The sequence below is a fragment of the Sciurus vulgaris genome, assembly GCF_902686455.1.
Source record: "Sciurus vulgaris genome assembly, chromosome: 13".
Taxonomy (NCBI): Eukaryota; Metazoa; Chordata; class Mammalia; order Rodentia; family Sciuridae; genus Sciurus; species Sciurus vulgaris.
The window spans coordinates 86,765,875-86,837,963 of NC_136474.1; the positions used below are offsets into that span (position 1 = coordinate 86,765,875).

The 72,089-nt window shown below is 40.8% G+C and overlaps 1 protein-coding gene across 10 annotated transcripts; it reads left to right on the forward strand.

The window, feature by feature from the left end:
* Window positions 1-7,574: 7,574 nt before the first annotated feature.
* On the forward strand, window positions 7,575-24,179 carry SERPINB8 (serpin family B member 8). Of its 10 annotated transcripts, XM_079109379.1 has the most exons (9): window positions 7,629-7,708; window positions 11,522-11,592; window positions 13,314-13,452; window positions 13,595-13,771; window positions 15,061-15,198; window positions 17,140-17,257; window positions 18,800-18,942; window positions 20,010-20,162; window positions 21,651-24,179. In XM_079109379.1, exons 4-9 carry the CDS (start codon window positions 13,604-13,606, stop codon window positions 22,053-22,055), a joined length of 1,125 nt encoding a protein of 374 aa, XP_078965505.1. In that variant the 5' UTR covers window positions 7,629-7,708; window positions 11,522-11,592; window positions 13,314-13,452; window positions 13,595-13,603; the 3' UTR covers window positions 22,056-24,179. The 10 variants fall into 10 exon arrangements, with proteins under 10 accessions (XP_078965509.1, XP_078965504.1, XP_078965505.1 ...); XM_079109378.1 differs by lacking the exon at window positions 11,522-11,592 and having other exon boundaries at window positions 7,586-7,708; XM_079109384.1 differs by lacking the exon at window positions 13,314-13,452.
* The last annotated feature ends 47,910 nt before the right edge of the window (window positions 24,180-72,089 follow it).

Consider the following 72,089-nt stretch of genomic DNA (forward strand, 5'->3'; position numbering starts at 1 on the left):
AGTTCTTTTGGGTTCATTTAGGAGGCTCTGCTTTGGGGCAGATGGGAATTAAGGATCACAGGTGTCTTCTGCTCAAATGAATTCTGATGCCAAAGTGATGCATTGCGGGCTGCATATCCTGATCCCCATGATTATCACCAGGAGAAGTTTAGATGGAGGACTGAGCCTGCCTTGATTGCCCCAGGATTTTGAGACTAAGGTAATGAGATGAGCCAGTAAAAGAGAGTCAATGTAGTGCTGGACAGGTGGAGAGAAGAGTGTGATCCAAAGGCAGGAAATGGCCAACTCTGTTGAATGTGCCCAGAGTATCCAACAGGGTGTGTTTCAACTTAATGTTTACCAGCTTCCTTTATAGAATGAAGGAAAACCTGTGCAAATGATGTTTAAGAAATCTCTTTTTATGTGAAAGAAATATTCACTGAAATTCTAGTGCTTCCCTCTGTTGGACGAGAGCTGGATAAGATCACCAGCTTCCCGATAAAAATGCTGACTTGAAAATGGTAATGCCAGTTCAAAATGCACATCTGAAGAGTCAAATGTGCATGGTCAAATGTAATGTATATGTAATATGGATTAAAGGGTCTTACAAGCCCTGTAGGAAATAAACTTTAGAAATTTGCTTCCACCAAGGTTTTCCCATCATACTTATAGCAATAGTATGATGGTATTCTGAGTATTGAATGCACTTTAGAAAAAAAAAAAAATCTTGTCACAGGCTTAGATGGGGGCAAATCAGTCTCAATGTCCTGCTTTACAACTTAGTATTTTTTCTTCTTTCAGCCTATTTCTTCCTATAGACTATGATGACAGGACCTACTCATAAGAGCTGCTGTAGGATTAGAGGAGATGATGTGTATAACACATTGTTTCATTGACTTGTTTCAATTGACAAATGTGAGTTGTCTCCTCTTCAACTTTGTTTAATCATCATAATTTTGTCTTTCCAAAAGCAGTTGCATGGGGCAGCTTCATGGACTCTAGGAATCATCTGGGGATCTGGGGATCTTATTAAAATTAGGATCTGTTTCTGGAGATCTGGGGTGGGATTGGAGATTGCATTTCTAACAGGCTCCCAGCTGATGCTGAGGCTCCTGGTCCAGGGACCATTCTCAGAGTAGTGAGGTTGTGGAGAAATTGATGGAGACTTTTAAAAGGCTAGTAGTTAGCTTTTCAGAAGGCCAGTCGCTGTGGCTGCGATGGATGCACTGGAGATGGATCAGAATGGAGACAGCTGTGGCCTTTCAAGCAAAACATGGCAAGGCCTGTGAACAAAGGCTGTAGTGGACACAGAGGAAGAACCAGCAAAGTTTTGGAAATTAAATTTAAAAAAGAATGGTGGTGGATTCATTGGGAGGAAATACGAGTGAGAGAGAAACTGAGTCACAGTTGTCCTGCCTTAAAGTGCTTTCTGTAACATTAGGAGGACAACCATTCTCTCAAAAATACTGTCCGAGCTGTCTTTATTTAAAAGTCGGGGCCCTCAGACACAGGTTTTTACTAAGTTTCTGGAATTGAGGAATCAAGGTATTGAAACATAAAGCAATCTCCTGCTTGGATGGTGGAGCATGACTGTGTCCTCCTCCAGAGGTGTGCTGAGCAGTCTGGCAGCCACTGGCCACCTGTGGGTATAGATTTAAAGTAAAATCAAATAAAAACTTTAGGTCTCCCTTTACACCAACCACTATTCTCAGTGCTCAGTAGCCACATTGGATTCATGGCTACGCTGACACACAGCACAGGGTAGAAGCCCTTAAAGTCTCCAACTCTCTTTTTCTAGATGGAGAAAGAATTCTCTTATGAGAACCTCATGGAGTGGACAAGGGCTGGCAAGATACATCAAAGAGAAGTGCAGGTTTTCCTCTCTAGGTTCAGACTGGAGGAAGATTGTGACATGGACGATGTCCTTCGAGATTTAGGCTTGGCTGATGCCTTGGATGAGCTGCAGCAGATTTCTCTGGAATGTCATCTAAGAAAGAGCTGTATTTGTCCAACAAATACATCCAAGTCTTTCGTGAAGGTAACTGGGAAGACACAGAGGCTGCAGCACAGCAAAACCAATAGCATTTTCTTAGATTCCCCTCTCCCCAGGAAATGCTAATGCACCTTCGAAGCAGCCTTTCTCTTACTGATCTGCTTTTTCTCTAACACTTCACAATGTACCTGCAGCCCAATGTAATGTTATCAGTGCAGTGGTGATACATCATATAATAGAGGCCCAATTTTAAAATTCCACATTTAGAACCTTGACATGCACATGTGTGTATGTGTGCGCACATGTAAGTGTTTTCTAGGGTCTGACATTTTTATTTTGTTTTTGTGATCTGAGGATTGATCGCAGGGCCTCCTGTATGCTAGGTAAGTGCTCTACCATTGAGCTATAACTCCAGCCCCAGGGTCTGAAATTATCATTCTCTAAGAGTCTTGTGGTCATTTGGGCAGAGGAGGCACTGAACACTCAGCCCAACCTTTCTGCTTGGGTCTAGGTGTTATTCTAACTCTCTGATGCCCATGAACCTGCATTTCAACTGTCAAAGCACCAAGCTACTCATGTCTTCACTTTTTGTGGCGTTTCTATTCTCCCAGGCACAAGAAGATACATGTTCCTTTCTTCTCTTCTGTGCTCAGTTGCATGGACATCTTGACCTGTTTATAATGAGAAAAGAGAGTAAATGAAGAGCCAGGAGGAGATGTGGGGAGCAGAGGGCACTCCCATTCCCTAGCTTCATGCTAGTTCTTCAGAAGCCAGCAGAGAGGCTAAGAGAACAGGTAACCCGGACCAGTGAGAAATCCGTCCAACTTCTCTCATGCATTTCTGTTTTGCTCATAGTTTGTATTTGGAGGGACTAGTGGGTCTCATACCTACTCAAATGTATAAATATCTCTAAAAATATTTTCTAAATATTCTCTAAAAATTTAAAAACAGTTGTCAGGAGGCAAAAATGATTAGAACTATTTTGTTCACTGAAATGTAGTTTTAGGCAGCTTCGTGGGTAACCATTAAACTTTCTGTGGCCATTTGTGCTACTTGCTTGAAATGTGATTTGTGTGTTCAGCAACAAGGGGGATCTCTGGGCTGGTTGGGTGCTGTTCTAGGAGAAGCACTAGCCTCTTGCAGTCTGTAGGGTCCTGGGCCATCAAGCTTCATTGACCCAATTCCTATTTTCATTCTGTAGCTGATTCACTTTTCCCTTTGTATGCCAGCCAGCAACCTGCCTGCAGGAGATCATGGGGCTGAGGCCTGTAAGGACATGCTGACTTCACAATGTGGGCCGGGAGAGGGAGGGAGTATTAGAGATTGCTGGGTTTGGCACATCCCTTGTTCCCCCTCCTCCTCCCAGCACTTGGACTTAGAGGGAGGACTCAGGGTGGCAAATAATCAGCTTAAGTGCTTCTTCCACTGCAGAGAGAGCTTCTGAGTACAGCAGCCAGTGGCGGTGGGCTGAAACCAGGCTCCTTGGGAAAGGAGTATCCTCTGCACAGCCTTGCTGATAGCTCAGTTATGTGCAGGGTAGGTGTAAATGGGAGAGCTCTACCCATTCAGGCATAAAGGCAGCTTTCTTCCTCTTCCCTGGGGACCTTTAGAGCACATCCATAGTGAACTATGAAAATGAACGGTAGTGTTCACATGTATTACAGACCTATGATACAGTAAGAACTTAGCTAGGAAAATCATACCACACAGACAATATGCATAGTGCTCTAAGAACTTGTTTTCAAATCAGCTATTTGTTAAGTTGTTTTTGAAGACTTATTTATCACTGCATGTTTTATTACTGCATTGTAAGGCCTGAAATCCCACATACTGCTTCAACATCTCTGAGCCCCTCAGAGCCCCGAAGACCTGGCCGTGCTGTCCCCTGCTCTCATCAGATGTGAGCACCCCTTCTGCCAAGCAGGAAAGGCTCCTTGCCCAGCTGCTCCCTGTACACCTGGTCTCCGGCCTGGCTCCCTTTGAAGCCTGCAACTTCATTTAAACAAGCCTACCCCATCCCCCCAGAGGAACTGGGGTTCATTCTCCCGCCTGCTCCTACAAAGCCTGCTTTCCTCAGCCTCCACTGGTTGATGATGTTCCCGTCACATTCTCAGGCCATGCTTTCTCCATGTGATGGCCATGTCTTTGGGTCAAGATGCCACCTCCCTTAACTTTATCCCTACCAGGCATTTTGTGTCTGCAGTCTAGTTCCACCTGGGCACACTCTCCTGCAACTTCTATAAACTAGCTTTGACTCCTGACAAGTTACTGCCACTAGTAGATTGTGTGTCCCTGTGACAACCAAACCTTTAAAGAGGTTTGAAGTCCAGTTGTGGGGCATTAAGTTGTTTCAGACTGCTGGGACTGCTGTAACAAAGTACTATGGATTTGGTGTTATTTAAATGTCTTAAATAATAATTGTTCATTTCTCAGTGTTGGAGACTGGCACGTTTAAGGTCAAGGTGCCAGCAGACTTGGTTTCTGGTGAGAGCCTGCTTACTGTCTTGCAGGTGGCCGCACTGCAAACACCTGGAGTGCTTTGGAAAACAGTGCAGTCTGCTTCCTTCTGGTGAGAGATTCTGATCTAAGGGGTCTTGGGGTGCACACTGGGCATAGGGATTTTATGGAGCAGAAACACCAAACCTGATTTAGAGGGGTCAGGAATCTCCCTGGAGAGACAGTATTTGAGCTGAATTTTGAAAGACTAGGAAGCAGGCCAGATCTTCCACACAGATACGCTGAGGATATGGAGAGTCTACAAATATTCCACCATGGCTCTAAAAAAGAGAGAAACAAAGACCCATAAAGTACCAGTGAGAAGAACCTCACGTGTGCAAAGGAGGTGGAATGAGAAAGCAGATGGGAGAAACATAGATGATGGAAATGGCAGGACTTTTGATCATGGCGTTTATGTGAAAGGCACTCGCTCTGGTTTCTGAGAGTGTCCAGTGGTTCATCAGAGTTTGAACTTGAGCTTATGGATATAGCTGAGATCATATAAGAGGAGCAGATTGTAGTACGGACAAAAGAGAGATTAGAACGAAAGAGGAGAAATCTGGAGACAAGCCAAGAAACCAGGCAAGAAGAGTGCTCTGCAGATCCTGGAGGCTGAAGGCAAGGCTGCCAATAAATAAAATGAAATAAGACCTGGGAGGTATCTTTTGTCCTTGTCAATTAGCGGGTGTTTAGAGACCTTATCAGGAGCACTTTCAGAGAAGGCCAGGTGGAAGCCAAGATGCAGTGAAGAGGGAATTGAAGGTGAGAAAAAGACAACAGTAAATGCATTTTTGTTTTGTTGTTGTTGTTTTGTTTTTTTTCCTGGAGAAACCTGACTACCTGCCAGCGAACAGACAACAGACGATGGAAGAAGTAGAGAAGCAGTCCAAGGTATCAAAAGCAAAGATAAAGGGGTGAGGGCAACTAAGGGAGCCACATCCTGCCGTGAAATGGAACAGAGGGGCGGAGATGTTGAAGGGACCTGCTGGCCACAACCCCACAGGAGGAGTAAAGAGGGTTAGAGCGCCATCTGTTTCAGGTTAAGGACTCCCTTCTGCCACCACCTGCTCTGTGACCAGAACTGATGCCTGTGTGCTCTGTATCCCACTCGTGTTCTGCCAAAGACATGTCAGAACTGAGCTTCTAAGGAACACCCCACTGAAAAGCAGGGGGTCATTTTATTTTATTTTATTGGTACTGGGGATTGAACCTAGGGGTGCTCAATCACTGAGCCACATCCCCATCCCTTTTTTAAATATTTTATTTAGATACAGGGTCTTGCTAAGTTGCTTTGGGCCTCACTAAATTGCTGAGACGGGCTTTGAACTTGCAATCCTCCTGCTTCAGCCCCCCAAGCTGCTGGGATTACAGGTGTGAGCCACCACATTGGCAGTGGTGGCGAGGATTGCTCTTCAAGATTGTTCTGTGTCATCCCAAACCTGAGTGTCTACCTCTGATTCCTAGTTAGGCTTCCCAGTTCCTCTGTGGAAGCAGAGTCACATAGACTTTGGAATCTGGGATACTTGGTTTGAACTGTAGGTTGGCTCTTTGAATCTCTATCCAGGCACAGAGAAGCATGCTTCATAATGAACAGTACCGTTTGTATTGCAAGGGATACATGCTGCTTTTAAAAACAACCTAGAACATTAAATAGCAGAACTTTTAGACCTTGTTATAAGTAGCCAACAGGTACTCATTTCACATACAATAATTTTTGAAAAACATGGAGGCATGCTTATTATCACATCTGAGAGTACTTTAAAAAGGGAATTAATTACACACATATATTTTTTCTCTCTTTAGAAAGGTTACTGTTTCCAACATGCTGAGCTTTTCTGTGATGGCAAATTCCTTTGAGAATATCTAGCAAATAGCTTTGAAAAACATAACTGATATGTGTTGCATATAACTTAGCCTTCCAGGTAAAGGTGCATTTTATCTCTGAATGAGAAATTTACTGCTTTTTAGAGAGTCTGCAGTGTCATTTTCAGGCTCTTCAGATATTTTTCATGATCACATCATTTTATTGCTAGAAAATGATGGATACTTAAAAATTTGAAAATACAAATTTCTAGACTTTCTAAGACTTTCCAAAAAGAAGAGAATTGATAGCTGAGTGCAGTAGTGCACACCTGTAATTCTAGCAGCTTAGGAGGCTGAGGCAGGAGGATCACAAGTTCAAAGCCAGATTCAGCAACTTAGTGAATCCCTAAACAACTCACCTAGACCCTGTTTCAAAATAAAATATAAAAAGGACTGGGGATGTGGCTCAGTGGTTGAGTGTCATTGGGTTAAATTCTCAGTACCAAAAAAGAATTGGTCGGCTTCAGACCTAAAAAGTACAACATTTAAAAATACTGGTTTGCAAGAACAACTTGCTTTCAAGAGGATAGATTTTACCTAGTCTTTAACAAAATTTCTTTGATTAGCTATTTCATAAGTTGAATATCAAGTGTCAAGATCTAGAAAAGACAACCAACTTTGCCTTTATTCCACTGAAATAAATTCATTTCCCAAAAAGTTTTTCCCAAGATGGCCACCATTCCAAATTTAGAAGTCAACTTAATATCAGGTCTGCAAATTACTGTATTTCAAAGCATTCAACTAGGATAACAATATGCACACATGTATTTAATCGCATTGCTCTCATTAAATTTGAAAATCATTTTTGTGGTACAAAAATGTAATAAAATATATATTTTTTCTTTCTCATTGCTTTAAATTTCTGTTTATGTGTCTTATAGCATTTATACTATTAATAGTAAGCACATTATCACTTTAAAATTCATGAACCATCAGGGATGTGTCAAACATTATGTTGATGTGTTTTGGGCCAGTTTGGGAATCCACTGACTAGCAAATTCAACTTCTGGTTTTGTTTTGGTTGACTTTCAAAGTCAAGTTCTAACTCTTGCATACACACACTAAACACTAATACTGCAGGTACTAACTCATGAAAACAAACCAATCCTCTGCTGGAAGAAGCCTTCCACCGCCACCCTCCCAGCACCAGGCTCCCCCACACCGCCCTAGCCATTTGCGAGGCCTGGAACCGGCGGGGCGGGCTCCTCCCCGGGTCCCGCACAGGGCCTTCGGAGGCAGATTGCACAGGCCTGAGCAACATGCAATCGGTTCTGAGTCATGGGCCGGAAGCCTTGCCCCTGATCCAGGCAGACGGGAAACATCCACAAAGCAGGCACAGTAGGAGCAGCAGCCGCAGCGGCAGCAGGAATCTCGAAGGTACCGGGCTGGGGAGGCGCTCCGATCCTCAGGTTTCCCTGGTCCTTACGCCCTGGAGTCCGGTGGACCGTGGGAGTTGGGTAGGGGAGGAAGGAAGAGCAGGGATGGGGAAAAGGACAGCTCCAGGAGATCGATGGCGGCAAGAAACCGGGAAGCGGGCTGCGGGGCAGCCGGGGTCCGCCTGGCACCAGCAGCGCCGGGGTCCGCAGACCCGCGTCAGCGCTGCCGGGCTCTAACCTGAGGCTGGGCGGAGGCCGAGAGCCTGGAACTCGGGCAAGGGGATCGCAGGGCGCAGACCCGCCCCAGGTCACCTGCTTGTTCTCGGAGTGTCGTGTCCCCACCCTCTCCTGCTGACGCCGTGGTCTGCGATTTGCCAGGGGCGGGGAGTGGCGGGGGACACAAGTGGTGGCGTTGGGCCCAGGCCGGGTGGGCGGGGACAGCAGGCGTGGGAGGAGCCGCGGGTGCAGACAGGACTACGCGCAGACTGGGAGCGTCCCTGCAATTTTTGTGGCGCCTTGGGCGAGCTCCGGGGAGGTGCTGGGTCCGTGCTATCTCCAGCACAAACGCCTGTCTCCTCCGCCCTACAACTTAAAGGTTGTACCATCTTTCCCTTCTTCCTTGCCTCCCACCCTTCCATCTTTCATCTTCTTTATTACTTTCCTTCTACTTGAAAAAAACTTATTAGGGATTGAACTCGTGCCTCGTGCATACTAACACACCAGGCAAGCGCTTTACCGCTGAGTTACATCCCCGGTACCCCAGGCCCCAATCCTTCTTCACCTGCCTCCCTCTAGGTAGTAGCCTCAGTAGTCCTTTAGTTACTTCAGTTAGTTCCTCACTTGCCGGACGCCGCTCTTCAGCCTTTAGCTCTGCCCCACTCCTGTGCTCAGAGACCAAAGGCTGCTTTTCCCCTCCTCTGCAGCTTCCCGGCTTCCCACTAGGAGTAGGCTGTGTGTAGTGATGCTGTCGGTTCTGGACCACCCACAGACACACCTCCCAGTTCTCCCGGTGCATTCCTGATTGCTGGGTCACAGTCTCTTTTTTCTACCTTTAAATATCGGACCCCCCTTCCATTAAACAATTAAGTGAATTTGTCCTCTCGTGTCTCCACTAACCAAGTTTGGAGTAATTTCATCCATTCACATAGACTCCTGGAATCAGGATGTTGGTGACTCCCAGCCTCTTGCACCAGAGCCTCCTCTCAGCGTGTCCTCCCTGTATGTCCAGACATCCCTGGCTGTCCTTGTTACAGGTCCAGTTGGTTTGGCAGGCTCCCCACCTCTGCAGTGGAATGTATTGCTGTCCCCATTCCAGGGTGTCTCCTCATGTAAGCTTCCTACGAATGCAACAGTGGGGAACCTCAGAATGCTCCTGGCCTCCTGCCCCGCCTCCCTTTGTGCGCACTCTGCTGGCACTTCCATCTCTCACATCTCCAGCATAGGTGTTTCCTCCTCACCAGGAGTCCCTGGTCGGTGGTAGTGATCTTCCAGGTTCCCCTGTGCTTTTCCACACTCAATATTGAGCCATGTCATTTTTATAAAACCCCATCCTACTCCTTAAGATATTCGTTTAAAAACCATGCATGGCTTTCTGGACCCCAGCTCCAGTTCAGACTCTGAACCCAGCCTGGAGGTCCACCTTGCCTCACCTCCCTTTATCACAGCAGATCCACTCCTTTGGGCCCCACACAACCCTGCTCTTCTTGCACATTCTTCACACCTGACAACCCATAGAGCCAACATCCCCCTTTCTACCACCTACAGACACCTGCCCAATTATCCAGAACAACTTCTCTGCAGAACTTCCTAGGCTTCCATGAAGAATTTGTTCCACTTTTTGGGACAAAAAGCACTTGGAAACTTTCCCAGTTAGAGAGCACAGGACAACTTAAAGTCCTGCATTTCTGTATGGGTGTCTCCTCTCAGGTGTGAGCTCCTGGTCAGGGATTATTGCCTTTATGTTTCTTTTCCTTCCCCTGAGGAATGCAAGGGTGGTTCTATGTAAGTGCTTTTTGAATTCAAGCACTGTGGGATGTGTGGATGGGGAGGGGTTTGTGAGAGCAGAGTTCCAGTGTTCGACGGTCCCAGGAGGACAACCATGCCACATTCTGAGAAGCAGAAGGCTTATTTCTGAGTCTACTGCCATTTTTCCTGTGTTTTCTGTTGATAGTACATAATTATCCTTGTCATTTGTTCAGCTATGAAAGGAAAACTAGCTTAATATCAATGTACTTTATTGACTGAGAATCAAAACTTTTCCTTGCTGTGTTTTTGTGACCGTTTAATTGTAGCACTTGCACTTAATACTATTATTTTGCATTATATTGAAATTAACTTCCTTTTAGATGTATTGGGAAAGGTCCATTTTTTTTTCCTTCAGTTTTCAACCCTTTTCAAAAGCTTTAGTATACAGATGAGATTGGAGCCCCAGAAAAAGAGGAGGAAAGTGAGTCTGTTACCTGGCCCCTGCACCTGCCTGCCTGTTGGCACGAGCAGGACCATGCACTTGTGTGTGGGTGAGCCAGTATGTCTGTGACTGCTATGGAGAGATGGATGGGAAATGCTATACTACTGACCAGCACCTGGATGTTAAGAAGGAATGGAGGTGAGGAATTGTGATGAAGAAAGAGGAAAGATGGAAGAAACCAGAAGTAGAAGTTTATCAGAGAAACAAGTTGTACCCCATTTGTTTACAATTAAAAAAAAAAAGAAAACTAAAATTATAAATAAAGAAAAATTTCTCTAGGTAAAACAGGGAAGAACGTTGGACTGTGAGTCTTGGTCTCTGCATCTATAAAACTTGGGGGAGCAATACATGTCCTATTTATGTCACATGGTTGTAGAATCAAATAAGATCAACTGAAACCGGCACCTATATGGAGGGCTATATATCATTGGCTATGAATCTATTCAAATGTAAGATGGTATAATTAATAAATACATAAGCTTGTTTTTAGTGAAGACTGAGACAAAGCTACTTCAGCAGCCAGATAATGAATCATGAGAAGGACAAAGCAAAAAAAAAAAAAAAAATTAGTAGGAGTTTATAATTAGGAGCAATTAGAATGTAAACTTGAGATTGTTGCAATAGTTTAATTCATTTCCTTTTCCTGTTCAACAAGATGATCACACACACATAGATACACGCATGCATACACACAGTCACCAACCTGAGATCTTAACTGCCTCACCTTGAGTCCAAAGCTCTCATGCTAAGGTAGGATGAATTTCAAATTTATTTCTGCCACATTCATTTTACCTAATTCTCTCCTCTTTCCATTTGTTGGATGCCAATGGCTGGTGGGCACAGTGTTATATGGTGAGAATACTGCTTCCCGCCTCCTCATTTCTGAAGCGTCATCAAGTGTAAGCGAAGCTGTGCGGGGCTGGAGGTGGCCCTGAGTGGCTGGACACTACTTTGCTGGGGGCTTGCCCACAGCAGCAGCACCACCTCCCCTACTCTGCAGCCCCCACCGTGAGTTTCCTCGCCGAGGAGTTTCATGATGGCAGAACAGTGAGGAACGGTGACCTTGTGTTCTCCAGTAAATGGCCTGCTGACTACAGAGCACCATTGTGCACAGGACACCACGTTGTCTGTTCTTGGTTGACATTTTCACCTGTTTATTTCAGACTTAAAGACTCAGTACTGGTTTGGGCTGTTGCTTAACATCAGAGTGTTACCTTATGCTTTCTAACTTACAACCACACTTTAAAAAAAAAACCGGAGACATCCCTCTTAAAAATTCTTTAGGAGAAGCTTAGAGATGCTTCAGTAGAGATGCTCTGTGGCCTGGTCTTCTTCTCCTTCCCCCAGAACCGCCCACCTAGATCCCCTTTTTCTGTGCCCCTGAGACCCAGAAGACCTGCAAGACCTGTCCCAATGGAGTAAGTTCAAAGCTACTACACAGGGCACCTCGTGGTCCAGTGATGACCCATCTGTTACAGACACGCACGTGCCTGTGATGATTTGGCTCTCCAGGTGCACCTTCCAGTATTTTTCATTTTGCTTATCTGCTAACCTTCCAAACTGGGACTTACTTTTCTTGTTTGATTTTAATTTTTTTTGAGTAAAAAACATACATGCATATGTAAAAAAGGATAGTATAACAGGAAAAGAAAGCTTGTAGAGTCCTGAGATCATGGGCCACGATTTGTTTTTTCCTTTTCCAAACTCTCCTTAGTTGTAAGAACAAAGAAGTTCAGGAGAAATGAAACAAGTGGATGAACTTGATATCTCATGGAATAGCCCAGATTTTGATAAAGTTCAATAGAAATTAACCATGCCGGACACAATAGTATTCTGAAATTGTAATAATTAATAATAACCAGTAGTAAGTTTTTGTCCTTTGGAGTAAGGTGCCTGACTTAGTTAGGTTCCTGTCTTTCACAGAATATGGTTCCTGCCTTTACTAATGGTTGCATTTCAAAGGGATGGATCCTGGTTCTTGTGAAGTCAGTCTTCCATATAACCAAGAAACTCTTAACAGGATGCACAATTACAGATTGTCTAAAGCAAATTCTTTAAGGAATGTTAGGGACCAGAGGCCGGAAGGGGCTTGGCTAGTGTGTTTATTTAATCAAGTTTAGCTTAATTACTGTTTAGTCAAGCTGAGGGGAACATTAAGGTCAGCTTGGCCAAGACAGATCCCAAATCAGTACATATAATGTACAGTTTGCCCAATGACTTGGAGATTTGGGCTTCATATTGTGTGTGTCTGTAAAAATCTCCTTATTATGTATAACATTTTATTATGATATCTTCATATTACATAATATTATATTTTATTTGAGTTCTTTCTGTTCTGTTCTTTCTCTACTGAGTTTTAAAAACTCATGTGGAAAATAGTAAATCTTTCTGAAATCTCCCAGATTCAAAGTAACTTTTTCATCTTCCCAGGAGTCCATTTTTATAAGTCCAGCTATTCCAAACGCACCCTCCAAATTTGGTGAAATTTACCTAGCCATTTCCACAAGACATGATGACAGAAATGCAGTTTTTATTCACGAGGAGTTATTTGATTCTTAGAAGATTCTGTGTATATTTCACTGGAGACCACAAAGAGAAGCGGCAGGCATATGGGGATTTGTGCACTGATGAAGGGTCAGGCTCTGGAGTCAGAGGGCAGGCGCAGCAAGATGACACACTGGACCACTGAGAGCAGCGCCCAGCAAGGACCCCTGCTGACCATTGTTGCATGGAGGGAGGGACCACGCAGGTCTTGGAGGGTGTCCCAGCCCTGGTTTTGAAGGATGGTACCAGTGAGAAAGGGCCACTCACTGTTGGCTATTTCATAGAAAACACGAACCCCCCCCCACACACACGCACCATAGTGTCTTAGTCTCCTATTGGCGCTCGAACACCTTCCTACAAAGTTAGTGGCCACAACAACATGAATTTATTATCTTATTGTTCTAAAGGTCATAAATCCAAAATGGTGCCGCAGAGCTGTTTCCTTCCTTCCCGACTTTCTTCTTCCCTTCCCTTCTCCCCTCCCTTCTCCTGGAGGCCCCAGGGATATCTGTTCCCTTCCTCTCCATCTTCTGGAGGCAGCTGCATTCCTTGCTCAGTGGACTTGCGTCACCCTGACTGCTGCTCCTGTCCTCAGGTCTCATCTCTGACGCTGATCCTCCTGACTCCTTCTTATAAAAACCCTACGATTCCTCTCAACTCACCTGTCTGAGCCAGGATAATCTCCACATCCAGAATCCTCAATTAAATCACATTTGCCAAGTCCCTACTGCCAGGTAAGAGGAGGTCGTCATGGGCTCAGGCGTCTTGGGGTGCAGTGACTCACCTAGCACACCTAGTGTCCACTGAGGGCGCATGGATAACGGTGTGACTTCAGGAGAGTTTGATTGACCTGCCTCTGTTCTGCATTTGGTTCAGACCTTCCTGATGGATGATATCAGTGACGCAAATGGCACTTTTGCCATCACCTTACTCAAAATGCTGGGTGAAGAGGACAACTCGCGGAATGTATTCTTCTCTCCGCTGAGCATCTCCTCTGCCCTGGCCATGGTCTTCCTGGGGGCAAAAGGAGACACCTCAGTCCAGATGTCCCAGGTATGCATGCCTGCTGGAAAAATACAAAATAACAAAATAGAGTTGTTTTTTTTTTTTCTTTTTTTTTCCCCTCACATACAACTGTTCTTTTTGACTCTCACTCCACCTTGTGGAAGCCAGGGTAGCTGGTAGGCAGGCAGAGGTCCCTGGGGTGATGCCTACTCAGGTCAGACACTGGAAAAAGCTGAATTGAGTAGGGTGGGTCATATCCTCTGATGTGCTTGGGAGAAATCAAGCCATACAGTTTATTTACTTTAGATAGAATGATCAAACATTCTAGTGAAATCACATCTTTTGATAAATAAGGTCAACTGTAATTGTGTCCTACAAAGGCAAATAATTTCAACCTTGTCATATTTTAAGCTTTTGATAATATTATGTTTTAAATAGTAGTATAGCTGTGTAAATGGACTTCTTGTTAAATGGGTTATTCTTAGTATATGCTTATGCATAGTAGAAGAGAAGTGTAACATAAATCTGGATTTAGATCTTCTGGGGTTATTTAGAGGGAATGTATAAGCTGATTGGTCCTGAATGGTTATGGACACCCTAATCTATGAACAAGGTGTTGGCTGATACTTCAGGGACATCTTCCCACCAAGTGGTGAAAACATCCCAGAAAATTCTCACATGGGTGTTCCTTTGCCACTCATATCAGGGGTGTATGCAGCTGAGACCCCAGTTGAGATCCAACATTGATTGTTTCAATTCTCTGTGGGAGGGAGACTTTGAACTGGGGTGATTGGGAGACTCAGGAAACCCTTGCATATCACTGTGACTTGACTTGTAAATCAGTCTGATCTGGAGAACTGCCATAAAATTGCAGAGGAAACATTTTTTTTCCCTACTCCTTTTTGCATTCCCTGAGTCATATTAAATTCACCCCAGTTACCTATTTTTTCTCTTATACTTCCTTCCTTGTTAATGCATGCTTCTTTCCTGGCATGGACAAATCTTCTACATCAGTGGCTCCCATCCAGGCAGGCAATTTGCCTCCCTAGGGACAATGGTGAGGGTCTGGAGAGTTTGTTTTTCTTAGTGTAGAGATGCTACTGTCCTCTAGTGGGCAGAGGCCAGAAAAGTTGCAAAAATATGCTAGGAAGCACAGAACAACCCTATAACAAAGTTCCCAGGCTCCACATGTCAATAGTGACAAGTTGAAGCCCCTGCGCAATTAGAGCAATTAAGAAAGAGACCTGTGTAATGCTCAGTCTGTAACTTTGTTTGGAAATAGCTCTTTGGGGCAGTATATTGCCATGTTAAATGTAGGTGTTCCTTTCTCCTCCCAGGCTCTCTATTTGAACAGAGATGGAGACATTCACCAAGGTTTCCAGTCACTTCTCACTGAAGTCAACAAACCTGGCACTCAGTACGTGCTTAGAACTGCCAGCCGACTCTTTGGAGAAAAAACGTGTGGTTTCCTTTCAGTAAGTAGTACTCACACATTGATGAAAGCAATTTGAAAATAAGAAACTACAGAAGAGCAGAGAATGAAGGACTCTATCTCCTTAAAAATGTGCTTAGAGCTGGGTGCGGTGGCACATGCCTGTAATCCCAGTGGCTCAAGAGGCTGAGGCAGGAGGATCAAGAGCTCAAAGCCAGGCTCAGCAATGGTGTGGCGCTAAGCAACTCAGTGTGACCCCGTCTCTAAATAAAATACAAAAACAGGGCTGGGGATGTGGCTCAGTGGTTGAGTGCCCCTGAATTCAATACCTAGCATAGACTTATATGTCTGCAGTTATAATTCTGAACTTTATTTTATGCCACCATGCCTCTGGATTATGTCCTTTTAAAATTGCTTCTGATACATCCCTCCCTGAAGCCAGAGTCAGTACTTCCTCCTGTACCCAGACTTCTTCTCCCTCTTGATTCCGTATCTCTGAGAGACGGTATCATCCTGTGTGCTGTACGAAGCTCCCCCACAGTCAGTTCCACCTCTCTTCATTGAGCTGATTTCTGCTGAGATGGCCTCTCAAGGTCTCTTAAATTTGCTCCCCTTCTCAGTCACCACTGGCGATGCTTAGGTTCGGATTTACTGTATCTTCCACGTTAAAATCCACTCCTCTTGACTGGCCTTCCAGTCTTGCCTGGCCCTTTTGTTTGTCTCATAAATCCACACCACTGACAGAATAGTCTTTTCTAAAGTGAAAATCTGTTCACACTCAGCATGTGATTTTCGAGTTCCCTAGTCTACTCAGAGTATGACATAACACAATAAGTGAGCTCCAAAGAATTATGCCACAGAATATGCAAATGAAGCTGCCTTGAGATTAATAAAACAATCAGGGCAAGCGTGGCCATCTGATTGACTGGGAGTTCCCAGGGTTTTTATCCAAGATTCAGATACATCTGGGTCCTGGCTGTGGTTTGGTAATGTCACCCAGAAATTGTCTTCTCTGGACTCACCTTTCACTGGAGGTGATTCTGGATCTCAGAAATCTTCTGGTGAATCAACGATCATTTATGAATATCAGTTTGATCTTTGAATATTGGGGACATAGGGAACCACCCTTCACCGTTTTCAATTGTTTGGCTACTAAAATATTTGGGATCAGAGAATGGGTAAAGGATGGGAGCTAGATGCTAGGCGTATTGTATCTAAAAACAGATATTTGTGGGGGGAGTGATTGGGGCATTAATGTACTGGGAATAAGCCATTCCTGATTTGACCCCAGCTTATATTTAAATTCCTTGAAATGCACAAACATACAGACACACTCACATGGACACACAAACATTTATATTTGTATACACATTTATGCACACACACATGCATGTACATGTTCACACTCATTTGCTCACGTGCACACACACTGTGATCTGAATCTAGCATACCCCTCTTCCAGAGGACTTTCCTTGCTCCATGTTCTCCCAATCAACCACAGTGTCCCAGATCTAAAATGCTGATTCATTATTGGCCCTTGTGTAGATCTGATTTCTTACAATCTCGTTCCTCTCAATCACTCAAACACTGTGGTTGTTACTGGCAATACAGAAATGCAGAGTTGGACTGCCTACTGGGGGAAACAGAAAATCCAAGTCGTGCATGGGTATTTGACAGGGATGTTCCCCGGCGGTTTCGTGCATGGGTGGTGGCAGTCTTCACATCTTGTAAATGTTTGTGTTTGGACTCTCTCTCATCAGGCTTGTGGGCCCCCTCATCAGATACCGAGTCTTCGCCCGGTGTCGAGCACCTAGCAGAGAGCCAGGCACAGAGTAGGGGTCCACACGTTTATGGTACCTGCATCTTAAAGTAGCGCATGCCCTCTGGAGGCACGTACAATATGAGCATGTTAAGAGGGAAAAATGCTTTTATAGTTGTGGGAACTTTTGTTGAATCGGGTCAAACTCCACATCGTGTGTCGTAGACGTTCAAGGAATCCTGTCAGAAGTTCTATCAGGCAGAGTTGGAGGAGCTCTCCTTTGCTCAAGATACTGAAGAGTGCAGGAAGCACATCAATGACTGGGTGTCAGAGAAGACTGAAGGTAGGAGGCTTTGATTTAGGTGGACCTGGAGTTACCATGGAAGGGGGCGGAGGTGGGCGGAACAGGACCTCCAGGGTGCTACCGCCATGACCCAGTTACTAGAGGCCTCTTTGTGTGTTTTCTGGGTTTTCAGGCCAGTGATGCGTCTCTGTCATTTCTCTTGGGCTTATCAGATCACAAAGTAGGGTTAAAAAAAATAAAATAAACTCAAAGTTGGGATTTCAGACTCCCTGCTCTGCACTGTGCTGATAAATCCCCAATCAATGCTTCCTTCGGGGGTCTGTTTATCTTCTCTCAGGGAGACCCTGGCCATGAGCTGAGGCAGAAGGACATTCAGTAAGGTTGCAGCCTAGAGGCGTCGGTCCCAGTGTGACAGGGTCTCCCTGGGATGACTGAACCAGTTTGACCTCAGCCCCCTCCCTCTGCGTACTTAACTGTAGCCGCGCTTGTTTTCTGAGCTTGACCTTTTCGAAATTTTCTTCAGGTTTGGAGGTGCCACTAAAGTGGAGCTGGCAGTGTCCCCTGTCCAGCTGTCATTCCAACTCACCAGAAATATTTCTGTCCGTCTGGACTTGGATAGAGAGAAAAAGAGGGCACACTTCTAACTGCCCTCCCCCACCTCCAGGCCTACCTAGCAAGAAATTTAGAACATTCTAAAAGGGGGAACGAAGTCACTTATTTCTTCGGGTGCCAGCACACCACAGCGGTACCCATGATTACGCTGAGAGCCAGTATCACAGTTAGTGTGGGAGACTTTTCCCCTCATCTGTCCAGCAGGCTCTTGCTCTCCAGTTGACCTAGCAGTACTCAGTCGCCCAAGAAGTTTCTCCACACCCACCCTCCTTGTGCCATCAGTCCCCTGAGGCTGACCACCTCCATGTTTGAGAGCTGGAGGGGCCCTGGGGATCCCCTCTCTCATCCCTGTCTTCTCTCCCCCAACGCCTCTGTCCTATTCACTCTTCTGAGGTGGCCCAACTTCTCCCACTCACAGGTGTGTATTTCCCGTCCTTTGGGAGATTTGAAGGTTGGCACAGAGCAGTGGTTGTCCACCAGGTTGGTTTTCCCTCCAGGAGACACTTGACCATGACTGAAGACATTTTCAGTTGTCACAATTGAAGAAAATACTGTTAAATAAACATCCCACGATGCACAGGGCAAAGACTTTTCCTGCCAAAGATGGCAATACTGATGCATTATCTCAATGATGATGTTGAGATCTTACAGGGCCAGTGTCCAGAGCCCCCAGTGAAAGTGGAAACTCTTGGGTTATCTTCTTAGCTCACCCACCTGCCACCTGTGTGAACTTGGTACAAAATACAGCAAATGCTCTGATCCTGAATTTCTGCACCTATAAACTGAGAGCAAAACCTAAGTTACCCTACAAACGTCAAGATTGTTGGTTATGGATAAACGCTACGCTGTGTGAGAAGGACAGACCCGGCCTGGCTCTCCACTGAGCCTGGGCCTCATATGTCAAGGGGGTTGAAGAAGAGTGCTTATGACCTCCCAGATCTGGATAAACTTCTCTCGTATTTTTCACAGGTAAGATTGCAGAGGTGCTGGGTCCTGGGACAGTTGGTTCACTGACTAAGTTGGTCCTGGTGAATGCCCTGTACTTCAAAGGAAAGTGGAACGAGCAATTCGACAGAAAGCACACAAGGGGAATGCTCTTTAAAACCAACCAGGTGGGAGATGTTTTCTGATGCACTGCTGCCTCCTTAAAGTAGATGACAAATGGAAACGTGAATCACTTATTTCATGCCATCTTGGTTCTTAATCCATTTCAGAACAAATTTAATTACCTTCTGTATATCTTTAATTGGAGTATGGAGAAAAGCCAAAATTAATTGTATTGATGGTTTTGTTTTTACATACTTAGTCATTTCCGATCAGATGATTTTTTTGGAGAAAAATTTCTTCTAAGCTGGGAATTGCACTGGGCTAATGCTGTCACTGCCTGTATTTACTTATGGTACCTTTTTGCAAAGTCAGTGACATATATTCATATTTATGGCCTTGGAATTCAAGACTGTACAGTTCCGAACAAAAGAAAAAAGTCTCAGCAGATATTAAAGCTAACTTTAAAAACAATTTTCTGCCTCCCCCTTTGAATGTTGTAATGGCTGGGGTCAATACTTATTAGCTTGGTATCTGACCTTCATTAAATTGACCTCCTGATAACAGCCTATTGCCCAAAGATTTGAAAGTAAGCATATATTTAAAGCAAGCTTTTAAAATGCCTGACCTTATACATCTTGTCAAGGTCCCCTCCCCAAGAAAACCAAAGTCATAAAGTGAATTATATAACTGGGCAACTTTTAGAGTAAAAATATAATTCCCTCTGGCCTATACATCTTTTCTAGCCAGATCCTTCGGCTCCATAGCTGAATATTAGTTCATGCTCCTCTTAACTTGGAGAAATAATTTTTAATTATAAGGTCCATGGGAGTGCTTCTCCATGGATCTTCTTAAAAGAGCAAACACAATTTCTTCCAAAAATAATGTACACTTTTATGTCCTTCTACATTCATCAAACTTCTCTCTCACCTGGTAATACTTGTTCTGGGGGAACAATAGCCTGTTCTGCTCAGTACTAAGATGTACTAATGGAATTTTGACTTCTAACAGCATAAATGCATGGAAATAATAATTATCTTACACGTCCCTAGGAGTTCTGTGAGTAAGATATATCTTATTTTGCTAAACTGTGCTTATTTTTAAGTATCTTATTTTAATTTCCTGTTTTTGTTAGGAGCAGAAAACAGTGCAGATGATGTTTAAGCAAGCCAGATTTAATCTGGGGTATGTGGAGGAGGTGCACACCCAGGTCCTGGAGCTGCCCTATGCAGAGGAGGAGCTGAGCATGATCATTCTGCTTCCCGATGACAGCACTGGCCTCGCCACGGTGAGCCCTGGGCAGCGAGTCTGTATCTGTGGGTTCCAGCTGAGCCCATTTCTTCAAGTCCATCTGCCAGGTGGCATTTGAGTTTCCAGCTATGGGTTACTACAGTGGTTCTGGGGGAACCCCCATGCTTGTCTTTGGGTGAATATGTGTGCTCATTTCTTTTGAGTATGTATCTGAGAGTGGACAAGTATCGATGAAGCTATGACAGCATTCTTCTTTAATCTAAAGGGCAGGGCTAGCTGAAAATCCAGTAACTCCTGGGAAAAAGTCCTGGAAGAAGGGTAGGGATCGAACTGAGCAGTGTTTCTCAAATATTAATGGGCATATTAACTCCCTGGGGAATCTCGTCAAAATGCAGATGTTGATCCAGTGGAGACTGCATGTCTAGCAAGGTTCCAGGTGGAGCAGATGCCACTGATCAATAGACCAAACGTCAAAGAGGAAGGGGCTAAAGCACAGGTGGGGATTTACCTTAGATAGGAGGAGAGAGGAATTTTTTCGTGATAGAAAAGAAACAGTCCAGGAAGAGAGAAGTGAATTTGAAAGGTGAGAAGCGCAGGATCTGTTGTGTGTTGGTAAAGCTTCCTGAGAGGTGGGAGTGACCCTCGTTTTCAAAGTTTGCTGAGTCGCAGGGGGTAAATATTTCCATCCTTGCTGATACGATCCAGATCAGCATACCAGTGAACAGGAGCTTGAGGGTGGGGCTACCAAACTTCCTCAGCTTCGCTCTGGAATCAGAAAGGTAGAGGCATAAATCAAGAATGGATCTGTCTGCCGGGCGTGGTGCTGCAAGCCTGTAATCCCAGAGGCTTGGGAGGCTGAGGTAGGAGGATCTCGAGTTCAAAGCCAGCCTCAGCAACATCAAGGTGCTAAGCAACTGTGGCTTTGTGGTCGAGTGCCCCTGAGTTCAATCCCCAGTACTTAAAAAAAAAAAAAAAAAAATGGATCTGTCATGGTCACCTCAAGAAGAAATTTAAGTGAGCTTAGGAATAGAGCCAGAGTCAAAATCACTGTCACTAGAAAGGAGCACTCAGCTGGCACCATTTGGCAAAAAGAGACAGGGTGATGCAAGTGGAACCCACTCTCCCTCCTTCCTTCCTTAGGGATCAGTAGAATCAGTGATGAGTCTTGGAGGATTTGAAGCTAACTTATTCTATTAATATGATATGAATATAATTAATTGGTTATGTTTTTCTAAAATGTCACATTTTTAATATTTGAAATGAATTTAGCAAAGATTGTTTCTATTAATACTTCCTGTTTCTCTAAGATGTGTTCTATCTCTTCAACTCTTGTATCCATAAGACAGGGAAAAGATGAGAATTTCAGGGAAATCTTAGTGTTTTCACAGCCAGAAAAACATGTGAAGATAATGTTGGACAAGAACTCGCCATTTAGTTCCATGCCATGGAGAGAGGGGTAACACGCGGGTGGTAGCCACAGCCTGTGTTCCTCTAGATTTTAAGACTTGACCCTTTGCTGTTCCAGGTGGAAGAAGCACTTACATATGAGAAGTTCAGAGCTTGGACAGATCCAGAAAACATGACCAAAAAGAAAGTCCAAGTTTTCCTTCCCAGGTTAAAGCTGGAGGAGAGCTATGACTTGGAGTCTTTCCTTCGCGCTTTGGGAATGACTGACGCTTTTGAGGAGACCAAGGCCGACTTCTCTGGAATGTCAACTAAGAAGAACGTGCCTGTGTCCAAGGTTGCCCATAAGTGCTTTGTGGAGGTCAACGAGGAGGGGACCGAGGCCGCTGCAGCCACCGCAGTGGTCAGAAACACCCGGAGCGCGAGAATAGAACCGAGATTTTGTGCAGACCACCCCTTCCTTTTCTTTATCAGGCACCACGAAACCAAGAGCATCTTGTTCTGTGGCAGGTTTTCTTCTCCATAAAAAGGCACAATTTCTGCGCCTGCCCCCCCCCCCCCCCATTTTCCCTCTGCCTGCCTTGCTTGAGTTAAAATTCCACATGGCCAGATCGGTGCAGTGGCTTGAATGCTGAAATAAAGTGTGTGCACCTGTTAGTTTGCAAATGTTTGTGCTGAAGTTTCCAGTGCTGTGCAGAAGGCAGGCAGTGGGTCCCGAGGCCCTGCTCAGTGTGTGGAGCTGGGCTGGGAACACTTGATTTGCCCGGTTGGGTCACTCTTGCCGTCTCTGCCCTCTCCTAAAGTTCTCGTGCATCGTTTGAGAGCATCTCAGGGACTCATGATCCAGCCTTTGGTGAGCTCTTCCATTGCCATGATGACCACACTCTGCCACCCCCGAGGCCAGGCTAACCAGGGGACAGGCCCACTGCACACAAAGCCAGGAGTGATGCTTACAGGGTCAACCCTGAAGCCCCCCAGGGTCTCCCTAAGAGCTGAGAGAGCATCTGTCCCCCAGCAGTCACACAGTGGCCCTGGTGTCCTGTGTCTCACAGGGACTCATGAAAACAGCTCTTTGGGCACTTGTTTGCACAAGCCTCAGGTACAAGTGCAGGGGTTTGGCAGTGAGTGTCAGGACGGGCTGGGGGGCACGTCTCCTGAACGTGCCCCGTGTGGTCTTCCTTCACTTCCCTCAGACTCACACCGAGTGCCAGAGGAACCTTCACACCGAGCAACTCTTAGAAGCCATCCTACCTTTGATGAATTGTGTGTGCTCAGCCGTGAACCACACCCCCTGCTCAAGAAAGAGCCTCTGACTAAAGAATTTGTATTGTGACAGCACTTTGGAAATTACAGGAAAGCATACAAAACATTTAAGCCATCTATAATCCTGTTCTCAGCAATCACTGTTGTTAGCGATACACATCGTTCCCTAGTCTACAAAGGCAAATACCTTTTTTTTTTTTTCTTCGTGGCACTAAAGATTGAACCCAGGGATGCTCTATCACAGAGCTACAGCCTCAGATCTTTTTGGTTTGAAACAGCTTCTCACTAAGTCTCCGAGGCTGTTCTACAACTTGAGATCTTCCTGTTTCAGTCTCCCAAATAGCTGGAATTATGGGTATACACTACTGTGCCTGGCATAAATATAACCTTATAATTTTTGCACAAGTTAATCATAATTTATGTAGCTTATTTCTACTTTTACTATGAGCCTTCCTCAAGATAAGAATCTATACAAGTTATCAATTTGATGTGCATAATATTCTACTGTATGGCTATATTTTTATAAGTGAATCTACTTAGACAATTTGGGTAGATTGACTTATTTATGTTATATATGCACCGTTGTGAATAACCTTCATAGTTGCTCACATCCTTAATTAATTTTTGAATAAACATTCCTATGAATGGTCCTGTCAAGATAAAAATTGGATACATTTCAAGACTTCCAAATTGATTTCCAAAAAGTTGTTCTGATTTATACCTCCTTATCACTTACACTAGCATTAACTGCTGCCTGCCTTCTTATTAATTTTTATGAGTGGGACTATAAACCGTGGTTACTCTTGGTTATCTTTGATTCAGTTATAGTTATATGAACCATTTATATTACAGATCTTACTTAGGACTCACCAAGATGGAATATATTCTCAAGTCACGTTCATTTCAGTAATCAAGTGAGTTTGGCCAAAAATTAATACACGGGACTGAAAAATGTGTGTCTGTGAGTTTGGATCTCACTTCAACATTCAATATAAAAATACGCCTTTTCTGAGGTATAACTGGCACAGAATAAGCTTTGCAAATTTAAAGTGTGCACTTTGGTATTCTGATGCACACACCTGTGATACCATCTCCCCAATCCAGACAGTGAACATATCTATCACACCCCCAAATTTCCTCTTGAGCCTTTGGAATCTCTCCCTCCTTCCCCTCCTGGACTCACCCAACCACTTACCCTCACTCCTCAGGCAACCACTGATATGCTGTCCACCACTGTAGACTAAGTTGCATTTTCCAGAATTTTATTTACAAGGAATCATACATTGCTTCCTTCTTTCTGTATGTCCCCTGTAGCTCAATACAACTAGTTTAAGATTCTTCCACATTGTATAAATAGTAGTTAGTTCCCTTTGTTGCTGAGTATCATGCCATTACCTTTTGATGGATATTTAGGTTTTTCCCAAAGTTGTGGCTGTTACAGGTAAGGTAGTTGTGAACACTCATGTTCATATCTTTGTGTGGCCCCATACTTTCCTTTCCTTAGCATAGAAAAACAGAATGGAAGGTTTGGGTCGTGTGGAAGGAGTGCTTAACATTTTAAGAAATTGCCAAGTCGTTTCCCAGAATGGTCGCATCATTTAACATGTTCAAAAAAGCATGTGGGCGTTTTGGTTGCCCTATATCTTGCAAATACTTGGTATGGTCAATGATGCTGATTTAGGGATGTAGTGGTCTATCACTGGGGGTTTAGTGTGCATTTTCCTAATGACTAATTAACTATGCTCAGTTAATGTGGTCATTTGCCATCCATGTATATTCTTTGGTAAAATATCTTTTTAAATGTATCGCCAACATTTTATAGCTTTTTTTTTGGTTGTTGTTGTTTTCTACTGTATTTTGAGATAGCTCCAGTTACTGATATCAAATTCTTTGCAGATGTGTGGTTTGTAAGTGTTTTGATCACAGGTTATGTCCTGAACTTACCTTTTGATAAACAGTGCCTTTAAAAAGGAGATGTTCTTAATTTTGACTAAGTGTAATTTACTGGTTTTTTAAATTTACACATAAAACACTTGTTATATCTAAGGACTCTCTTTGCCTAATGGAAGTTTATAAGAATTATCTGTTTCTTTTATAAGTATTTATAATATTCAATTTTTTATTTGGGCCTAGGATCCATTTTGAGTTTATGTTTTTAAATTAACTCAATATGTTGAAAAGACCATTCTTTTCCAACTGAATCACCTTTACATTATTTGTTGAAAATCATTTGATCATGTATGCAGTTCTAATTTTGTACTTTGTCAGATTCCATTGATCTACTTGTCAATCTTAATGCCAATATCACACTCTCTTGATTACTATAGCTTAATAATACATTTTGAAATCGAGTAAGTCTTCCAATGTGATTATTATATTTTAAAATTGTTTTGGCTATTTTAGCTTTTATTTCCCTATGAATTTGAGAACTAGTTTTTCCACTAGTACAAAAGTTTGCTGGAATTTTGATTGGGGCTATGTGGATACTAAATATTAATTTGGATTAACATTAACAAGATTGAATCTTTAAAGCCCTGAGCAAAATATATTCTCCATTTAAAATTCTTTAACAGCATCATTTTGTAGTTTTCAGTAAATAGTTCTACACTTTTTGTCAGATTTATTCCTAAATATATTAGACTTTTAAACTATCATAGTATTGCTTCTTGGTTCCTCATTATTTGTTGCTACTTTGTGGAAACACAATTGTTATTTTGTGTTTCAACCTCATTTCCTGCAAACTTGCTTAAATCAGTCAGTTCTGGAGGTTGTTTTGTTTTTTGTTTTTGTAGATCCTCTATCTGCTAAAAAAAGAAAAATTTTCTTCTCACCTTCCCATCTGAATACTTTTCATTTCTCTTTTTTGACTTTCTGGTTGTTGATTAGAAGCAGAAGGAGAAGACCACCTTGTCCTGCTCCTGACTTCAGGAAAGCGTGTGGTCTCCCCTCATCACGGGTGACGTGAGCGGTAGGTTTCTCATACTTGTTCTTTACTAGGTTGAAGAAAAGTCTCTCCATTTCTCCTTTGCTCAATGGGGTTTTTATGTGTTTGTTTTCTTAAAATAAGAGATAGATGTTGGATTTGTCGGATTGCCTTTCTGTGTCTTTGGAATGATCACATGGTTTTGTTTTCTTAGGTTGTTAATATTTGTCATTACATTCTGAATGTTAAAAGTGACCACTGGGATAAATCCCACTTCATCGTGGTGCTTCTCCCACTTTATACAATATAGGGTTAAGTTCATTAAACTGCTTTTAGAATTTTTCACCTGTGTTCATGGGGGACATTGGTCTGTGTGGTTCTTTTTCTTTTTCTTCCTCCCTTCCCCTCCCTCTGCTCCCCTTTTCTTTCTTTTCTTTCCCTCCCTCTCTCTCTTTTCCTTCCTTCCTTCTCTCCCTCCCTCCCTTCCTTTCATGTCTCTTCCTGGTTGTGGTTTCGGGGTAATTCTGGGCTCACAGAATGAGTTGAGAAGCATGTTCAACTTTTTAATTTTCTGGAACTGATTTTGTATGACTGGGATTTTTAATATTAAACTAATTGCATATCCAATTTAAAAAACTGACTTTTAGGACACATTTGTTGACAGTCTTTTAGAGAAGCAGATATTTCTGCTCCATTTTGCAGCTTCTCCCTGTTTCCATCTTGCTCCAACTCTCTCAAATTTCAGAATAAGATGAGTTCTATGACTGGTTCTAGCAGCCATATTAAAAGTTGCATTTTTTCTCAGACCATATTTTAAAAAGTTCTTTACAAAAGAGATCACAATTTTATTATTTTTGTCCCTTGGGAGCAGTTCTGACTGTCACCCTGCAACAGGAAGATGGGAGCCACGGAGCAGTGGAGCTACTGGAGTTCATCTCCTTTCTGCTTTCCCTTGGTCTGTATCTGCGAACTCTTGAGCCTGCTGGGCACCCTGGCTCCCACCAGTGTCTGGCCTTTCCTTTCTGTTTGCTGAGCACAAGTTCCTCACCCTTGATTTATCCATCAGTATTCTGCCATATGCATTATAAGTTCCAGAGTCAGCTCAAACCTGCTACCTATCGATGAACTCCCTCCCAGCCTTTTTATTTTTTCATTGATATTCTTCTGTGACCTAAAAAAGTGAAAAGAATGATTTTAGAGGATGAAAAGTTTATTTGGTGCTCATGGTTTCAGAGGTCTCAGTCCATAAGTGGCTGACTCCATTGCTTTGAGCCTGAGTTGAAGCAGAGCATCATAGTGGGAAGGTGTGGAGGAGGAAAGAGAGAGAGAGGTCTCTGAGAGAGAGGTCTCCACTCAATAAGAACAAAACTATAAGCCCCAAAGGCAATCTGCAATGATCCACCCCCTCTAGCCAAATGCAATCTGCCTTCAGTTACCACCCAGTTAATCCCTATTAGTGGATTAGTGCACTTATTAGACTAAGGCTCTCATAACCCAATCATTTCACCTTTAAACTTCCTTGCATTGTCTCAAACATGAGCTTTTGGGGACCTCTCATATCTAAACTATAACAATAAGGAAGAACATGTTCTTTCCCTACTATTGTTTGCCAGGAGATTGCTACTTATGGATTGTCTTCTTGTGTCATTCCGTATTGGAGAAGCAAAAGTTATATTATATTGAGCAAATGCAATGCATGATAATACAGTTATAAACTGTCCTATTGTATGGAGAGGAGGTAAAAAAATACTACCAGATGGCAACCAGGGAGATTGATTTGGGTTGGCAACAAGGGAAGACCTCTTTGAGGAGGTATCATTTATAGTATTCTAAGTTTTGAATAAGAGTATGTTAATAGAAAAGGGTGTTCCAGAAAGGAAGAAAACACATGTGCAGATCCTTGATAGTGAAAAATGGTTACTGAAGAAGAATGGGGAAGAGCGTCAGTGTGGGAGCAGAGTTGTGGAGTGGGAGGGAGGAGCTGAAGAGGCAGGTGGATTTGGATAATGAAGGGTGTGGTAAGCCAGGGCAGATATTTATATTTTATTATCAAAGCTACTGAGACCTTTTAAAGGGCTTTAAATTCAAGAGAGGAATATAATCTGGAGTGCTCTATGGTGAAGAAAATAAAAGTAAAAATAGAAAAAAGAAACCCAATGGGAAGGTAATTTGATCGTCATAGCAAGAGATAAAGACTGTAGATAGAAATGTAATGAAGGAGTATACACAGAAAAGGGAATACGTTTGAGACATATTTTAAGAGGAATAATAGGTTCTGGTGTTGGGCAGAATGTACAGGATAGAGGTCTAATAGAGAGGGAACATGGACTTATCAACCTAGAAATGGAAGGGATGCTTTCCTCCTGACAGTTATGCAGGGGGAGAAGGCTTTAGGTGGAATGGGGACCAAGGGTGCCATTTTGAACTTGATAAAACTGAGAGTTCTACAAGGTTTACAAGTTTAAATTTTGAGAAGGTAGCTTCATAGCTGGGTCTGGAGCTCAGGAGTGTTCTAGATGGATAAAAGGCATGGGAAAAGCTGGGAAAGCAGAGGACTTGGGACAAAGGGTGTGGGGTGAACATAAAATCTTGCCCTCCTTCCATTGGCAATCATCTCTGCCTTTTTATAACAGACTCTTTTCACCCTGGTGACCCCATTTCATAAATAATACATCTTGTTTTCTGTTGCTATGCCAGTTTCCGTGTATTATTTTTGAATTCTTCAGGCGATTATTCTCAGATTATCTTTGAGTATTTGATGCTGCACCTTTCTTTCCTTTTGATCCAAGACTGATTATCTCTAGAAGCTTCATGCTATTTTCCCCCAGTTTTTCCAGAACAATTTCCAGAACAATTTGAGGTTTGTATATCTGGAAGGCAGATGGAGCTTCAGAGTTCTAAATCCTTTTGGCACTTTCTAAAACATGGTCAGAATGTCTCACTGTGGACCCACCCTCAGGACATTTGGCACATATGAGTTGAAAAAGTGTCACATATTTTACCTTTTTGACTTTTCTGTTCTTCCTCCTATGTTTAATTCTGGGCATTTCAATTCTAGGATGCACCAGGCCTTGGCCAGCTCTCCATCCCTTTTGCCTATTCTTCTTCTGGAATTTAAGTATTTGTCCCTGTCCTGGTTGTCAGATGTGAGACAGACTGAACTGCAGAGGGCATGGGTCTGCACAGTCATGGAGGGTAATGAGGTGGATTCCAGAGAGTCCACGGCTCAACGAACACAGCATGGAATAGAACAAAGATAGAGAAATGCAAGGGCACAGCATCTGGTGAACTTGAACTTCAGCCCTAACCAGGGCTGCCTCAGTAACTGGGCGAGGAGAGATTGGCAGATAGAAGACTTCAGAGTCTGCTCCTTAGAGGTAGAGAAGACAGTTGCTAAGATTCCAAAGTCACTAACTAGTTCCATGACCTTGAGCAAGTTTTCATAGAGTCCTTTGCGTTCAGATTCCCCTCCTCTGAAACATGAAAGGGTTTGCCTGGATGATCCCTGAGTGGCTCCCAGCTCTGACGTTCTCTAACAAATGTGCAGCACAAGACTATTTTGGGCCATATGCTTTGCTTTCTGCATTGACATTTTTTTTCATTACTTTGTAAGCTTTTGTTATTTCAAAGATGACTTTTGTTGTTAGAAATCTAAGTTGGCTCCAGTGTGCTTGTTATATGGGTACCTTTTTCAATTCAGTTAAGGACTTTGATGATAGCTTCCAGTGAGAGCGTGGCAAAATAAAATCATGTTTTCTGTTCTAACATTTGTTTCATCTTCATCTTTTGTCAGTGGAAATATTGCTATTTGTCATTTCAACATTTTCCAGCGACACCTCTTTCCTCATTTGAAGCCTTTGAAGTTTCTCTCGTCAGAGTGGAGGGCTTTGCTGATAGTTCTCCAGGGCCGCTTCTTGTGTCAGAGAAAGGGGGTTAGGCGGGCCTGCTTCGGAGCTCAGCAAGGGCTCCAGACGACCTCTGCCTCTACCTGATTAGAAGACTGACATTCAAATAGAGGACCAGGACTTGGAGGAAAACCCTGCCTTGGGGCTCAGGGCCTCCTGTGCTCTGTGGTACTAATGGCAACAAGATTATTTCTAACAGACTCTGATTGCATCTTCCCCAGGATAGGATCAGTGGCTCAGACACGCCATCCCTGGGAGAGGGCCGGGAGTCTTGGGCCTAGGGTGGAGGGAGAGTGACCTGGCCCCCACTTGCTGAGACTGGAGCATGGCCCAAACATGCCACAGCTGGTGAGGGGAGGATGCCCCACGTCCTCCATCTGGGAGAGGCCTTGTGTATCCAGTGGTATCCAAAGCTTTTCAGAAGGTGCACAAAGAAAGCTTTCCAGCTGTCTCTCTTGAGATCAATGCAAGCATGGTTTTGGAGACAATACATTTGAAATCATGTTTGTTCTATAAAACTCAGGACCTCTGATGATTTTGTAGTCAAGGAAAGGTTGAAGTAAGGTTGATTTCTTCACTGTCAGGAAGATAACAGGGAGAAATATCAGTGGTGATGGGGGGGGAATAAATGATTTTTTCTTTTTTTTTTTACCGCTGAGAGTGACAAGTGGTCAAGAGGGAGTTTATAGGAAAAACACAGAGATCCCATAACTGAATAGGGAGCAATTTTAGTAATGATCAAATGCTACCCTTCTTTTATGGAACCTAAGACCCAGAGAGTTTGTATGGCTTCCTGGCACTCAGCACATGTCCTTAAATACCAGAGCATTTTACTTCATGCTTTTAGATGGTGTCCAGCAGAAACATTCCTGCTGGTGGGAATTCATCAGGGGTCCTGATGCAAAGTGGGGAAGAAGACTGAGGGGCTTAGGCCCATGCAGAGGAACTGCTGAAGTTTAAAATTCCCCCCTTTCTAGGGTCCATCTTGCACTGACTCTAAGCCCAAGATTTTCATTGTTAGAAGCAGCAAGAAAGAGATGTTTTGGCACTTCCTTCTATATTTTTTTGATCTTCATCTGCCAAAACAGAAAAAGAGAAATCTAAGCAGAATCCCTGCTTTTCCCATCTAGTGGCTCCAACACCGATCCATTAGAACAATGCCTGTCCACAACTCCATGCCTCTCCAGCTCCCGCCCCAACCAGTTCTACTTCTGTTTTAAGGCTGGACATTTCCTCCTGAAACTGTTCTTTAAGTGCTATTAGGGTTATGACTTTTTAAAAGTAAATAAAGTCATGCCACTCTCCAGTTTGTAATATCTTCATGATAAAATCCAGACTTGCTGGAGTGACATGGCCTTTTATGATCTGTCCCCTCACTCATTACTTTCATTCCTTCCCAGCCCTTCCCAGGGGCACATGATGTGCCAGTTGTAGTATACTTGGGAGTTTGATTGGCATTCCATGTTCCTTCGTATTCGTGTGACAAGGATGTTGGCAAGTAGTATGGGGTGCCCTCTCCACTTCCTGTCATCTCACCCCTGCCCACTGGAGCACGCTGCAACCAGAACATCTCAGGTGGGCCAGGTAAAGACAAGACAGGAGGAGCCTAGCTATCTAAATCACATCCACGCCTGGATCCTTCTCTGGCTACCTTGTCCTCATACCTGGGCGCTCTTCCTCCAGTCTGTGATATCTCCTGGCTCAATTCTATCCATAAGTAAAGAGAAAGTCTGTTCACAGATCAAGAGCTATATGAATTAGCTTTCCAACTGCATCTGCTAGTGTCGGAAGTATTACTCTGTGTGCTACTTGCTCATTAGTATCATCAGATCAAAGAAGCCTCTGATCTGATAATTGATATTGATCCTGATACTACATAACTTTTTACTTCAATTTAATATCTGTCCTTCCAATTTTTCTCACAAAAGCAAAAGCCGGGGCATTGCATTTCTGTTGAAGTATCAAAGGGATTCCTTGCACCATCCAGGTGGGTGTGCATAATGAGATGACATTCCCTCGCCCTGTCTGCTCTGTTTTACGGTGCCATGTCAATATCTTCATTAGATTGTCACCTGTGGGCTTGGGACTCCATCAGGCAGCCTCAGAGATCCTCATGGAAAGCAGAACATTGGCCTTTCAGCCTTCCTTGGATTTCTGTTGTCTCTACTCCCTCCCGATCCCAGGTTGAGGATCAGGGGTTGTCTACTTAAGTCCCTTCCTGCGGATCAGAACAGCACCATCAGTCTAATCTCAACTCTTCTGACTTCTTCCGAGGTCTTTCTTCAGACCTGGGGAGGTTTCCCTTCAGTCATCCATGTATTTCCCTTTCAATGACTTTGGTTCTTAGTAATTAAAACTCATCCTTGGGAATTCCAGGTAAGTCCTTATTTTTCTTTTGCTTTATTATTTTGTACTTTTGTTGGAAAGTGAGAATCACTGGGAACCGGAGAGCAAAACAACAGAATATCTGGTTTGAAATTCAAAGTCGGACAGGACTTTTGTGTGGGAAGTTACAAGTGTTCCCCCTCTGTCCCAGGGCAATGCACGCTGATGCCACCATGAGAGATTTATTGCAATGTCCCAAGGGCTACAGGAGGAAAAGCAAAAGCAAAACTTAATTGCTAAAAATGTTGATTAAAAATATTACCTCTGTACATGTGTCCTAGACATAACTCAATGACCACAGCAATGATTTAAACTTTCACCATGTTCACTCATCTGGGCCCCATGCCACTGTTTAAAGAGCGACAGCTGATTCAGGAGCCTTGTCTTTCCTTGAACAAATACATTGAACTTGTGTCCGTGGGCTTTCTCCCAAGCTGCACCATATCCTGTTCCTCAGAGAGAAGGGACTGCAGGGGCATTTACATATTTGCCTTGAACTGTTCAGTCTCGTGTCACAGACCTTGATACATAACTAAGCATCGAGAAGCCTGGAGGCCTGGCCCACACCTTTGTGCTCAGATACTCTGTTCATCCACTCAATGCTCTACTCCATCTTCCCATAAATAAACCCAACACTGAAACTCTACCAGCTCCATGTTCACCGAGGAGCCCCTCCAGCTTTGGGTGCATCTCTGTGCTCCCAGGTGCTTACCCACGGGTCCCTCTGATAACCCATACTCAGGTGACTTACTTTCTGTTGACTTTTGATCTACCTTCTGTTCGCTGAGAGATGCCATGTCATCACCTCTTACTAGCTGTGTAACTTTTGATGGCCCATGTTGAAGTCAATAACCTTTTCAAATAAATTTTAAATAAAAGAATTTTCTCATCCTACTCAAACAAATCCCTTTTAGTTCAAGTTCTTACCTTGGTGCGCTTCTAAAAGGTCTCTGGGAAGGCTTATATGGAACCTGAAGCCTCTAAGTTGTACCAAAAACTATATTTACATGCATAAGTACATTTTTCTGAGAAGATAAACAATGCATCTGAAAGGGAACCAGATATTTCCCACGTTCAAAACCACTGACCTATAGATTCCTACACTTAGAAGACACCAGAGTCTACATGTAATTGTTTCCCCTGAATTCTGGAAAGATAAGTCTGCTTCATAATATCAAATCTGAACTTTGAAGTTTTTTGGAGAGGTAGTCCTCAACCTACCTCCAGTATCTCATATCCTAAATTCACATTCATCCTTATCTTAAATATACAACTTCTCTGTTGTGCGGGACCACTTTACTGTCAAATCCCATTTAGTACATCTTAAGGCAGGGGAGAACCCTTGCTGGCCACCGAGTGGGGCAGAGAGAAGTCCCATAAGCCACACATGACACAGCGGAGACATCTGAGCTAAACCAAGCTCTCCTGAAGGCCACACTTTGTGCATCTTGGATACCTGCTTAAGACCTCAGCCTGGGTACTTTCAGGGGAGAGGAATTTGGGCAGAGGTTTCTGTTTCCCTGCTCTATTATGGAACTTAATTACCAGAAGTCCAGAAATCCTTCAACTAGAGTGAGGATTTGGTCAAGGACAATTTCTTTCTACATGAATTCTTGTGTAATTCGAAAAAAAAAAATTAAAAATACACAGGCACTTTTTTTTTTTTTTTTTTTTTTTTTTTTTAAGATGAAACTTGATTCTAAAACCACCTTTCCCTGGAAGGCAGGAATTAGGAATAATCGTTCTTACATTTTTCAGCCGGGTTCTTTCTCATTTTGTATTCTGATCCTTTTGTTGACTCATAATAATTGTACATTTTTGTGGTATATACTGTGTGATGTTTTGACACATGTATACAATGTGCAATGATCAAATCAGGGTACTACCCTATCTACTGCTTCAAACATTTTCGCGTCTTTATGTTGAAAACATTCAAAATCTCTCTCCTAGCTCTTTTGAAAAATACAATAAATTAAGGTTGACTATTGTCTCCCTAACTTGCTTTTATTCCGAAAATGAAGAGAGAAAGTCTACGTGTATAGATCCCCGGTCAATCGGGTCGACCAGCTGTCGGTGCGGTGAGGCGCAGGCTCGGTGTGTGATCACCCGCTGCCGCGCCAGGCTCCGCAAGGCCCTTTGCGCGCACGCGCAGGAGCCCTTGGCTCTTCACAAAACCCAGCGAGGGGAGGTTTTCTCACAGGTGGGAAAGAAAATGTATCATATAAACTTCTATAAATAATAGGCCCCAAATCATGCGCCCAATAAGGAGCAAAGTAGGATTAGGCAGCACTTGGGGAACTTTCCCTTGGGTGGCTGATCATCTCGGGCTGCAGAGGCTTCTGTGCCACGCTGAAGTCGCACCGCTTCCTGCCTTTTTTCCAAAATCAAGCAAAATGACTTGTGCTTGTATATATTGATCATGGTTGTCCTGTGGAATTTCTTATTGGACGGTTTTGGGTGGAGAGAAAATTTGATCGCAGAAGCAGCAGTTTACAATTACAATTTGGAAATTCCTCCTCATTTCCAGATTATAGACAGGCTGATCACTATCTCAGGTTGTCATTTTCAGACATTCAAAACCTGACTAAAACACTTACAGCACCGTACCACTTGGTGTCGCTATCAGTCCGCATGTAGCTAACTGACGATTTCCTTTTCCTATATTCCAGACAAGTGACAACTTTTTCATTTTAGAGAATTACTTTTGAGATAACCTGGAATGGATCTACCACAATTCATCTAACATGCTTGCCTTTTATTTTTTTTCAAAACTTAGCAATGATCAGCTTCGGGTTTATTTCAGAAGACAAATATTCTTAAATAAGTAAATCTTCTTTAGTTTAAAAGAAAAATCTCCAGTTACTGCATTCGAGTCTCCTGTCACATTGGATGGAAACAAAAGTACTAGAAGGAAACCTTAGAAATGTTGTCAAGGTCAAAGCAATTGCAATGATTAGAACTGATTTCATTATTATTACAGATTTAGTTTTATGCCACAGAAGATGTTGTAAACACTTAGATCAATTAAAGCAAGCAAGAAAAATACTTACTGAATATCTATAGTGTGAAGATGTGTTATTTACACATCAGATCATCTTATCGTTATGAACATTCTACTTCTTTTCTTCTGTTCAATGTTTTACAGATTATCTTACTGACTCCTACGAGGTAGAGAACAAATGTCAAAAAATACTCAGGGATGTCATTAGAAACAACGGAAAGATGGGAATTAGCAGTGAGTTACACTCCTTATTATCATGGTTTTATAAAAGTGTTTCAAAGTGTATTAACCACATCTTGATATTTAATTGCATATTTCCCTAGTACTTGCAAGGATCATAAGAACTGTTCATGGTTAAAAAAAAAAAAAGCTGTAGAGGTAAATGAAGTCAAAGAGAGAATGAATGACTGTCTGTACCTTTGGAGTTCTCGGATGATAAATTCCATGCAAGACCAAACGTCTGCTGGATGAAGCAGAATCAAGGTCAGCCAGGAAACGCGAGTACTGACTACATCACGACTCTGGAATCTTCATGTGCTTTTGCACTTGAGATTCAGACTTGTTTGGAAAACTGCCCCCTGGAAATTGTCTTCTGGATGTCTCCAGTCATTTTGGCTCAACACAGTTCAAAGTGAAGACATTTTCCATCCTGAATCTATTGCACTACATCCAGCCCCCTCCTGATTTGCCTCCTGTGATTCCAGTCTCATCACATGACACTTTCACCCGCCCGGTTCTCCATGCTGGAGAACTGACAGTCATCTCATCCTTCCCTTTTCTCTTGTTGCCTATACCCAGTCACTTCTGTACCCCTGGCTATACATCCTCTTTCACAATCTGACTTCATTTCCATGACCAATGGTCTAGTTCAAGCTCTCATCTTCTCTCTCTTGGAAAAGGGCTGCTACTTCCTAACTCTTGCTCCAACTTCTACTCTCCCATATCTAGATTGTTACCAGGACTAATCGTAAATCTAATTGAGCTGCCATCTTGCTCAGTATTTTCCAGCAGCTAACCATTAGTTACAGGATAAAACACTCTTTTATATTATGTAGGGAAAACCTTTTGTATGTGCCTTAAGTCTAACACTATACTATTTTGTGGTGCTACCAGATAAAGCACTCAATAAATTTGGTTTAAATTAATCAAAATAAGTGACAATGTGATGTAACAGCTAATGAACTCAGATGCCAACTTCAATGATTGTTTCTTCAACAATCAATTTTTCTTCTTTGAACCCTGAATGTTTTATTGAATTCATGATTCCCAAAAATATTAATTTAAAAAATGAAATGAGTAAATGTTTGAGAAGAACCTGGGAATAGCTTTACTAGTTCAAGCATACATTTTGAGTTAGCTGGCTATGGAGCTGCACTATGGAGAGACAGAATCTGTGTTTAGAATCCAGAGTGTATCCAGAGAATGCTGCCAGTACTCTTGACCATCTTTACAATGTGTCTTTGGGCCATTGCTGAAGACCTCTGCTGTGTAATTCTGATTGCTACAGACTGCTGGATAACCTTGGGTAAGTTATTCTAGTTTGGTTTCTCTAAGTGAAGTTAAAATAGCAACATTAACCGACCCCCCACAGACATGTTAATAAGTACATTTTCCCCCAAAGTGCAATGTACGAATTTTCATTAGTCATAGGGCTACAATAATAGTTAATTGTCCCTGGTTTTCCTTGTTATTTACTGCTCACTCAAGCAAAAGATGTTACTGAAGGGACTGAAGGGGTAAAGTTCCAAAATATGCTGATGCACCAAATAAGTTGCCAAGATACTAATAATAAAAAAGAGTAATCAGGATCGCAGAAGACCTTCTGATTTCCATCCCATCTAATCATTAGAGATTCTATTGCAAACTAATTTTCTTATCTCTTATCTCTAAGTCAGCTCCTCTGCCAAGGACTTAAGGACTCAATTCATCATCTCCCTTAACAGGTGCCCTGGCTGCCAGTGTGCCTTGGCTCTGGACCTACCCAACTGATTTAAAGCAAAATTGATCCTGACTCACAATATTTGTGCTCCGGGTTTTAAATGCAAATGCCTGAGTGCTGAAGTAATAGAGATGCAACACTTATACTACACTTAGGCAACTTTTACTCTCCTGGCCTTTTCTGCTGAATAATTAATGTTATCTTTAGACTCAGCCACAAAAGATTCTCTCATTCTCCTTCCTTTTCCAGGACACGAGAAAAAGAAGACAGGACAAAGAGAACTTTTAGAAGAAAGTATTTCTGGAACACTGAAAATTAAAGCAGTTGACCAAGACATATATATCAGTGCATTGCCTCAAATCATTGCAGTATACTTGGTGGTCAGTTGCTGCCACCATGACACTGATTCTACAAAGGAAAGAAAGAGAAGTCAATCAGTAGTTATATGGAGATTCTCAACAGAGACAGATCATCACAACATCAGAAGTGTTAGCGTAGAAAGTCACTAAAGAGGTTTCCACATTCTCATCTTAAAAATACAACTATCCAAACATAGTGTGTATTGAGTTCAGGTTTGAACAGGATTTGATAGGCACCTCCCAAGCATGGTGTAGGGCATTTTCCTTTTAAGCTCAGCATGGCTCCCTGACGGTATGGTTCTCTCTCTTAGACATTTTATTGCTTAGTTAGATTTACAGCATCTCACCATCTTTTTTCCTTTGTTGCAAATTGATTAACAGTCATACTGATCTAGAATCATTACTGTTTGAACTTGTAGATGTTAGAGATAATATAAGTAGTGGTTTTGTAAATGAAATAACTGGAACTTGAAAGGGTTTGTCCATGGCCTACTCACATTGCTTAGAGAGAGTGTGCAGACCCTGTTGTGTGTGCTGTGTGAGGCCACTCAAGCATTGGCTTCTACATACCTCTCCAGTCTCATCTGTCTCTACATACAGGATCACACGATTCATTCTATCTAAACTGAACTGTGCTCCATTCCAAAAACCTGCTTTGAATGTCTCCACCAGGATTTTGTGAATGTTTGTTCTGCCTGGGTTCTTGTCCCCATCAAAATACTCTCACTTTTCTAAAATTTGTACTTCCTTTTGTTTGTAGCTGAGATGTCACTTTCTCCAGAAAGCCTTCCTTGGCCTGAGTGGACTAAGTATATGCCCCAGTAACTGCCATTGATATGCCTTGTGTTCTGATGACCCTTTATTCTGTAGAACACAAATTCTGAGGGCAGAGTACATTTTTATTTATCACTGTATTTCTGAACCCACTAGAATGGCACAGTATTACGAAGAACAATGAATATTTCTCCAAAAGTCCATGTATATGTTAAGTCTGGGCGTCTGTATACAAAAATACGGGATGATGGCTAGTGAATTGCATATAATATATCAAGATTTATGAATCACTTCACCATGAGCTTGGGCAGGAAATTAAATTTTTACACTTATCTTGGTAAGTTGGTCTTTAAAAAAAATCAACACTTTTACAGCTAAAAAAAGAACATAGAAACTCAATGAAACTAAAATGTACAAGATTAGAGAATAAATTGGCATCAATAATTTTAGAGTTTTTTAAAAATTTTTTTATTATCATAAAGAAAGTGTCTTCCTTTAGTTGTTTGGAGGTAAGAAAGCTAGTATTAGTCTTGACGGGGCAATGACCTCAAGAGAATGGGATTTAATATTCCACAAGGTGGCGCTGTCTCCATCACTTCACGCCCTTAATTTTTCTGCCCAACACTGTGGACGTAGTTTACTGTCTGTTTTCAACAATTGAAGGTAGTCCTTCAGATCTGCCAGATTCTGATTCCCCCACCGCCGGCCTTGTGTGGTTCAGTTTGGCACCAGGGACTGCCAAGCAAGGACAGCACGGCTCCCACCAGGCCCCAGGCATCGTCCCTGTAAATAATTCATTAGGATTGCCACTGTCTTAGGAACATCCTTACACTGATTGCTTGCTTCTCTCCGCCCATTCATCTTCATTAAAGATTTGGTTTCCTTTCAGATATTTGTCTCCAATTTTCCTACTTAAAGCTATGTTTTCCCCTGGGTTTGAGGTTTTAGAGACACTCCTTTCTACCCACACTGAGCTAACCACAAAGTCCCAGTGCAAGAAAAGTTTATAGCCTAAAATTACCCTCACTACTGAGACATTACCAACTGTCACAGTGTTTGGTCTTGACATCAATAGGAGGGTATGTACTGATGGAAATCAGTCTTCTGGTCAACAATTGTAACCTTTCATAAGAGATTTATTTTATGTGAAGGTAATTACCAATCTTCCCCTGCCAAGCTCAAGTTTCAGTTTACATAGATAAATATTTATGTGTACATATCCACTTATCTGCATATAGATGGGTTATATATGTGTATATATATACTCCATAGCCAGTGTAATTTTTATTTTCCTTCCTTTCGATTGTATTTCAATGATGTTGAGGGGAGAAAGAGTGAATATTGCTTTGTTATGTGTGCTTTATGCTTTTTTTTTAAAAATCATGTTTGTGATTATTATGGTCCTGGGGATACTGTCAAGTGCTGAGTTTCTGACCTTATACTTTGAATAATGATTAACATGAGTAGTGGAAAAATTACCACCTGGTAATATCTGAGCTTATTCTTTCTAACCTCTTTCTGAAGATGGGTACCATTTTGCCAGTATCCAATCTACTTTAAGAGTTTTGAAAAATCATGGCAAGTTAATTAAGTTTCTTGAATAATTTCCTTAACAGCCTAGGGCATTTGTCACTCAGGCATATTGCTTAATGTATGTCTATGTTTCCCAAGCATTTTCTCACTTATTCTTTGTAAATCGCAGTTTTTACAAAGTCTTCATTAGTTCCTAATTGTTCAAATTTATCTTCTTCATTATACCTGGTAAAGACCAATTTTAAAAATGAGTTCATTTTCCCTGCTATTTTAGAGTTTTTATTATATCTTTTCTTCTTTGTTTATTACAGGGTTTAAATTATTCCAGTATATTTTGCCTTTGGTTTCGGGAGCAGCTAAAATATCCTTGGTGTGTGTTTAGCATAATCCATACTAACTAAAATTAGGCATTTCGAGAATGAAGGTTTTTCTTTTTTTTTTCCTTTTAAAAGTGTTATGCAGTAACATTCCATCTAAACTTGTTAAATAAGGAATGCATTAAAGAAGTTTGGCTGCCAAAGCTTGTAACTCAGCTTTTATTTTAAACAGATCTTACTACCAGTCAAGCCAACACAATCTATGTCATTTTCTACATCAGAAGTTTCTCTCATCACCTGGCTCAGAAAACCCAGGTCTTTGCTGTGACATTTTAATTCTTTAAAAGATACTTAGGTACTTTTTATCTTGACAGAAAGATTTTAGTCCTCTGAATTTTAGATATTTTCATCTGTAACTTTTGTCTTTGATCTTTTGTTAGTTGACATACAATTGTACATATTTTGGGAGTCCTACTTAGTGCTTCAATACTTGTATACATTGTATAATGTACAAATCTATCTCCTCATTTATCATTTCTTTTAAGAAGAAAGCATTCAAAAATCCTTTCTTGAACCTTTTACAGCGCAGTGCATTATCTGTCGTCACCCTACTGTGCAATACACACCAGAACTGATTTTTCTTCTTTGTCCTTATTTCTTAATTTTAACCTCAGCACCCACAGGAATTCGAATGTGAAAACAAATTACAAATAAAACGTTTTAGACTTAATAGGTGTCTGCAGAACTGTGTTTGGATCTTCCCTTCTGGTATGATCTGCAGGCAGGGCTGGAACATGAGGTCTGGATTTCCCGTCAGGAAGGAGTCCCAGTCTCCTCGGGGCCTGGGAAATCCAGGTGCCTCAGCAGGGAGCTGCAGGGACCACGGACACCAAACGTGCACAGACAGAACCCTGACACCCAGTTAACCAAGGATCCTTCTCTGGTGTTGGGCTTAACTCTCATGCCCTATGAATGCAGAGTTTAGGGCTGCCCTCTGTCCCTCTGTTGTGACTCCCAGTGCCTGCTGGCCACTCCGCGTGACTGGACAGGATGTCCTACCTCTTGGGCCCCAGGCTCGCCCCCTTTGGAAGGCCGCAGGTGTTGGCACAGAGCCCCTTGTCCTGCTGGCGGGGCAACATCCTTGGGCTGGCTCTGGTCCCTGGGAACCCAGCCAGCGCTGTCCGCCCACAGCCCCGGTGGCCGCGGCCACTGCTCTTCCATCTGGCAGAGCAGATTCCGCTCCCTCGCAGCTTCCCCCTGAATTGACAGTTTCCCTAAAAACAAACCCAGAGTTCCCACACTACAAACAAAACAAACAAACAAACAAATGAAGCAGTTAATGGTCCCTTTACAGACAACGCAGCCGTACCAGCAGGTCCAGAGCGTCCCCTGCTCCGGGAGGCTTGCTGGTAGACACTGGTGACCATGGTCCTCAGTCATGCCTGGAAGCCTTCTCCCTTCTCACTACTTCCTGGAAGCTGCTCAAGACCCGAGGTTTTGCTCGGAGTTAAAGTTGCTTCCTTCACCTGTCTACACCTGCCCTGGCCCACCTGGCAATCTGACTCTGTAGGGTGGGGCTGTTATGGGGCGCAACTTAAGAACAGACCGATCACCACTGAGAAGTCCAAATTTGAGAGTCTTTATTAAGCTGGCCAGCTGACTGTCTCACACAATGCCCCCAAAAAATGGCTATTGGGAGAACAGCCCTGACCACAGGGTTGTAGGGGTTCTTATACCAAAGATCACATCAATCATAAGTGTCTGTTGCTATGATTCAAAATTACAGACTAACATCATGAGATCATCGACAGAGGGGGAAGTGGGTCAAATTGACCCTTACCTAGGTACAAACTAAAGAATGGTTGCTAACATCCACACAATTACCATTTACATGGTACATTGGTTAAGAGCAATAGGAATCAAAAAAGAGCAATTCTTTACTACATAGGAATTGCCATTGTATATTATTAAACTTGTCATGCTAAGTAACTGATGATGGGCACAGAGGCGGGGTGTTCCCATGGGAGAAGCTTATTTCCTACATAACATGGAGTCTCAGAGCAAAATGGAATCTGTTTAGTCATTTCCCTTAGAGTCTGGCCTATAACATTCTCATGGAGCCAGATCTGTCAGTCCATCACAGGGCAGCCATGGCACCTGTCCTCACAGCCCCCTGACCCCAGAGCCTCTGGGCAGATTGTGTTTCTGCTCCTCCCCAGGTCACCTGTGCTCCCGCTTCCTTCTCTCCCTTCGGAGGAGCCGCTGGAGCCCTGGAGTGGGGGGCCATGGCCAGTTCCTTACTGAGTTCCTCCCGAAATGTTTTCCTTCCCTAATTTCTCGTCCTAGAGCCAAGTCCTAGAGCAAGCTTCTGCCTTCTCAGACGGTCTATGGAGGCCCGATTGCTACAGCAGGCCAGGGAGGCCTGGCTTTTATACCCACATTCTCAATTTGCTTCCAAAAGGTGAACCAGGAATTCTAGAAGCTACTTTATAATCCCTTATGTCACTACAGAGACTTTTAGCCTGAGAGCTTAGAAAAACCCTCCTGTGGAGAAGGTGACTCCGGGAGTCCTCCTTCTATGGCATGTAGCTTTCACTGCTGTCCTGAACTCCTCTGTGGGTGGGGCTCAGTGCTTCTCCTTCAGAATCCCAGCAATCCATGGTGGGCCCCATCCGTGCCGGACAGTGGGAAAGACTGCGTGGTCTATGCGATTTTGAATACCTCTTTGATGGTAATAGCAGGCCTGGAGTGGCAGACAGGGATAATCTTTTGAGTGCTATTAATATCTTACTGTGGCTGGCAGGTGTGTTATTTCCAGAGATAGCACAGGGCAGAAAGTGGGTTAAGTACTCCTTTGTGCACATACTAGATGTTAATGCCGTTCCCAAACAGGGAGGCACTATTGGTGTTGAAGAACATAGTTGTACAGATACAGAAGTTAATGCTGGGGGAACCAGAGCTAATGCAGTAGGAGGCAGATTCCTCAGAGAAATACATCCTGCTGTCAATGTTACAAATTTGAAATCATTCTAAAACATACTGCCTTGGAAAAACACATATGTCAGACTAGTATGAGGATGTATAGTGGTCTACTGGGGGCTTCTGAAAAGGGGGCTATTGTGATGTCCAGTCCCTCTGAGTCTCCTCTCACCTGGCACCATGTTGCTAGAGAACCCCAGGGTTGTCAGAGATCAGTGATAGTAAAGCCTCTCTTTCTCCATGGTCTTAGGGCAGGCTGAGCTGTGGACACATCCTGTGGCTCATGGTCAGATTCCTTCCAGTCCAGTCATCCTGGCACCTTGGATGTGCTGCAAGGAAGGACTGAGTGTTCTTAAGCCGAGGGGTTGAATATTCTAGAATATTTTGTCACTGCCAGCCTGGGCCTATGCAAAACATTTTGATAAACTACAGTATCACACCAACCATAACCAATCACATATTTAACCAACACAGCAGACATTTACAGAGCTATCTGTGAGAGGAGTACAATACCCTGTGCTGGATTTGGTGAGAAGGCTTGGGTTTGAGGTCTCCTACCCTGACTGGATGCCCCCAGACAGGCAGCACATGCTCTCTGGACCTCCATTCTACTGTGCGAAGGGGAGTCTCCACACCTGTCTCCCAGAGTCCTCTCGCGACACGGCCGATGCTGAGGAAGTTTCAGCAGGCATGGAAATGTCCCTTCTCTTCTTTCCTGTTCTTTCTTCATTTTCCTTCCCTTTTTAACATCTTGACTTTCCTTGATTTCACAAATCTGTCTAATTCTTACTTTCCCTTGTGATCAGAAAACTGCTGACTTGGGGTTGGCCAAAGCAGGGAGGGCTGTTATCCTGTGAGCAAAGTCTGTCTCCTTTCCCAGAGTGGCCACCGATGAGGGCAAGTGGTAGTCTCCCTCCTAGAACCCCACCCTTCAATCTGAGGCATTGCTGCATGGAGTACCCAAATAGTTAGTTAAAACTGAGTCAGCTGGGGACCACCACGGGGGGGGGGGGGGGGGGGAGGGCAAACACACTCCTGGGCCTTCCTTCCCAGCCTGACGGCAAGCTCTCCTGCTCCCTCACCTTAACTCAGTTTGTCGAACACCAGAGGCTTGACATGTGCCTATCTCATCTGCCCCAAACCACCTCAGCTGCCTCAGGAAACAGGTGCATCATTAGGGCCCGGACGCTGACCCAGCTCTCCAAGGACAAACAACGTAAAAGATAAAAACCACAGAGGAGCCAACAGAGTGGCAAATTCCCAGGGTCCTTAGCTGGTTGCCTGCCAGTGTTTGTATTCTCTTTCCTTTCCAAGCTGTGTGCCTTTTAACAGCTACTCAACTCATCCTTGTCACAAGACAGAGAAAACTGAGGCCTACCGAGGTGAAGGTCTTTGCTCCCGGGGTCACCTGTTAAGGTCAGAGGTCAGGATCCGATGGAGATGTCAGTGTTGATCTCCTGATGTCAGAAAGAGGGAAGAGCACCTCTGTGGGAAACTCTCCTCTCCCCATCTGTTCCCTTCTGGGTTTGAGTGCTAGTTATCCTAAGAAGGTTCACATTTGGCTTCCTTTCGGGTGGGGTTCCTTTCTGTGAGCTGGTCAGAGCAGGGGTTCTTCTTTCTTCTCTGCTGTTCCCTTCTTAGCTGTCTCTCTCACCCTCAGGCTCAAGCTAGCAGGTAATTTGAAATTTGAAGAGAAGGCTCACCTAAACTGGACCTTGCCATTCGAATCATGTTGTAAGAGAGATGCTAGACTTTCCTGAGGTGTGTGGAGAATCCTTCCATTTCCCTGAGCACACTGACATCTTTATTGATAATAAGTAGCTAATGAAACTACCCATCTGGTGCTCTTGTTGCAAGATTTGAGATGAGATAGATATGGAAGGACATTAAAAGTTAGAAAACAATTCAATAAAGTCAAATATGTATTGATGTGTGAACAGAAAGCTGATCGATCCTTTCCAGAACACTTGGGCGAACTCCACTCACTCCCTTTGAAATTTGTGAAAATCACCCTCTCGTGAATGACATTGCCTTTCCCACCTCTTCTAATTGGACTGCACGTCTGTGGGAAGGAAGAGAGGAGAAGAGAAAATTCTTTCCACCCATCCCTCTGCCCTTTTGACTGAGGAAATTGGACAGCCACATAATGCCAGGAGGGAACGCCGATGAAACAGAGCTCAGTGTTACTGGCCTTTGCTCCAATTTTATGCATTTTTCACCCAGTCCTGATTAGACAGGAACCTGGAAAGAGATGATTCCAGAAAAATAATTTTATAGATATATCATAGTGAAAAACAAAACAAAATGTACCCAAACCAAGTGCAGGAGGGAAGAGTAAGAGTGAATTTAAAAGCCAGTAGCTGTGGCTTTGACCCTGGAGGCTGGCAGCTGGCTTTGATGGTCCCAGCCCTGTTTGCTCTGCCCCGGGCTGAGAGTGGCAGGGCCTTTTAAAAACCTCTCTTCACACTGGGCACATCTGTCTGCCTGAGGGCCTGTCCTGGGGCAGCGGCTCTGCAGGATGCTCTTATCCCTCCTCATGGAGGAAAGGGATGAGCGCTGGCTCAGGAGGAGTCTTGTCGTGGAGCTCCTGCTCCTGGGAGGTAGCCTTCATGGGGACTCTGTCTTCATTTGAAATTGAGATGTGTTCATGAATAAGCATCTGTCATGTGCAGGTGAGTGGGGGGAGTAGGCGGGCCCCACAGAAATGAAGATTTGTTTTTCATGTACCCGTCCCTAGCAACGAGTGTGAAGGGAAGCCCAGAGGGAGAGCGTGCAGAGACGGGAGGCTGCTGTATTTCGCTCCTGCACCCTCACACAGGCTGGAGGACCAGCGGAGAGCAGGGGATGGCTTGGCTGCTCATTTCTGTCCTGACCTGTGTGAGGATATGCTAGACCTAGGGAACCGTCTGTGGACCTCCGGGTGGAGAGCAGACCCAGGGAGCAGGGGGCTTACTGCTCTCTTGCTCTATGACCTTGAATAAAACCTGTGTTCCCGCTGGATCTCAGGTCAGTGTTCCCACTGGATCTTGTGTCAGATTCCATGCAGGTAAATGAGGAGATTTGATTAGGTACTTGCTAAAGCCCCTTCAGAAATGGCATTTTTATGTCCTTTAGTTGGATCTCAGTTCTGTCTTCACCCTCATGACCATTGTCCTGTGCTGGGCATTGAATGCCCACGTTCATGTACGTGAGCTCATTTTAACCTCACTTCAACTTTACAAAGTCTATATCAATATCATCATTTCACAAACTACGGTAGTGGATCCCAGAGGAGTTACATGTCTTGCTCAATCACTTAGCCATGAAGAGACAGAGCCAGGAAATAGAGCCAAGATTCCTCTGAGTCTAAAATCCATGGTGCCTACCTAGGGGAAGGCAATTTCTCTGCTGCTGATAGAGTCATTTTTCAAATTTGCACATTAATTTATGCCAATTTTTCAGTTACATAAGTAAAAAAAGAAAAATCAAATGCAGTCCGTATTTTTTGAACCAGAAAGAGTTGACTTCCTTAATAATGTCTATTAGCTTATCTGTACAGGGGAGCCACCATGCACCCTTATTCCATGGTGTGATGAGATGAATTAAATTAGATGAAGTGAAGTGTGGGGACCAGATGGGACATTGTCAGTACTCAGCTATGTACATTCTTTCCTCTCTTCTCGACTGAACAAGGGTGACGTTCCAAGGAAGCCACCACTTCGATATTTCTGGGCTGAGCAATTTCCATCTAGTTTCCAATAATCTTTTATTAGGATTTGTGAATGGAAAGACATAAGTTCTGTCTGAAAACAAGTAAGGCCTAGACAAGACTCTCAAATCAATGACAGATAATCTGAGGAGTTGTATCCATTCACCGAAAGCTCCACGGAACAATTAGAATGTATGGGAGCAAGCCAGAGATGTCAGCTCAACAAAATAAATAACTTTCTCATTTAAGCTGTTCAAAGGTGAATAAATGCTCTCCAAAGATGGCCAACCCTCCATTATCCTGTGTTTTCAGAGGGTAAAGGGAAGAACAGTGTCCATTGTTGAATGGGGTTACTCCTGAAGGCCTTTAATAACCCTTCAGTGCTAAGATTTTATTTAGAAATTCTATGAATCTGCTGAGATTTAATGGATACTACGCAGGAGCCAGATACCTTAGCCTGTATTTTATCTACTCATTCACTTCATTTCACCGGTGAGTAATTCTGCTTTCTTGTATTCTTTCATCTTAATGAGTTAGGAGCGGGGCAGGGAAGGGCACAGAGAGAACGGCCAGTTCAATGAAGCATGGTTGCTGTCATGCTAGGCGATGGCATAAGGCTTCACGGAGTACGTCAAGTGGAGGGAGTCAGTGCTGCCTGTTTCCGGGTGAAGTCTTCATTCTTCATTTTTTTCTTTGCTGGTTTAGTCCAATTTTTGGATTTTGAAGCTTCTGACTCAGCATATTCTGAACCAACTCTGTAATACCCTTAACAATGGGCATTTTTGCAGAATGATTGATAATTCAAAGTTTGATTTCATTGATATCCATCCATGGGCTCCTCCTCATCACCCACAGTAGATATGGCAAATCCCATCACCCCCCTGCCACCCAGTGAGGCTGGAAATATCAGAAGTATCATGGGATGCTGCTTTTCTCTCTCCAGTGACCTAGACAGCCTTATAGTCACTTTATTGTATCTACATAACACAAAGCGATGTTACCACACTTGGGTATTCTAATCTTTTTCTTAATTAAATCTACAAACATGCCTTACTTTTGATCCATAGATCATGAATGTTTTATTATCTAGAAGAGTTCAGGTATGACACACGGGGGCTTTAATTTTACCCTGTGCACAGTCTATGATATTTTCAAGAGCTTTAACAACTGATCACAAGGTTTGAGTATATTAAACTGGCTTACTTTAAAAAGTCCACACTTTAATTCCTTATTGAAAGTTTAAATACAAAAAAATAGTAGAATTCAAACATAGACTCATCAGTTTATTACTGTATATAAAACTGTGACTGCCAGTTGTGCATAAATCTAATATATATGGGAAATAATTATTCTTTCTTTTTCCTAAGAAGTGAAAAATCACTGAGAAATGTAGTCAATAAACATTTAATGAACATCTACTTGGAAAATCATTTTAGAAGTTATAGGAAAAAACAACAATAACAGTCTTTGTCAAAAAGACAATCACTTAAAATAATCATATGTATACACAGCAATGATAAATTCTTCATTGATAAAACACTTTACTGAGTGCCAGAGGGGTAGCTGGCATTGAGAGGAACCCTGGGGAATCAACAATAGCAGTAGTAGTAACACTGGTAATGAGAGCAGCTGCTGTTTATCAGGAGCCTTTGAAGTGCCAGGCATGATATCAAGCATTCTCCACTTTGCTTGATCCACATTTTTAAGCTGAAGACCAGGGGTGAGAGAAAGTGAATTTCTAATACAAATGTTCACAGCTGTTTGGAGAGTGTGCAGCTAAAATCTGGCCCATTGGGCCCAGATGTTCCACTATGTCATCCTTCTCATACAAAGGAATAGACCACAAATATGCTTTCCTTCAAAGATCGTAGGTCATAAAGGGAATGAAGACTATAAATAAGCTTGAAACGCTATAATAATTGCAATGACCGAGAGATCTATGACATAATAGCAATCCATCAGGGGAAAGGAGCTTCGGATTGCCTCCGGTGGTCTGCTCTCAAAGGAAAAGATGGTGCCCGTTTCGACGTGGAGTACGCGTAGGAGTTTGCTACGGTCACAGTCAGGGAGCTAGGAAAGAGACCAGGAAGAGCACAGGGTGGCTGCCCATGGCTGAGGCAGCCTTCGTGTAGGATCGATTTGGAGGATGGATCGGGAACTCTGCTAGAACAGGCGGGCTGGGGGCGTGAGGAAGATTAGTTATGGCTTGTTAATAAGTCTACGCTTTATTTTACAAGCAATGAAGAGAAATTGAAGCTGAATATTGACCCAATTAAGTTTTCCTTGACAAATTATCACCTTAAAAGCCAATGTGGAGAATGGATGAGAACAAGCAAAGTAGCTGCAACATTATAAGCAGGAGAGAACGAGGGACTAGACTGAGTGGCATGCAGTGTACAGATGGGGACAGGCTGGAGGAACACCAGGTGGGTGGAATCAAAGGAGCCACATGATTTTGAGTCACTTTTGGGGAGAAGAATTCACAAGAGGACATGTGAAAATTTAGGCTCATATAGTTAAAGTTTTCTTGGAAAAAAAAAAAAAAAGAAAGAAATAAGGAACCAGTAAGAGCATGTCATGTCCCTGGGAGCATGTGTCCACGATCCTGTCCTGAGTCACTGAGTAGAAGGTCGTGCTTCTAAGTTTGGGAGGGAATTTCAGAGGTGGTAGGTATAATGAGTTCGGTTTTATATGCTGAATTTCAGGTGCTGAGGTACATCTAGTAATAATCAGCCATCGACAGATGTGGCATTATAAGCAATACAGGAAGTGAGTGAGCATCGCTTTGGAGTGAGTGGATACTAGGAGGAGCATAGTCAGGGTGGACTCCAAATGATAAAGGGAGGCGGATAGTAAGTGAAGGGAGCAAAATGAGGAGCCAACACAGGGTGGATGCTCAGGACAAAGGATTCAGCCTTCTTCCTGTACCTGCACTCTGCTGGGGGTGAGTTGTGGAGGTGAAGAGGACCTGGCTGCTGTCCTCCAGGAACCTGTCCATCTGTGGTCCCCTGGAGAGCAGGAAGGGCTGGTAGGAGCCCCACATAGTGGCACAGAAGGGTGAAGTGAGAATGGACTGAGGAGTCCATTCAGCTTGGCCATTAGCTTCGTCTGTCTGGGCTGCTGTAACGAAAAACCACAGAGCAGGTGGCTTGAAAAATAGGCATTTACTCCTCACAGTTGTGCAGGTTCAAGGCTGAGACCAGGATGAGAGCATTTCAGGTTCTGATGAGGGCTGCCTTCCAGGTACAGACCTCCAACTTCTCACCAAATGCTCACCCAGTGGAAAGAGCAATGGCCTCTTCTTAAAAGGGTACCAGCTCCTTTTATACTCGCTCCCATGATTGAATGCCCTCCTCCCACGGTCTCCGCATCTTCATACCATCGCCCTGGGACTAGGAGTTCAACATGTGGATTTTTCAGTGGGGGAGGCACATACATTTAGTCAATTAAAACTGCCAGAGAGAGCAGCTTGGTGTGATGGTGAGTGCAGGAGGCAGAGGTAGATGGAGGGATCCATTAGTCTATCTCACTTTATCAAGAACTTTAGCTACGAAAGACAGGCAAATGGTGGAGTGATAAGGAAAGAGTGTAGTAGATGCTATTGAGAATGATTATTTTTAAGATGGAACAACATTTAGCAAGCTTAGATTGAGGAAAATATAGAATAAAGAAGATGCAGAACCAAGATAGAGGAAAAAGGATGAGGCAGGTCTTGGAGAGGAATGAGATTAATGTGTTGACCTTTGAGTGGAGCAAGAGGCAGCTCTGCCCAAGACCTAGGACTTGAGTTTGGGTTGGATCTTTGGTTAATGTTCTTTCTCTACCAGGTTGAATGCAGGCTGAATTTCAGGAGGGTTTAAAGGCCTGTGGGAACTTTGAGGGTTTGAGAGAGTCTTTGTGGAAGGGGAAAGATCTGCCCAAGGACTGGAAACAGCTTACAGAGCAGTTTTGAGGATTCAGCTGCATTTGGGGATGACTAAATTGAAGTGACTTCAATCTGTTCTATTTCAAGATTTTTCTCCCAGCATCATTTAAGAAATCTATGGAAGGGTGAACACAAGAACTGTTAGATAACCAGTGTGAACTGTTGGTAAGATACATGGGACAGGAAAGGGTACAAACTGAAGATGCTGGCAAGGAAAGACACAGTCAAGGGCACAGGGCATTCATCCTGGGCTAACAACACTAAGTTAAACTTTGGAATCTTCTTCAGTTAAATAAAAACTAGGTGTCTGTGAAAGAATGTACAGAAAGTTTTGTGAAAGTTTTGGTTAAATTAGAAGTGCTTTTGAGACTCCTTCACTATTTAAGTTTCTGGAATCCTGAACCAGGACATTACAGGGATTTATTGTAAAGACCGATCTATAAGGCAGAGTGCAGCACCTGAGTTGGGCCTTATGTAGAAAAATAAACCCTGGGTAAAAACAGCTATTTAGGAGCTAAGACCTTTGTAGAGATAGAGACACAGTCAGGGGATACAAGTTTACAAAGAAGCTTTGAAGCCAAAGAACTTGAATGATTTAAAGCATTGCTTTAATAAGAGAAAAGGTTTTCTGAGTTATTTTTTTGATTTAGCATCAGCACCATAGAATTTTCCTTTCCTTTCTTTTCTCGTTCCTTTATTTATTTATTTAGCAAGACTACAGTTCTTTCTTTTAACTTTTGGTGTTTTGTCTACCTTTATCTAATCAGAGAAGTCGCCTAAGGTGCTTTAAGATTTTTCTCACCATTTTTATGAATATCAAATAAATATATTATGAATATTTTAATTTAACTAGGATCCACATTTTCCTGAAAGATTTTTTAAAAATATATTCTTTGGACCTATTACATTTACTGTAGCACAGTACTTTTCATCATTTTCTTCATCCGCTAACAATATCATTAGGAGAGAAAACCAAAAAAGCAAATGAAGATGTCCAGAGAGGCATACTGCCCTCGGATTTCAAACTCTGCCAAAATTACACAACAAGGTTACTCTCCCAATTAAATAACATCTTGGGAGATAACCAGTCACCTTCTAAATACAAGCACATTTAATGTTTATAAATGTTAGTTTTATAATACATGAAGCTTTTGCAATCTGGATGTGGAAAATAATATTCCATAGTCCAGGTCAAGAGACTTGTGCAAGTTAACTACAAATGCACACACATAAACACACACACACACACACAGTGAAAATTTGTGAAATGCTTTTTAAATATTTTTCTTTGATGATTTTGTTGAACCTGTGTTTGAATTTGTTTCTTCAATGTTTCTTCTCTGTTAGTTGTGGACTAGCGACACTTCATGAGTTGATATTTTTGAGGGGGTGGGATTTAGAGGGAGAATCTTATCAGTTTTTGAAATTCATTCTTAGGTTGGATGAGGAAGATTGATGTTTCAGGGACTGAAAATTTCTTTTTCTTTCTTTTGTTATTATTTTTAAATGATCAGGACTGGAAATTTCTAAACGTTCTAAGCTCTAATTTCTCCTGAAGATTGTCCATTTCTTTGGGCATTTAGTTAAACACACAGGGATTTTAAAAAATCCATCAACTAAGACCTAAATATAATAACAAACATATTTGAGTGTATGTATCTGTGCACATTTATTTTAAACACAAATTGTAAACAAGGATCTTAACTTTTCCAATCAAAAACTTTTCTCCAGCTGCATTTATAACTTTAATGAAGGTATTAAAATGCTTTATATATTTTCAAAACTACTTTTATTTTAATGTCATTTCTGGAAATATTTACATTTTTAGCAATATAAATCATAGTCTTCATTTAGCTTGACACCACTGGCTCAGGAATATGGAATACAGTATTAGTTTTTGTAAGAATGAATTGACTTCACTATGAACTAAGGCTTTTTCAGTATCAGCCCTGCAGAAATATATTGGTTACAGCTAAAATGTATGGTTATGCTTACGCTAAAACATACAGACATTATAAAACTGCATATTGGTTTCAGTAACAACATATTCTTTCCAAGGGATTCATGTGGCTTTCAGCAAGAATGTATTGATTTCATTAAAATGTGCTCCTTGAGATAAACAAAAATTCAGTTAAAATGCATTGGTTTCTGTTAAAGTTCATTGACTGAAGTGAAGAACATTACACTGTTATTGGGTAGCCTCAGGGTTTGGTAAGTATTGAACAGAGAAGTATACATAAGTAATAATAAGGGCTGGGGAAAACAAAGACATTATAAACCATATAAAGATGTAAATATTCAACAAGCATTATTAGATTGAATTTTCTCACAGGCGCTAAGAGTTGGCTCAGGGACTTTGCACAAAGTCACTTCAACTTTAGTGTATTCTGAATTCCCAGGAACCCAAGTTACTTCAGGTACAGAAACTCCAGTTTCTATTTCCCTGGGGGTGGATTGGGCCCAGGAGCTGTTCTTCAGATCACACGATGCCTGAAAAAGCTACTTAAGAAACAGAATGGTGCTTCAAAAAGTCAGTACACACACACACACACACACACACACACACACACACACACACACCCCGCAATATGTTTATTTTTCCACAAAGACCTAAAATATTTGTGGAGAGTAGACCACACTCCAGTAGAATCCAGTTTATTTTATTCGGTTCCACTATACATCTTCATCCTGGGTATAGAAGCAAGGAAGAGAAAGAAAGGAGAAGGATAACTACCGTTGCCCATATTTTCTCACTTCAGACAAAAATAGAAATTAAGATTCCTTTGGGTAAAATGATATTTAAACTCTGTTAATTACAAAATCATCTAGCTTTCATTCTAATAGAAAGTTGATGGGCATATTTCATTTGAGAAAATATTTTTCTCATTGTTGCTTTACATTATGTAAACAATACAAAATCTGAGTGGAAAACTTGAAAACATAGTCGACAATGAAAATTAATGTGAATTATCCCAATCCTATTTTTCATAAAAAAAAACCCGTAATATATCTCAGCCCCTGTTTTTAGTAGACATTTTAATGCTATCTAACTACCTACCTACTTACCCACCTATCAATATTTTTTAAGAGTTGAAAATTATATGGACTTGTTCTGAACTACTTTTACAATATATATACATATAGAAAAACAGTATAAGACATAAAAGCACAGCTGAACAAATTATTATAAAGTGAACACTTAGGTAGGCATGAAGTTTGACTTTGTGCCCTGATCCCCCTGTTCAATTTTCTTATCCAAGTCCCTCCCTTTTGTGTAACCTTAACAATTATCAGGCTAATATGGCCTTCCTTTTCTTTCTACCACTACAAATGACCCATTCCTAAGAACTGTTGAACTTTGACCAATAGCTTTGCAATGTATTTAAATGGAAATAAAAGCAAATATTATTTTGGTCTGGCTTCTTTCACCCACTGTCATGTTTGTGAACTCAATCTACATTGTTGCAAATAACTGTAATATGGTAGTTATTGTGAAGTATTCCATTGAATGAGTATGCCATTTGTTACTCATACTTCTGTTGAACATTTGGGCTGTTTCTGCTCTGGTCTATTACAAACAAGGACGCTCCAAATGCTTTTGTATGCACCACTACAGTGTGTGCACACATACCTTTGTTATGTAGATGTAGATGTGGAACTGGGGGTCACAGGTTTGTGTACCTTCCTCAATAAAGCCAAAGAGTTTTCCAGTTGATACTGCCAACATCAGGATATTACTCTCAGTTTTACTTACTCTAAATCCTCAGCAACACATTTACTCTTTTCCTTCTGAGTTGAATCATTGGGTAGGAGCGTGGTGGCATCTCACAGTGATTTCAGTTAGCATCTCTCTGACTATTAACACTCCTTAACAGCTTTTCATATCTATTTTTGGTTCTTTCAATATCCTTTTCATGAAAACTTACCCACTGCTCTTGCTTAGCTTTCCTTGGGGATGTCAGTCTTTTTATCTTATTGTAGAAACATTTTACATATACTGTGTACCAAGAAGGTGCAAACCACAGTCCATGGGCCAAATCTGACCTGCCCTCTGTTTTGGTAAATAAATATGTTGAAACAGAGTCACACTTAACCTTCCTGCTGCTCTCTTGCCACCATGGCAGAATTCTGCGATTCAGATGGGAATGCTGAGTCTTGCTACATTTAAGTTACCTACTATTGGCACTTTGCAGAAGAAGGTTGCAGATCCTGGCATACACTAAACATTCGCTGCTCATGTTTGGCAAATCTTTTACCTGTCTTGTGGCTTGCCTTTTCACTTTTTCAATGGTATTTTTTAATAAACAGGATTTAAAATTTTGAGTATGGTCGTTGTTATTGCTGTATTTTAACTGTAAATAAATCTTTATCCTAAATTCATGAGAACAATATCTTACATAATTAACTAAGAAAATATTTTTATTTGCTTTACATATATGGTTTTATAGTCTAATTGGAGTTAAGGTTGTTGTGAATGGTGTGAGAGAGGAGTTAGCTCCATTTTTTTTCCTGATGCACCAAATGTCCCAGCACCAGTATTAAAGACAACCATTTCCCCATGATTGCTGTTAACAGGCAAAATGTCCATGTGTACATGGCATATTTTTATATCAGTTCATCATCTTATGCTGTATTTGTCCATTCTTATACCAATATTGCAATATTTTAATTATAGCACTTTTATTATAAGAGGTGATCATCTAAGTGAAGTCCTACCATGTTGTTCTTTTTCAAGGGTGTCTGAATATTCTTGATTCTTCGACTATTTATATAAGTCATATGATTTACTTGTCACATTCAACTAAGTAGTTGGGATTGTGGTTAATATTCCTTGAACCTGTAGGTCGGTTTGTAGAGATACATACTGTGATACATGTTTGTGATACATATTGGATTGTTCATGCATGGGCTTGACATATATGTACACACATGTATATATATCTCCTTTTATTTAAGAATTCTTTCATTTCTCTCACTAATACTTTACTGGTTCCTATGTGAAGGGCTTATACATACTTTATCAGTCATATTCCTTGATATTTAGTAGTTTTGATGTTTTTTAAAATAGCACTTTTCTTTTGTTTCTTGCTAGTATATACACATGTAACCCCTTTCAATATTTTAAACTTTAATCAAGACATTTTGATAAATAATAAGACATTTAATAAACTAATTTGTTAATTCTAATAATTTTTCTGTAGATTATTTTGAAATTCTTATGCGACAATTATGTTATCTATTGTTAAGGTTTAGATATGAGGTATCCTCCCAAAACTCATGTGTGAAACAATGCAAGCATGTTCCTAGGTGAAATGATTAGAATATGAGAGCTTTAATCTAATCAGTGGTATTAATTCACTGATGTGGATTAACTGGGTGGTAACTGTAGGCAAGTAGAGTATGACTGGATGAAGTAGGGTCACTGGGGACGTGCATTGGGGTTCGTATTTGGATCCTGTTTAGCAGAGCTCTTTGCTTCTTGGTTACTATGTTCTGAGCTGCTTTCCTTCATCACAACCTTCTGCCATGATGTTCTTCCTCACCTCAGGTTCAGAGCTATGGAATCGGCTGTCTATGGACTGAACCTCAGAAATTGTCAGCCGAAAAAAACTTTTCCCCTTCTATGTTGTTCTTGTCAGGTCTTTTGGTCATGATAACAAGAACGCTGACTAAAACAGTCATAAATCACAGCAGTGTTATTTCTCTCTTCAAATCTTTATAACTTTTATTTTATATATAGATACTGATGCAAACCTAATTTTTTTGTTCGTTTTTGGACTTACTGCATTACTTGAACCTCTACTATATTATTGAGTCTAAGTGATAAGAGTGGACAGACTTTTCTTATTCCCAATAATAGAGAAAAAACTTTCAAAATTTTTATAGGAATTATTTATCAGAGTAAGGTATATCCCTTCTATTGTTAGTTTATGGGGAGATTATTTTTTACACTGATGAATGCTGGGTTGTATCAAATTATTTTTGTACATATTATAAGATTATATAATTTTTCTTATTTATTCAGTAAATGAAGTCAATTAAAATTTTTCATTTTGGGGGGCAGGGGTTGTGGCTCAGTGGTAGAGCACTTCCTTAGCATGTGTGTGAGACACTGCGTTCAATTCTCAGTACCACATGATAAATAAATAAAATAAATGTCCAGCCATAACTAAGAAAATAAAAATTCTTCATTTTCATAAACAAACACAAAACATCATATATTTACACAAGCACATTCACACGTACAGAGGATGAAATCAGTTCGTTAATATTTTCTTTAAGATTTTTGTATTTATATTCATGAATATGATTGACATATATATGTTTTATAATTAATTTGCTGGGTTTGTTCTTAGCATTATGCTAGCTTTCTAAAAGTCATTTGGGTTTGTTCTCTAATTTTCTGTTCTATGAAATAGTTTCTGTAATACAGTTATTATTGGTATCTTAAATATTTGTAAGAATTTATTACTTAAGTCTTGAAGTCTTTTAGGACTGGTAGTGTGTGTGTGTGTGTGTGTGTGTGTGTGTGTGTGTGTATAGTGTTTGCACATACACAAAGGCTTTTAATGAAAAATTTTGTTTCTTTATTAAACACAATTATTCATATTTATGATTCTATGTGGAGCACTTTGATGCTGTTTTTCAATGAATTTGTTAATTTAATTGAAATTTTCAAATTTATTGGCATAGAATATGCCGTAATAATACATGCCATAAATTAATAATATTGAATATTTTAAATATTTTCATTCTCTGTAGCAATAAGAAATACCAATATAACCAATGTTTGCCCATAAGAAGCAATTTTCTCTTGATCTGCACTCTGGAACAGAAATCTCTCTGTGACATTCTGACAGTATGTAGTAAGGGTTTCCACCCTGGCTCCACATTGGAATCACCAATTCCAAGCACTCATCTAAGACCAGTTTATTTAGAACTGCTATTGGTAAACCTCAGGTGCAGAAATAGTAAAAAGATTCTTCAAGTGATTTTAATATACCATCAAGGTTGAGAAGTATTGCACCAATTCTCTGAAATACTGAATTCAAATTCTACTTATTGGGACCAGCAGAAAATTACCTCTCTGAGCATATTATACCTTCATTTATTTATTTTATTCAGAGCTCATAACAGCTCATCATATAAGATTAGTTTCCAGACATGGGGCCTTGAGACTCTCTCTCTTGCTCTGCCCACTCTGCTCTACCTTATAGAGTGCTCCTTCCATCTTCTCTTTCAATAAATCTGTACTTGGCTTGTTACTTGTGTGTGTCTTACTCAAGTCTTTGTTTTGGACACCAAAGACCTGGACCCCAGCTGGATATCCTGATGATAACGAAAAAGGGTTCAGACGTTGCAACCCCAGGCTTTCAAAAACAAGGAAAGATGGTAAGTACATGCTCTAGGAAACAAACCAGAATGAGATATCAGACAGCTGTATTTTCTGGGATAAACTGAAGAGAGCTTATTCCACCAAGCAATTTAAGCCCTTCTTTTCTTTTTCTGTTGGTCTAACATTGTAACGAACAAATAAAACTTTTCTGAGATAAAATTATCTGTTAATACTTCTTAAATGACCATTCAGATTCCTTCTAACTCCAACATACTTTGTAAAATTAGACCCATCACTCTGGGGAAATAGTGTCTGATTATGTAATGATATACAATTCTTTTGCATTTACTTATAGATTTAGGTAGAATTTGCAAGATGAGCAGACTCTAGATAAAGCAATTAATACATTTTCCAAGAAACTTTATTTTCACTTTTTTTTTTTTTCATTTAATGTGGTTGTATCCTATGAAATAGAGGAGATACTATGGAGGCCAGCAGGTACTTGGGTTCACATCATTTTGTGTGTGTGTGTGTGTGTGTGTGTGTGTGTGTGTGTGTGTGTGTGTTAGTAGATAAGAACTTTATTGAAGAGCAATTACAATGTACACTTGTAACAAAATGGCAAGGAAGACCTTACTCAAGACTATTGTGACAGGAGAGAGGTGGAACTCACCTTCGTTGAAAAACGTAGTGAGTGTTTGTAAGCCCCAGTAAGCTAGTGGGAAAGTGCTGTAGGAGAACGGGATGAGGTTGGTGAACCTGATTAGGTATTCCTGTTTGCTAATGGCCACTTAAAGTAGTTCAGTTCAGATTAGTCCTCAGAGAGTGAGATGTGTGGGTGCCATCTTTCTTTATGATCACTTTTCAAGGGATAATTCCCAGATTGGAAGATCTATATCTTGAAGGGGCAGAGAAAGGACTTACAATGCAAGTTTTATGAAGTAAATAATCTAAAAAAAGTACCTGAGAGCAATCAGGGGTTCCTAATCAGGAGGAAGCCTACGTAAAGTTCATTCAAGCTCAGGTGGATGGTAAGGCCATCCAGGTCAGTTTTATAAAAACAAGAAATAAAGGAAATAGAAATCGATCTTTCTCCTCTGAGGCTCTGTAGTCAGCATCCATGAACACCGTCCTGCGTCTCTGCGTGTGTGCATGTGTACCTGTGCATTTGAGCCTGTGTGCACAGGACTGCACCTGACTGAGAGAACTGTGAGGCAGGATCTGCAGGTACTTTGGGAAGTCACACGCTCAAGAGACAGAGCTTGACTTGGGGACAGAGTATTGCATATCTGCTTCAGGCAGGTTTATCATGTTTCCTCTTTCACATTCAGAGTTTTTCTTCCAGTTTGAAAAGTTGTCCCTTTTTGCTTACACATTCTTTCACTCCAGAAAACTATTTCAAACAGTGTCTTTTTTTGTGTGTGTGTGACATAGTTAATGGAGTATGTGGGTCAAAAGCAGATTTATGTTAGCTCAATGGAGCCCTAAAAATGGATTTTTATAGAAAACTGTCACCAAGTCAGTGTCATTTAGTGTCTCCCAAAAAAGATTCTCCTTTAACATGAAGGTTCTAAATGAAAGATTTTGCTCCAGAATAAGCACTGCAGATTAAATTTGCCTACTCCGAGTTCAAATATTTTTCGCTTAGTGTTGGTGGTCTGGAATTTTCCTGTTGTGTTTAAGGTTTTTCAGACATACAAAAACTAAAAGCATTTATCACTAAAAGACCTACATTGTAAGGAATATGAAAGGGAAACCATCAGACAGAAGGGATTGGACTTACAAGGATGAAAAAACACACTGAAAATATAACCAGAGAGGAAACTCTATAAGGCAATTTTCTTCTTATTAAAATCTTCTTAAAATATAATTTATTCTTTAAAAATAGTAAAATGGTATGAAGTTTATGAATATATTAAACTATATAACAATAATAGCAAAAATATTGAGAAAGGAGAAATAGAAAAATACTATTGTAAGTTTTGTTTACTTGTATATAGCATGTGATATTTAAGCTGTATACTACAAACTCTAACCTCTAAAATTAAAAAAAATATATTATTATAGTGAATAAGATAACATTGGAGATAAAATTAATTCAAAAGAAGGAAATTGGGTGAAAGAACACAATGAGCAGATGTCTAATAAAAAATAGCATATTATAAATTTTATCTTGACTATAACCATAACAACATTGTGTATAAACACAATGGTATATTGGTCAATATATGCTAATTAATAAGCAGAGATTGTTAGAATGGATTTTTAAAAAATCCCACAACTATATGCTATCTACAGGTAATCTTTTTCAGATATGAAAACATAGATTGTTTAAAAGTAAACGAATGGGAAAATGCATGTAACTTGCTAACGCTATTGAAAAGAAAGTTAGATTGGCTATATTAAAATCCGACAAAGTAAATATAGGTGGAAAGATTATTATGAATGGTAGAGACGCTCATTTCATAATGAGTCAATTCATTAATCACATAGTAAGCTCAAAAATTTATGTATCTGATAACAGTATCAACATATATAAAACAAAAGTGCATAGAGTTCCAAATAGAAATAGAAAAATCTGAAATTATAATTGGAGATTTCAAATCCCTCAATAATTGATAGAACAATGGTAGAAAGAAAATTAACAAGGATAGGGAAAATCTGAACATTACTGTCAGTTAATACAATCTAATTGTTTTTCGGACTATCCCATTAATAGACACACATTCTTTCCAAATGTACATAAAACATTTAACCAGACAGACTATATTCTGGGTCATAAAAATATCTCAATAAAGTTAAAAGTTTTCAGACAACAAAATATGCTCTCTTGATCATGACAAAATGAAATAAAAAGTCAGTAACACAAATATTTCTGGAACGTCTCTAAACATTTGAAAATGAAATAACCCATGTGTCAATGAAGAATTTAAAAGGAAAATGTGAAAGTGTTTTGAATGAATGAAGATGCAAACAGTTTCCACACTTGTGAGATACCACAAAAGCAATATTTACAGGGAATTTTGGAGCATTAATATCTATATTGCAAAAGAATAAAGGTGTCATATCACCACAACTTATACACGAGACATTAGAAAAGAAGTGAGCTTTTAAGCCAAAATAGGTAGAGGAAAAGAAATAGAGTCAAAGCAGAAATCAATGAAAAAGAAAGCGGTAGTGCAATAAAGTCAAAGAAATCACTAACTCTGAGAAATGAATAAAACTGATAAGTCTCTAATTAGACTGATGAAAGAAAGAAAGAGACAAAAACAGACACAAGCAACTGACAGCAACAAGGAAGGTGGTATCTTAACAGATTATACAGGTATTAAAGAACAATAAGAAAACATGAATAAATTTCTACTAGTACATTTGATAATTTGGATGAGATGGATACATTCCTTAAAAGATACAAGTTACCAACACGTGCTCAAGAAGAAATACACAACTTGAATAGTCTTATGTCTATTACAGAAAATAAATTTATAGATAAAAACCTTCATGTACAGTACGATCTAGGATTGATGCCTTCTATGGGAATAGTCCTGAATATTTAAAGAGGGAATAGGCTGATCATATACAAACTCTAGAAAATTGAAAACAAGAGATTACTTCCCAATTTACATTTCATGCTTACATGATCCTAATATCAAAAACTTACAAAAACTTTATAAGAAAAGAAAGCTACAGAAATTTTAGCAAATCAAATCCAACAACGTATGAAAGGATAATAATTTACCCCCCTGATCAAGTGGCATTTCTCTTAGGAATGCATGGTAATTTAATATTTGAAAATCAATCAATGAAATATACTGGACTAGCAATTTGATAAAGAAAGACCATATGGTCAACTGGATAGGTGCTGAAAAACATTTGATGAAATCTCACATTAGTTCCTGATTTAAAAAAATACTCAGCACATTGGGAACAGAACCAATCTTTGTTAATCTGATCTAGAGAAATCCTGTGTGTGATATCACACTTAACAGTAAAAGACTGATAGCTTTCTCCTCTAAAATTAGGACCAAGGATAGAATACCTGCCATCATGACTTTTATTCAGTGCTGTATATTAAATTCTAGCATAAAGGCAAGAAAAAAGAGAAGTCACTCCGATTGGAAGGAGAAATGCTTTGTAATAGGGCCCAAATGAATATAAAAAGACAGGTAGGAATAATTAGTTACTTAAGCAACTTTACACAATACAATATCAACATAATATCAATTTTCTTCTATATTCTAGGAACGAGCAACCACAATTGAAATTTTAAAGTATCCTTTAAAAAGGATCAAACATATAAAATACTTGGGAAGAAATCTGACAAAGTCTGACAGTCATGTGTATGGAAAAGTATAAAACATTGCTGAAAGAAATTTAGAAGTACCTAAATAAATGTGTCTGTACATTTATGTACACATAGGTATCTTGTTTATGGGTTGAAAAACTAAAAGTAGTGAAGATGCTAATACCTTCCAAATCAAAATCAAAATCTTAGCGCTGTTTTTCCTTTGGTAGCAATTCATTCTAAAATTTATATTAAACTAATAAGTATTTAAAACAGCCAAGACAACTCGGAAGAAAAGCAAACTCAAAGGAATAACATCACTTGGTTTCAATATTACTTTAAAGTTAAGATTTTTAAGATATTGCAGTATTGACATTAAGATAGACATCACACAGCTAAATAGATGTACCATATACAACAGCAACAATAGCAGCAGTAGCAATTACGACAGTGATAACAAAATCAGATTTTGACAATGACACAAAAGTCTTTTCAGTAGAGAAAGGATACTGGAATCATTGGGAATAAATTAGTAGAAAAGAAAACACACAAGAACTTCAATATCTTGTACCACATACAAACACAAAATGGATCATAGATATAAATGTAAAGTATAAAACTATAAATTCTTATAAGAAAAAAATGGAGAAATCCTTTATGCTTTTGGGTTAGTATTAAGTACTATACCACCGAAAACATGGTCCACAAAGAAATATTAATAAATTGGATTTCAACAATATTAAAAATTTCTGCTCTGTGAAAGACATTGTAAAGAGAATGAAAAGATAATTCTCAGTCTGGAAAAAAATATTTCAAATCTTTTAGCCAATAAAGAATGTATCCAGAATATCAAATAACTCCTGAAACCTGATGAGAAAGCAAGCAGATCAAGAAAATGGGAATAATTTGAACAAATACCTCACCAAAGAAGACATATGGTAACTGATTAACACTTGAAAAGATGATCAACTTGATTAGTCATTAGGAAAATGCAAATTTTTACTGCAGTGATTGCCACCGTATACCCAGCAGAATTGTTAAAAAAAAAAAAAAAAAAAAAAAAAAAAAAAAGACTGTCCATACCAAGTGTGGGCCAGGATGTGCAAAATTTACAGCTTTCCTCTGTCATGGGTTGGAATTAGAAATGGTGCAATCATTTTAGAAAAACTAGCAGTTTCATAAAAGTGAAATATGCATCCAACATATTTTCTATTTAACCCTTATGCTTTGTCCAAGAGAAAGGAAAGCATATGTTCATATGTAAACTTATTTATGATCATATATATCCTGTTTATTTGTAGTAGCCAGAAGTTGGGATCAATCCAGGCATCCTTCAACGAGCGACTGAAAAAAGCAACTGTAGCATATTTGTATGAGGGAATCTCGGCAGTCAAAAAGAATGAATTATTGATAAATTCTACACAAAAATCAACCACAAAATAATTTTGCTTAAAAAAAAGAAGTCAAAACCAAAAAGACACATTTATTTGCAAAGGATTCTAGAAAATGCAAACTGATTTCTAGTAGTAGTATTTCAGTGGTTGCCTGAAGGTGGGAAGAGGGGAAGAAGACACAGTATAGAAATGGGGTTTGAGATTCATTCTCTTGATGATAACGATGGCCTCATTGTGTGTACTTACAAATGAATTTGTAAACTGAATACTTTCCATCTGTGTAATTTACTGTCCATTATTCTGTAAGAAAACTGCTAGAAGGTTTTGTAAGAAAAGAAAGTCAGAATAAATCCATATAGAAATGATAAATCTGAAAATAACAACATTTTCTGCAGTTCCTAAAAGCTTCTGCAGTTTGATTATAGGCTAGCAGGTACGTTGGAAGAATTTTTTACTTAAAAATTTTCTTCTAAACACAAAAGTCTACTGCTGTAGTAAGTCCATTAGTGTTACATGAAGATTTTCTTTAAGTTAATTAATATACCTTAACTTTTGCTGACTTTTGCTGTATTTCCTCTTTCACAAGCTGCTGATTTAGTTTCTGTATTTTTCTGTGGCCCATGGCCAACATTATGGTTTATGAAAATGACTTTCTTTCTTTCTTTCTTTTTTTTTTTTTTTTAAGAAAGCAAATCATTGTACTAAGGCAGAATTCTCTATTTTAACACAGGAAATTTTATTTCTTAATGGTATTTTATTTCTTACTTGAAAATCTGGTAAGAGAAGAAAGCTGGCAGACAGAAGATGATTGTGATAAATAATAAAATAATAAGATTTCTTCATTCACCAATGGAATACACTATTTGTAGGAGCCACCAAAGAGCCAGATTGTGCCTTACGTAGTAGTTGTCAAGGATAACACTATTATTCTCTAGACCTTTAAAGTCAATTGGAAATAAGTTCATTTCCCACCAACTGGTTTTCTTGTTCATGGCAATAACTTATATTTATTTCTGATTTTGTTTACTACTAGTATGTACAAAACTCCAAAGTTTCCCTGTCTTTTATACACAATTTAGACAACTCCAGAGAAATTCAGGTTCTAGGCAGGTAAGTTGCTCACCTAATATACTATGCTCTGTGAGTACAAACGCCAAGAGAACCAAGAGGTTTTGCTCCAGGTCATTGTAGGCTTGAAAAAATTTCTGTTGTCATGGAAATTTCTGAGTGAAAAAACAAGCATTTCTGTTTTGCTCAGGTTCTGACAACGATCTGCCTGAGATTGTTCCCCCTAGTCATTCATTCAGCCTACACTTTTGTGAGCCACCTCCGTACCGTGTGTTGGAGTGCCGCAACTCGTTATGGGTGTTTGTGTGGGAGAAGGACATTCTGCCAGTCAAGGGAGGGCTGGGGAGATTACTATTGCTACTCAATGTGTAGGCTGTGCACAGTAACAATGGGAGAGTTCTGAGTAACCCCTCAAACTTCCACAGCCTCAAAGGCCTGCTCTCTTTGTGCACCAAAGCTCCAGCATCAGAGTTCATCAGAGACAAGTTTACCAGAAACCCTGAATTAATGCTCCTAGCAAAGGAGCATCTGTGACAACTAGAAAGGGCACCGGAAGCCTAATGGGAGTTCAAGCTGTGTTTTTGATAACCACCAACACTTGCTGCTGTTTATACTGTGAACTATTGACTGGGACCAATGTTTCCATGAAAGGCCATTCTTGTTGCAGAATTTTGCCAGAATTTAAGCCTCCTGATGCTGACCCACTTGCACGTCTCTGCTTAGTCCCAGACTCTTATTTGACAGTTAATTACAGTAAGCCTGAACTGTTGAACTGCCTCGCAGACCAGTTCAAATTTTCCAACAAAATAAATTTAGCCTCGCTTCATCTGAATTAAAAGGTTGAAGCTCTCATCAAGAAACTGGACTCTGCCCCCTGCATTGGAAAATGAAGTGTGATTTGAGACATTATTTTTCTCTCTTGAATACCCACTGCTGCAGTAGTGAAAGAGAAACAGAAAACATTCAAGTGAAAAGAAAATCATGCACTAATTACCGGATGTGCTGTTCTCAAGTTCCAATTTCAAGAAAAGCTCACAGCCAGTATTTCTAATAGGAAATGAACTAACTTTGAGACTGGCCAGATTTTTGCTTCTGTAATTTGTACAGGGTGCTTTTGATATTGCAAACCTAGAGAGATAAAAAGCAGCTGAGACAATAGGCAGGTGCTGCAGTCCTTTACAGGTGGCCAGCTCCCCCTGGTACCCTAATTACAGCCTCTTTACATGAAGAATTCCTTTTGAATGTAACCAGAATGCTACAAGTAATGAGTGAAGGTTTCCAGAGGATGCTAATGAAGGAGAGATGGGAAACCTCTTTCCAGGATGTCTTAATCACAAGGTTCGTCTTTCAAGGGAAAGAGAACAAACATTTATTATTAAGGACCCAGTGTATGCCAAGGTTTTGTGCCTAGTGTTTTGCATTTGAGACTGAATTCCTCCAGTCCTTCGCTGACTGAACACACAAATGAGGTTACCTTCCTGGATATGCTGCAGTTGGATAGCCTTTTCTATCTAGTGTGCCTACAGGAACTCAGCTCCATTTTCAAAGTTGCTTCTCCTCCATTGCCCATGAGAATCTCATGGACTGTTTCCCCAGACCTCCAGCTATGGCTTCTGTGGCCCCCTTTGATTCTTCTGGTGAGGAAAATAATCTACCACTGTTAGTAACATTTCACTTATTTAAAAGTGAACTGATTGGATCTCAGAGTTCTGAGAACTCTTCCAGATTTCACATCTTCTTTTAACCCTTATGCTAAATTTCTTTCCCAGTTGTCCCCCCAAACAGCCTCAAATACGCCTTTTGTCTCTAATTACCCTTACACAGCACTAGACAACCTATGCATCATCAGGATGAAACAACTCAAATTTATTTCCCTGGTCTTATTCAACTCTTCTCTGTGTAGTTTATTTCTGAAATAAACTGTTTCTAGTTATTTTCCAAAATAAACTGTTGCTATAATAGTGACTTAATTTCACAATCTAGGTTTATCCAAATTTCAAGTCTGATCTCATAAGAACACTGCCAGAGAAATATCATCTCATTAAGTTCTTGCAATAACACCTTAAGGAGGTAAACTTTGACAGATAAGGAGCCCATTAGGTGTTTTCCCCAAGCCCACATCTTGTAGAGCTGAGAATTAAACCCTAATGTCCATGTACTTTTTATTGCTTGATATTTTTGGATTCACAGAGCCTCAGCGGAGAAAACAGCAATGCACATAACTTAGCCAACACAAAAGAGTAAGTGCTAGGGAAATGCTTCCTTATCAGGTGGGTGATGGTCGATCTTTTCAACTCGCAATGTGGTTAACTTTACCATCTGATTATTCACTCTCCGCCACTATCTTCTGTGTCATCATCAATGCTGATACTTAGAGTTCACAAACACAGTTTTAGTTCTGGTGGGGAAGAGGTTGGAGGTACCAAGGATGCAAGAAGAGGGTAGAGAGAAATCACAGGAAACAAAACCATTTGTCCATAGTCAAGTGTTGAAACAACATAATAGAAGAGTTACCTTTCACTGCAGCTATGCTTATGAGTGAACCTCTTTGCTCTCTGTGATGGGGGTGCAAACACTTAAAATTTCCCTATCATGTACATAGAGCATTAAAGAGTTATAGCATCCAGGCAGGGGATTTTATTTCTATGTTTAGTTTTTAATTGTTGGAGTGGGGCGGGGCCAGGTGAGCAAATATGTGGGCCGGCTGAGAGAGAAAGTAACACTGAATGCCAGACTCTGGAAGCACTTTGCTTTGATATCACCATTTAAAGTGAAATTTCCCTTTGGGGAGCATTCATGCTGTGTGTCATTTTCACGACATCCAAGAGGCTTCAGTTGCTTGGCCCACAGCCAGTCTTATGAAGCAGGCCAGATCTTCCTTACTCTAGTATCATGAAGCTCTCAGAGACTTTTATTCTTTTGCCTTATAGGAAATGTCTCTCACCTGTGCCTCATCTCTTGATTTCTCCAACTCCTTTGCTGTATCACCTTTAATCCTACATATGAAGACTGCCTTTCCCTCCACACAAAGATCTATTTGATTTCCCCTTAAAAATCTGTGCATGTTTCTTATTCTTCCAGATGAATTTCATGATTGTTTGCTCTATTTCTGTAAGGTATGTCATTGGGATTTTAATTGGAATTGCATTGAATCTGTATAGCACTTTTGGTAGTATGGCCATTTTGACAATATTAATTCTTCCTATCCAAGAACATAGGAGATCTTTCCATCTTCTAAGGTTTTCTTTAATTTCTTTCTTTAGTGTTCTGTAGTTCTCATTGTAGAGGTCTTTCACCTCTTTTGTGAGATTGATTCCCAAGTATTTTATTTTTTTCGAGGCTATTGTGAATGGGGTAGTTTTCCTAACTTCTCTTTCTGAAGATTCATCACTTATGTATAAAAATGCACTGGATTTATGAGCATTGATCTTGTAAACTGCTACTTTACTGAATTCACTTATGAGTTCTTAAAGCTTTTTGGTGGAATTTCCGGGTTCCCCTAAATATATAATCATGTCATCAGCAAACAGGGATAGTTTGAGTTCTTCTTTTCCAATTTGTATCCCTTTAATTTCTTTGGTTTGTCTAATTGCTCTGGCTAGAGTTTCAAGGACGATGTTGAATAGAAGTGGTGAAAGAAGGCATCTCTGCCTTGTTCCAGTTTTTAGGGGGAATGCTTTCAGTTTTTCACCATTTAGAATGATATTGGCCATGGGCTTAGCGTAGATGGCCTTCACAAGGTTAAGGAATGATCCCACTATCCCTATTTTTTCTAGTGTTTTGAGCATGAAGGGATGCTGTATCTCGCTGACAAGCGGATGATGACACATAATGGGGGGTGGGAGGGGTTAGGGTTAGGGTTAGGGTTAGGGTTAGAGTTAGGGTTAGAGTTAGGGTTAAGGTTAGGTTTAGGGTTAGGGTTAGGGAGGGTGGCAAGAATGGAGGAAGGAAGGACTGTATAGAGGGAAAAGAGGGGTGGGAGGGGTGGGGGAGAAGGGAAAAAATAACAGAATGAATCATACAACATTACCCTATGTAAATTTATGATTACACAAATGGTATGCCTTTACTCCATGTACAAACAGAGAAACAACATGTATCCCATTTGTTTACAAAAAAAATGACTCTTACAAATATAATGATCTGTGCATGTGTCTTTTTTTAACCTTCTCTTCCAAAGGGAAGTGAATATGGGTGCAGGGAAGACTACCACCCATAGCTTGCTCCATCATGGACAGCTGTAGGGGGAATACGGGGGTTGCTCCTGCCCTGTTTTTAACTCCCCTAGAGCTGCAGCAGCACAACTGTGAAGGTTAATCTGAATTATGAATCTGATTGAATGGAAAGATGCCTGAGATAAACAGTTGTCTGGGTGTCTCAGTGGGGATTTTTCTTAGGAATGATTGGCATGTGTGACAGCAAACTGAAGCAGAGACCTACCCTAAGTGTTGGCAGCACAGTCCAATAGGTTGGAGGCTCGGCTGGAACAAAAAGTTGGAAGAATGAGGAACCAGCAGCAGAGGTAAGCTTGATTCTTCCTGAGTGGGTTCTTTGATAGCTGTGATCACCTGAGGACCTCAGACTCCAGGTCCTTCACTCTTCCTAAGTGGACTCGGACCAGCGACTCTCCAAGGAATTTTTAGGCCTTGGATGCTGGACTGGGGTGGCAACATTGATTTCTTTTGTTCTGAGGCTGCAGCTTCTTGGATTGAGTAGGTACTGGTTCCTCCAGATCTAGAGCCTGCAGGTAGCCATTGTGGGACTATCCAAGTCCTAGTTGTGTAGGCCTATCTAATAAATTACCTTTTTAATAATTATATGTGTGTGTGTGTGTGTGTGTGTGTACCCTGTTGGTTCTGTTCCTCTGGAGCACCCTGACGAAGACAACATCCAAGAGGACTCTTCCGGGATGGATGCTGTGTAGTCTTCCAGGTCCCAAGCAGCTGCGTCCCTGTTTACACACACTCCTTGCCAATTTCCTTTCCTTAAGGCTGTATGTCTCAGCGCACACAGGTGTAAGATAGCATGACATTTTTAATGAAATTCCTGATACTAGAATTCAACCTGTTATCCCTAAGCTTAATAATTTGGATATCTCGTTGTTGTTCAGATATGTGACTTAAATCTTTCTTGCTTTGGTGTTTTTTGGAGTGTAGAATATGAGCATTAAGAAGTGACAGTAAGGTATTCTTGTTAAATTTTACTGATTGGCATTAGTCTAATGCTTAAAATTTTATTTCCAGAGTCATTCTTTTGGTTCAAAGCATAGTATTCCAGGATTTTACATTTAGTATTCAAATCACACTAAAGAAATAAGAAGCAATCAGTTCTTAATACCAGCAAGTTAATTGAGGAACTGGCAAGAAGTTAAAATAATCCCTATCGTTTTTTTTTTTTTCAGATTCCAAAAGGTAAAAAAGTGGCCATGGTCTAGTTAGAAGAAATTTTAGTCTACTTGTCTCATTTCACCATACCTGAAGTGTGCTCTTTAAATCCATGGAGGTTGACTTCCTCCAAAATCACACAACATGTTCAGGGTCATCTCAAGGTAAAATGTTGGTCTTTTCTCAGCATCTCATTGTGCAAGTGCCAGAAAGAAGGGAAGAAAGAAGAAGGAGGGGGCAAAGGACAGCGGTTTCATTATATAACCAGAGAAGGCAGGTTTGGTAAATCTTTAATGTGCACTCTCATATCTTATATATTATTTAATACTTAAATCTAGAAACACCTGCTTCATTACCAAACTGGATTAAACGCCCTCACTCCTCCTCCCTCTTCACCTATGGTAACCACAATCCTTGAATGAAATCCAAACTGCAGCTTAGGGAAAAGATGTATTTCATTTTTCTTTTCTTTCTTTGATTTATTTTGCTAGACTCTATATAGGTAACTGTGCAGATTTGTTATTCTCCAAGAATCTGTACCTTCAGATGTTTTGTTCTCAGAGGATTCTGCCAAGATATCCATTGAAGATAGTTTGAAAACTTGTTGACAAATGCTTTTCCCTATAGGCTATGCCCTAAATCTCAGGAATGACAATAATCACGTCAAAGGGTTAAAGTCATTGTCCTTGAAAAACCAGTATTTCTTATTTTAATGAACATAACTGCCTTTGATAGATTTCATTTCATTTCATTTCATTTCGGTGAACCCTGTGGCAATTCATCTTCCATAAAGATGACTACAAATAAGTAGAATGAAAATTAACATTAAATATTAGGGAAATAGTGAAAAATAAACTCCTCAAAAAATTCATCAGGAAAATTACTTGTTTGAAAAATAAAAATTTTCAAATATAATATTAATCTTTAAATAAAGAAATGTACTCCCAGAGGATTTAGTTGAAACAAACTGTTTTTCCTGAACTAAAATAAATTTAATTTAATTCTGGATGTTTTGCTTGGGTAGTTACAAAGGAAGACTTTGAGCTAACTGCTTCAGGAAGTAAAGTACCAACCAGATCTGATCAGTGTTCTTGAATAGGAAGAATTTTTGTGTTTTTTTCTTTTATCAGGAATGAAGTATCCACTGTACAAATCTCTGTAATATGTGAATTTATATAAAATATGTATAGAATAATTGGTCAGAATTCTATAGAAATTTCTGGAGTCAAGAATAATTTCTTATTTATTTATGTATTGGGGGAAATTTCCTTAATTTCCCATAGAAATTAATGTCATATGAGGGCATTCACTCAAAAGACAAATTGAATCTAAGAACTAAAATAATAGTAGGAAGTAATTTTGGTACTAGTACTTAAGGTCTCGGTTTTTGGGTTTTTGTTTTTCACCTTTGTAGATTAGGTTGACAAAGATATTGTGTTAGTCAGCTTGTCATTGCTGTAACAAAATACTTGAGTAAAATAATTTAGAAGAGAAAGGTTTAATTTGGCTCATGGTTTCAGAGGTTTTAGTCTGTGACTATCGAGTTTCTTTGCTGTGTGTCTGAATGAGGAAGAGTGTCATGGTGGAATGTGGTAGAGGAAAGTTGCTCAGCTCATGGCAGCAGGGAGAGAGAGAGAGAGAGAGAGAGAGAGAGAGAGAGAGAGAGAGAGAGAGAAAGAGGGAGAGAGTGACAGAGGCAGGGAGGGAGGAGGGAGGGGAAGGGAAGAAGGAAGGAAATGGGGACAAAATATATACTACTTCCAGGGCATGCCCCAGTGAACTTCTTCCTCCAGCTAGGACCTACGTTCTGAAGTCTCCAACACTTCCTAATAATGCCATCAAATTATGAATGCATCAAAGGATTAATCTGACGAGGTCAGAACACTTGATCCATCACTTCCCAAAAGCCCATCTCTGAACATTGCTGCCTTAGTGACCAAATCTTCAATACATAAACATTCAGATTCAGACCAAATCAGGCATGGAGACATTATTGTCTTTGCTAAAATATAATCTTATGTTTAAAGAGCCATTTAAGGATAACAATTTCAACCAGGTATGGTAGTGCATGCCAATCATCCCAATTGCTCAGGAGGTTGAGA

Coding starts and splice junctions, on each gene's coding strand:
- SERPINB8 (XM_079109383.1), top strand. CDS start 13,604: ATGGATGATATCAGTGACGCAAATGGCACTTTTGCCATCACCTTACTC. Junction 15,199..17,139: donor AAACGTGTGGTTTCCTTTCA/GTAAGTAGTACT, acceptor CGTGTGTCGTAG/ACGTTCAAGGAATCCTGTCA. Junction 18,943..20,009: donor TGCTCTTTAAAACCAACCAG/GTGGGAGATGTT, acceptor TGTTTTTGTTAG/GAGCAGAAAACAGTGCAGAT.